The following is a 72,089-nucleotide window of genomic DNA, read 5'->3' as shown; positions in this document are numbered from 1 at the left end:
GGCAACTGGATAACACGCTCTGTCATGATACATAACAGTCCTGGTTTGCTCAACCATGTGGCTAGGATATATGTGGCAGATATAAGGTAGCAATTTTGGATGACATGTCTGAGTCAGTGTGACTTCTGGGGCAAGAACCTACAATCAGGAAATGATAAGAAAGGCAGGCATCATGGAAACATGGGATTCTTACAAGCATACTGTACATGACTATATTACCATACTTAGTTTAGAATTACTATGATGGAATATAATATTCCATAGCAAGAAAGATTTTTTCAATCGCTCGATATATGACCACTCCATACAAACCCCTTTATGTTCTATTTCTGATTGACAGAGAGATTGTGAGAAAAAAGAAAGGGAGTAAAATCACTGAGAAAAACAGCTGAAGAAAATTATGGTTAAGCATCATAAAAATCAAGATTAGTAATTACCAAATTAGATCCTTTAGTCTTAAATGGTGTGACATTCCCTCGCCTTCCCCTTTACCAGACTTTAAAGAAGAATTCATTACTGTCGGTTGCTAAATGCCAGCCTTAGCCAGCCACAGGTCTGAACCACTGACGCTCTGGAGTTTTGGTGGCATGTAAATTGAACCCCTTCATTATGGCTGATCAAATTCATCACAGATGTAATAGGCTATAGCTTCTGGCATGTGATCTTTCGTGTGACCAATGATGGCAACATAGGCTGTTTAAACACTAACAGCATTGAGTAAATATTAGAGACATAAGTTAGGCATTTTTTTCGCCAATCTGCAAAAATATTTCTAGCTTTTTTACTATGTGTTCCTGTGTTCGTGTGTTCCACGGCCAAATCCTCAGGGAAACGCCTGGAGAGCCAATCTGGGGTGCCAAGAGGGTCTGGGCGAAAATAATGAAAACAGGGGTACAAAGTCCATCACTAGATGTCCTTGAGTGTGGACAGAAACAAGGAGAACATGGTTATGCACCAGTCCCTACACCAGATCCCATTGCACCGGACTACCTTGAAGTTTGTCAGCTGTAACTGTGCAGGGGACTGTGACACTCTCAGGTGCTGCTGTAAAAACTCTTGCCAGTTAACATCAACCAGCCAGATGACAACAGGAGTGAGGGAGTGCAGGGGAGTTGGATGAGGTTTGTTAAATGTTAAACCGTTTAAGGAAGTATTGTTTTGTAATTGTTCAATAAAACCACTTGTTATGGATTTTTTTATGGACTTGGAGTCATTTTTATTCAAAACCAATGGCTGGGATAGATTCAGCACCCCTGAAAACCCCTAGTTATACATCTCAAAAGCTAATATTGGTAAAAAAAAAAATTTCATTATTTTCGCCCAGACCCTCTCAGCACCCCAAACTTGATGGGCTCTCCAGGTGTTTCCCCAAAGATTTGGCCGTGGATAAATTGGGAGGTGTTACTAGACACCTATAGGAACACGTATAGTAAAAAAAGCTATTAGTAAGACATTTTTTGCAGATTGGTGAAAAAAAGCAACTTTCCCTAACTACATGTCCATATTCAGAAACGTATAGGAGTATGTTAACTCTCTGTTTTCTATACACCAGTAACCTTATATCAAGATCAACTTGTTACTTATCAAGGATTTACCAAGAATAAGTTACCTATTGATTAAGAATAAGAAATTGTTCAATAAAGATCTAATACATGTGCAATGGTGCTTAATACAGACTTTGTTGAACACTAATACATATTAGACTAATATTTTTAGCTAACAGTTTGCTAAAATGCAATTGTAAATTGTACATTTCCATAAACTAAAAGTATTTCTTAGTGATTGTATGGACACAATGTCAATGATAAGACAAATTACCCCCAAAGATACAATATTTAGATATGACATTTATCTGTACACAAAACATGTTCAATTAGCTGGAGTCATAGATTCTAAAAAATATATTATTGTAATAGCACTGTCATAATCATGTTGTTATTATTTGGAATCCTTGGATGATGGGGCAGCCATGGCCCACTGGTTAGCACTCTGGACTTGTAACCGGAGGGTTGCCGGTTCGAACCCTGACCAGTAGGCACAGCTGAAGTGCCCTTGAGCAAGGCACCTAACCCCTCACTGCTCCCCGAGCGCCGCTGTTGTTGCAGGCAGCTCACTGTGCCAGGATTAGTGTGTGCTTCACCTCACTGTGTGTTCACTGTGTGCTGTATGTGTTTCACTAATTCACAGATTGGGTTAAATGCAGAGACCAAATTTCCCTCACGGGATCAGCAGAGACCAAATTTCCCTCACGGGATCAAAAGAGTATATATACTTATATATTATACATGTTTTGAGTAACTATGGATTTTTTTACCTGGCTGTCTATACACAACAATGCAGTGTGTTTTGTACTTAATGTTTGCCTCATCTGGGGCCTGAATCTATTGTTTGGATTTCAGTATGATAAGATCTTTCCATTTCCTCTGCTGTGGATGGCATTGAAAATACAAAACTCCTTCATTTCCAGCACAACCCAGGTCTTTGTTTGTTTGCCTAGCAGTTTGTCTCATTCAGAAACCTACTTCTTTTAACATCTTCCTTTGTCCTCTTTGTGTCTTTGTAATCTTGGTGAATAATGCTGCCTAAAAAACAAATTATATACTGCACCACAGTTCTGTGTAAGCTCAATATAAAGTGGAAATCTACAGTCTGATTTCACCGTTTTGGTCAAATATGTCCTGTAATCATTTATCATCAAACTAAAAGTTTAGTTGATATTTTAGCACATGCAGTACAATTATGTGTAATACAATGTAATACAATAATACAATTACTGTAATGTCACAGTTTTACAAAGACATTCATTTATCGAAAGTCTCCCCCTGTGGGGAGAACATTTGCCGAGGACCCCCTCATAATCATAAAAATAAGCATTTTGTATTTTCAGAAGTTGTAGCCAGGTTCACTATCTTGTGTTTTCTGGCAGGCGTGCAAATTGATATTTTGTCAACTTTGGATTATGAGTCACTTCACAACATTGACTGGCTCAGACATCTCTCCACATTCATAGCTAGCCGGCAAATAAGCCAAGCTAAGCAGCAGTAGGAATAGATGTTTGTGAACTGATTCAAGTTAAATGTTAATGTGGATGGGAGCTAATAAGCACAGTTTGCTTGTTTTACTGGTGAAAAGGGTCGTCATCTGTAGATATGATTTTTAAAATGATGAACCACAACTTTATCATTTAAGGCAAATTATTTTGCAGACCCCTGGTCCGTGGGTCACTTACCCCTAGGTCACTGACCCCACTTTAAGAGCATATAAAGGGTGCGATGTTAAGATTCCTTCCTGCTAGTGCATGGTTAAGGGGCATCACACTATTGCTAGCAGGGTCAACTACAGTACATAACCCTGCCTGAACATGAACAACTTGCTACCCTCTACACATAAGGAATGCTATCTGTTTCCCAGGGTGAGGGGTATGCCCATCAACACCATAGATAAACAAAGCTTCTCAAAACCATGGGCCCAAGGGCACTATGGTGTGGAAGGTGCAGGAGAATGACAAAACAAGTCGAACATTTCTATCAGTGTCAGTCAATGTTAATGACAGTCTCTCTAGGTGTGGTGTTAGTGGCCTCCCTTGTGGTGCTTTATTGCATATTGTATATTGCTTTCGAGGGGGGTGGGGGGGAGGGTCAATTAATTTCTCATACTCTCCATGATTTTGACATTTCACGATGACATGCTGACACATCGTGATATTGCTCATCTACTTTGCTGTTGATTTGGTTCAGTCTGAACTGAGATTTCTCTTGTGTGTTTGCCTGAGGCACCACAACACTAACAACTAGAACTGCCTGTGTGTCACATATGCTTCACTTTACATTTACATAGGCAGACTCTACGATGTAAGAAAGGGACAGCCAGGGCCAGCCTAGTTTGGTATGAAACACAACCTTCAAATAATCAATCTAGTTGAGCATTCCATTTATGTGATGTATTGAATAACATAAGGTAAGAGTATACACTGTGAAAAAGGAAAAGAGGGGTTCTCACTAGTTACTAAACCACAAAACATGGAATGGGAAACAGTATTACCAATACTGTATCACTGGTGAAAAAAGCCCAGCAGCGCCTCTACTTCCTCTGCAAACTCAAGAGAGCGAGAGTGCCCCCCACCCCCAACCCACACCCATCATGTGCACATTCTACCGAGGAACCATTGAGAGCATCCTGACCAGCTGCATCACTGTGTGGAGATGTACTGACTACAACAGGAAAGCCCTGCAGCGCATAGTGAACACAGCTGGAAGGATCATTGGCGCCTCATTCCCCTCCCTGCAGGACATATATAACACCTGTCTCACCCACAAACAACCAGGATTGTGGGCGACTCCAGCCACCCCTCATACAGTCTCTTCAGCCTCCTGCCCTCTGGGCGGACAGAGTACACAGCTTCATTACTTGAGTAAAAGTACAGATACCCTTTGCTAAATTTTACTCAAGTACAAGTAAAAGTACAAGACAAATGTTTCATTAATTTTAGACATATATTTGCAGCCGATATCCAAATTAGAATTAAGTAAATCCAATGTTTGTTTGCTTTTTCATTCTGTGCCCAAATAACTACATAAACAAATGACAAATACTTCTGAAAGTTTCATAGCTCCATAAATTGTAGTAAATGTAAATGAAATAAATATATAGCACCAACCATAATCAAGAGGGGAATTCAGGGGGGATAGCATTCCCACAACCATAATCAAGAGGGGAATTCAGGGGGGATAGCATTCCCACAAAAATAAAAACAGAGAATTATGCCAAAAAGCAAACCAGCCGATGCTCTGAACAAGCATTGTTTCATCCTCTGATTGCAGCCTCAAGAGTGCCCTATACAATAATATCCATAATTCGTGGGAGTGGGACCACCTTGTGTATTCTGTCCTCAATGTATTTCTCATTCATAGTCATCATGAATCATGAGTGTTTAATTTGGTTTTACCATCCACTTCACAGATTTCCCCACTTACTATAGACAGAAGCAGTTATGTAGTGATTGGATAAAACGTTTCCTGTGCATCTTTGGAATCGAAGACACTCCACTCACTGATCTTAAGAAAGGAGGTGAACCAATAATGCATCCTCCACTTCACTCACCTATCTGAGTACCTACTCCACCTCCTCACTCAGTCCATTCCTCATTCACTCTAAGGACAGACCATTCCTCATTCACTCTAAGGACAGTCACTCCTGTCTTGTCAAGGTCACTTTTCGCACCACTATGAATGATAATAAGGCCTTTACATTCTTTTAAAATGGCTGGTGTTCCACATGACGGTATATGATCAAATCATTAAAATTAGTTGTGTCAGACCTCTGGGATATGGAAGAGGTTAAGTCACAGAGGCGGGGTGGTGTAGTAAACACGGTGCTTTCATGGTCCCATGAATCCACCTCTCCACTGACCCAGAATCTATTTTCCAACTATCGAATCCCACAATAATAATAATAATAATAAGTTTATTTTATATAGCGCCTTTCTCAAACCCAAGGTCGCTTTACATAGTAGGAAGGCAGGGAAACACAATAACAAACAAACAAACAATACAACAGAGACAAAGGCAGGGAAATACAATAACAAACAAACAAAACAATACAACAAAGACAAGTTATCTGTAGGAACTATGTGTTGGGTGTGGAGGAGAAGTGATCATTAAACAGAAAGGTCTTGAGATATGCTTTGAAGAAAGGAAGAGAAGGACAGGCACGAAGGGGTTGGGGGAGGGAGTTCCAGAGTTTGGGGGCCAAGGCACTGAAGGACCTGCCACCCAGGGTGGACAGTCTGGAGCGGGGGATAGCCAAGAGGTTTTGGTCAGAGGATCTGAGTGAGCGGGAAGGAGTGTAAGGGGTCAGGAGGTCGCAGATGTAGGGGGGAGCAAGGTTGTGGAGGTAGAGTAGTAGTACTTTGTATTTGATCCGGGACGGAACTGGTAGCCAATGGAGTTGATGGAGAATGGGGGTGATGTGTGCTGATCGTCTGGTATGGGTGAGGAGCCTAGCTGCAGAGTTTTGAATATATTGTAGTCTTTGAAGGGTTTTAGTGGGGAGACCAAGGAAAAGTGAGTTGCAGTAATCTAAACGGGACATAATGAAAGAGTGAACCAAAGTCTGTGCATCACTAGCAGAGAGGAAGGGTTGGAGGCGTGCAATGTTACGGAGGTGAAAAAAAGCAATCTTCGTGAGTGATTTGATATGAGGATCAAAGCTAAGGGTGGAGTCAAGCTGAATGCCAAGGTTTTTAACAACAGGGGTGGAGTGGACAGATGAGCCATCAATGTTGAGAGTGAGATGGGGAGATTTGGTGAGGATGCTTTTAGGGCCAATCAGCAGAATTTCGGTTTTGTCTGTGTTGAGCTTGAGAAAATTGTTTTGCATCCATAATTTTAAGTCAGAGAGGCATTCAGTGAGGGAGCGTGGAGGGGGGTCAGAGGGAGAGGGAGTGGGAGTGGTAAGATAGAGTTGGATGTCATCTGCATAGCAGTGGAAGTTGAGACCGTGGCTGCGAATAATCTGGCCAAGAGGGAGGATGTATATGAGAAAGAGGAGGGGCCCAAGTACAGAACCCTGGGGGACACCACGAGTGACAGGGGACTTGGGGGACTGATGTGGACCAAGTGCAAATCTTGTAGTAAATTATACCTTATTGCTGGTCACAGATAGGCATGCTAGATGGAATCTTTCTACAACTTACATGCTTAAGGCAATGTGTGTGTGTGTGTGTGTGTGTGTGTGTGTGTGTGTGTGTGTGTGTGTGTGTGTGTGTGTGTGTGTGTGTGTGTGTGTATATATATATATATATACTTTACATTTGATGTTTGTTAACAATGTTAAATTATGGTGATTCACTAGTCCCATACAGTATTTTGAAGGAAGGAACCAGTTCTGCATGTATTATTGTAACAGATGGGCTAGGTTATTGGTAAAGTGGTTGAATAGCACACTACACATACACACACACATACATGCACACACAACACGCACAAACACGCACACATACACATGAACACATAAACACACATACACACCCACCCTCACACACATGCACCCACACATACAAACACACCTACATACAATACACAAACATACACACACACACACACACACACACACACACACACACACACACACACACACACAAAAACTGACATGCAGGCACACACACTCAATAAACACACACACACACACACACACACACAAACTGACATGCAGGCACACACACTCAATAAACACACACAGAAGCACACATATACACAAAAATAACCACACACTCAGCACACACTCAATTACAAACACACAAAAAAGAAACTAAGTAGGAAATGAACACAATTTGACAAACGTGACTTATTTTTGTGGAAAAAATGTGCTGGACTCGGCGGCGGTCATATTTTGTACCGCTCTGCGGTACATCTAGTTTTAAGACTACGTTTTAATTCATAAATCCTATATGGAACTACAATAAGGACCCTACTGTGGTAGGATTCACAGCTTGTAGGTGCAGTGGAGATGTGCTGAATCACCAGTTGTGTACATAATCAATATCTGACTTTGTGAAGGCTTGATTTCCCAACAGCTTAGACCAAGTCTTCCGCTACTCCATCATCATTTCCCAGAATGTCCACCACAAAACAAAAAGAGAAAACACTAGAAGAGGAGGAAGTTGCACTGAAAAAATAACACATTGGATTCACATTTGATTGCATTCATTAATTGGGATGAAAACATTGATTGTACATAAAACATATGTCTATGCATATGTCTATTTATTTCAGTTTACAAAATTAGTACATGCCAGGATGACTGAATTTGAGCAACTTATTCCAGTGAAATTGCTAAAATTAAGTTTACATGAAACATGCTACAGTACACTTCAGTCACTTTGCCATTGCAGTATATGGGGGGCCAAAAGACCATCAAATGATTATCTCAGAATTCTTGGAAAGGCTTACTGGAACATAATGAAGTGGTGGCACCACCAAGGGATTCCATGTAATCATCTGCTTCCTGATTACTTAGAAGCTTAGAAGGATATGTTTTTAAATGAGACTTAAAACTGTCAATGGACGAGCAGGATTTGAATATGTGATGGAAGGTTATTCCAAAGTCAGGGGGCATCAACAGAAAAGGCTACAGGGCCCCTTTAGTTTTGAAGCGTGAGAGGGGGACAGAGTGTAGTTTTTGGTGACAATGACCTATGTGACCTGGGCAGAGTATGGACATAACAGATCCATAATATACAGAATGTGATTCAGCCATACAGAAGAAAGCAGTTCACATACTGTAATTAAAAACCTGTACTTAAGTGGCATTACAAACATGCCCCCAGCCTATAAGACTATGCTGGCTTGCTGTCACACAGTTTCAGAGAAGTCTATGTGGGTGAGAGAGATATATTTAGAATTGGAGCTTTGTTTCTACATGCTTGGTAGTCACTAAACTTCTTGTTGGAAAGATGTAGACTCAGAGTGCAGAGATATCTTGTGTCAGTGCAAAGGATTCTTTACAGTTCCTAACAGTAGAAAAGCATAGACTTCTTTTCTGCCCTCTGCTCATTCGGTGCAGTCTATCAGCTTTAGTCTCTCTTCCTGGTCCCTCCTGAGAGGTTTTCATGCTGCCCTTGATGTAGATGACTTGATGCAAAGGGCCACATGAAACAAAGCACAAGAGGGATTTGCAGTCTTTCAGTTTGTAAATGTAGTCCATAAATGTAGTCCTTATCTGAAAACATTATAAGTTGTCTGTAGTTTTATGGAGATGTCACTTCACTCAGGGAGGGCTGATTCTCAGTACATTTGAGTGAACAAGGTTTAGTGGAAATGGTAAAGGTATGCTAAGCCTTCTGGCTGACGTTGCATAACTAGATGAAAGCCAGTATTTTAATGGACTGAAATTAATGGCAACAGTAAAAACAAAGCAATTATGGAGCTTTTGAACCTCAAGTGAGAAAATCAGAGGAAGAAAGTTCAAACATTATGGAATAATATTTTGATCTTTTGTTCCAGTCTGTTGGTGGTTTTTATAGTTGTATTATTAATCTGCAAAATGTATGTTAAAAAAACAGCGCCTCAAAGAAACAACTAATAAAAGAAACAGAAAAAAATATTCAGCACCAGTATGCGTCATGGCAACAACACTGAGGTAATAACGAATCTTCCCCTCCAAATGACAGCTCTATAAATCAATGAATCAGGAAGTAAACATAATCTCTCTCTATCTCTCTCTCTCTCTCTACCAGCAGGTCTTAGATCAGATCAGATCAAAGGAAGAGACAGGCAACTCTTTGAATTACCACACAGGTCCCTGCAGCCCTTGTGCAGAGGGAACGGAAAAGGCAAGAGAAGCTGCACATTCCAACAATGTGAAGGCCTTCACAAATATTAACCTGGGCTTGTTGCATCACTCTGTCATTTTGAGCAACAGCAGCTGGTTCCCTGTATCCAATCAAGGTGTCTTTTTCTGTTTACAGTTTCACACCTTGCTATTTGCCCCCAAGGATGTTATTTTTTTCCCTTTTGTGTTTATTTTTTTAAGGTAGAAAACACCAGGCTGGTGTAAGCCCAAGCAATCAAGATTTATCATGGCCTTCTTATATCAATAAGATCAACTCACTAGCACCTATTCTATTCTTATTCTCTAAAGACGGATTTGGAATAACACTTTTGGCTAGTAGAAAATGTCAGTTTTCTCTCCAAACATTGTTAACAATACAAATCAGTGGGTCAAAAACATATTCATCTCATACTTCTGATGATATCTAATACACAAATCCTATATCCTGAAACTGCATAGGCAACATGTAAGAGAAATGATCTTGTTTATGGTTGATATTAACTCACAAAGTATGCTTTCAATGTACCCTGAAGAAATTTTGTTGAACCTCAAAATCACTAAATCACCCTGTCACCTTTTTCTCAGAGCATCAAACCTAATTCATGGACCTGCCGGCTATAGTCTGCTGTAAAGGTCTTTAGACAGCGTTCATGTAACCAGACAGAAACATTGATTTAGTGTCACCTCTGGGAAAAAGACTTTTAGTACATATCTTGTTTGTTTTTGTCAGTGACTCTAGCCTGGAGATGCCTTGTGTACCAATGCTAATTATAGACTGATGGTGGATGAAAAGATTAATCTCTGATTTCAGTTCTCATCTGCTGTCTGTTTTGGGACTTAGGGAGTTTTCAAGTATGATACTTCACTGCTTTCACTGCTTCTCAATAAATCCTTTGTTTACATGACACAGTTTGATCGTAATTATCTTTTTTTTTTAGAGTTCAAAACAACCTTGAGTTGCAAAGTTTCTCACTTTCTTCTGGCATTTTAATTCTGATCCTCACACAGCAAGGTTAAATCTTTCAGAACCACAGTCAATAGCCACAGCAAGATTTTATGTTTTGTAATATCTTATTTCCCATTGTATCCCAAATTAAATATAAATTCAGTTTAGGCCTTATTTTGTCTTTATGGATATCTATTTCCATTCCATCACACAGGAGTACAGCTATTAAAATGATTCATGCATTCAAATACATGCAATGTCTACAGCAAAGCACCTCCATCTCCTTATGTCTGTCTGTGAATACCATAGCTGTAAGTTACTGTGTTCACAAAAGGGACATCAGTTTACTTCAAAGCATGCTTATGACACAAGAGACATACTCCACAAATTAGACAGTCTGGCTGTTAGTTCTATTTCTAACCACACATACTCTGTTGTTATCCCCTCTGACTTTGCTAGACCACTGTTAGACTGTTAGACAAATAATGCCACAGAAGCCAGGATGCAGTGCCAAAACAGTCCAGAAGAAATTAGAGACATTAACACATTAAATTAAGCAATAAGCCCCAATTCTGCAACAGCTAAGGGGCGTTGTTAGGCACGACGCGCTAGCGGAGTGTAATCAGTGAATCAGTGTAACCTACGGACTCGAGTGGCTTATTGCTTTTCTAACACTGTTACTATAAATACCTGACAAAGTTTCATAAAGTAGACACAGCAACTAGAAATGGAACCGATTTATTAATAGATAATCACTCTTTCGCCAAGAAATACATTTTCTCTATCTGAATGGTTGCCAAGCAACATTGAGACGCAGCTACTTAACTTTTGTATCAAGTTATGGTAGCACAGTAATATAGAACGAAATGCAGTCAAGGTGTATGTTTATGCTGCATTTTACAACGGCTTCGAACGTGATTCAGCCAATCACAATCAAGGACCGGAACTATGAGTTTTAGAATTGCTAATTAACCAAGTTAGGTAGGTAACATAGGTAGGCCTACTGTAAAAGCCAACACAGGGATCAAGTTTGTAACCTGAATGAATTTCGTTCCGCCTAGCTCCACTCACATCCATCTGGGATCGCTTCCGTTGAGAGTAATTTCGGCACCAGATTTTATGGTAGAGCCAATCAGGACGCAGGGCAGGAGTTTCATAGATGTGACGTAGCGTAGAAGCGACTGTGACCTAGTGTTCATGGCAGTAGGAGTTAAGTCTTATAGAGACGAATGACCCATTAGACCAGCCTCAGACGAGTCCAGGAAGTGACGTCAATTCCAGAAATAAGTACATCATTTACTTTACTCTTTTCTTTTACAGTTCATGGAAAAAATAGTCACATTAGGTAGAATCTTTTTATTATTATTCGCAATTCACATGCATTTATTAAATAATCGATCGCGACTGACTGTCCACGTGATCTGCCAGTCGGCTGGGAGGAGCTCGTGACTCACGCATAGGGACTCACGGCAGATATTGCGCGAAATGTTGGTTTATTTAAATGTTGGTATCGTTTAGATGTCCTTCCTATTCATTAACATGAAGACTGACTAAATAAATGACTACGATGTTTAATAAACCATTGTAGGCATACAAGTTATCATTATATCAAATCAATTAGTTTTCTGTAGGCTAGTCTAGTGTGACATGCTTTACACTAGGCTACAGCATAAAAATAGGCTCAACAATAGGCTATCAACACGTTTGCAGTATCACTGTTGCAGAAATCACATACAAGAAAGCATCCTCTTGATTGTTTGTACATTTTTGCATATTCCAACATAAGGAAGCAGCATGAGGAAACTTGTCGTTTTTCTGCCTTATTTTCTAACTACTTTTACGAGTCTGCAGTCATTCGTCGGAAAATGACTTAACTCCCTCTCGTTCATGGGCTTCGTAAAAACCTTTCTCCGAGTGAAAACATCATCATTCCGCGTCATTCACGTCACGTAATGTGTGAGTCAGAGGTCGGAAACTGGGGCTAGATTTTGCTAACAGAGTTGCCCAGTTAGGGGCTCGTCATCACTTTTGTCGTCACGTTGTAGTTCGTTTGTAGTCCATGTGGCCTTTCATGTCCAACAGTTTTAATGTGAACTTGGGAATTTGCCCTTTTTATCACTTGAAAAGCTGCATATCTTTCTTTCACGAGCATCTTACACTATATTTTAAGCAAATACAGTTGTTTGTTTAGGATTAGTGAGTGTATGTTTTACCCTTTGTTGTGGCATCCGTGTTTGTCACACATTCGATGGCAAAGCACTTGAACACTTGCTGTCGGAAAAACAAAGTAGCCATGGGGGCGGTCCTTGTCATTCCGAGGTGCTCTGAATGCACCATGAGACTGTTCTCAGTGTCACGGGTTGGCTTCGATGTGAGCGGTTGAAGTAGCACATCAATAGATGATGGACAAGTGGCTTATCCAATCATATGCAAGGATTTTTGATAGATAGATAGATAGATACTTTATTGATCCCCGAGGGGAAATTCAAGGGTCTCAGTAGCATACAGACATCAGACACAACATGCACTTACAGCAGAAATGGTAAACATAAGTATAAGTATAAACATATAACTAAACTCCACTGTACAATAAAGACAGTAGAAGATAAGAAAGATAAGAAAACTAACAAAACTAAATACTAAATACACTATATAAATTAAATTAAGAAAGTCCAATGTGCTTGAGGGTGATCAAGCATAAGATGCTTGTAGTGACAGGGCCGGGACTGGTAAGATGCTAAAGGGAGTGAGTGTCATGGTGAAGGTGCAAACAGTAGTCCAACCATAGTCCTTAGTTATGTGTGCCTGGCAAGGTGCTCAAGAGAGTGAGTGTCATGGTGAAGGTGCAAAAAGTAGTCCAACATTAGTCCAACAGTGCAACAGTGCAAGAGTAAGGTCTAGAGACCAGCATAAATAATATGGACAAATAGGAGAGTAAAGTATAATGTAGACAAGGTAAAATAAAAAACTATTTCAGTGCAAGAACAGGTTGACGTAATAGAGTTATAGCCATTCATTCAGTATTGTAGCAGAAGCCTGACCGCAGCCATATATCATGTGTGCTAATATAGCATGAAAAACAGTGTAGCAGTAAAACAGTAGTGAAAACACTGTGTACATTAGTAAAACAGTAGCAAAACAGTAGTAAGCAGTAATGGGCAGTCAGTACTCAAACATGGACAAGAGGGTGGAGAGGCAGACAGACTAAGCAGAGAAGTCTATCTCTCCTCTTCCCTTTAGTGAGGCATTGAACAGTTCAATGGCCCTAGGAACAAATGACTTCCTCAGTCTTTCAGTTGTGCATGGCAGTGAACGAAGTCTCCAGCTGATCAAGCTCTTTTGGTTTTTGATAGTGCTGTAGAGCGGATGACATTCATTGTCCAAGATGTGGATCAGTTTGTTTAGGGTCCTTTTGTTAGATATTGAAGTGATGCACTCCAGTTCAGCTCCCACTACAGATCCAGCCTTCCTTACCAGCCTGTCATGTCGCCCAGCATCCTTCTTCTTTGTGCTTCCTCCCCAGCATACCACTGCAGAGAAGAGGGCGCTGGCCACAACAGACTGATAGAACATCCTGAGGAGCTTGCTGCACACATTGAACACATAAGGCCCAGCCTTCTGAAACACCTCTCCAATGGAGCGATCCCAGATGGATGAGTGGAGCTAGGCAGAACGAAAATCATCTGGCGAGAGTCAGGTTATCAAGTTTGGGCTTTGTCTTTTTCTTTAAGAGGAACATAATATGATATTTCAAGTTTCACGCTCCTTGAGGGTTTGCTTTTGTTTGAAATGAAGGCCTACTGAAAGTGAACGGTCATGGCTATCTTAACACCAGAGGCCTAGGAAGACTGCACCAGTAAATGGGGTTGAGACTTCTACTTATAAAAAAAATAATATGAAGTTCTGGAAAGTCTGTGGCAAACAGTATTTGCCGCTGACATTTCCCACCCATTGATTCCCATCAATTTTGCAACCTTTCCAAGTGCAGTGCTCTGACCTACATGGGGTCCATGGGGAGGCCCAATACCACACAGGGAGCAAGACAGAGGCTTCGCATTGATCAAATCTGGCCCTGAAAATAAAGAGGGCAGCTTGAAGATGACAGAGCTTGCAGAAAAAAGTCACTGCCGCTAATCAATTTTGACCCACAATTCCCTGCTCTGGTCAATATACCACACTTTTTCTCTTTCATGATCTAATGATGTTTGTGATGAGTCAATTTTTCTAACACTCTCAACGGGATAGGGATTCTTTCAAAAACTCTGACTGTCTGAGATTACTAGCCTACAGTTACTGAAGTTATTCTCAATTCATTTGGAACTAGTTTTAATTCCAAATGTTAGTTTTTGTTGGATTTGGATTTGAATGGTTTAACCCATTCGTGCTGGATGCTGCACGACGCAACATTCTATCTCCCGCCTGTTGCTGCATAGCGCAACATTGACTCTCCCGCTGGTTGCTGCGTAGTGCAGCATGCTTTTTATTTCATGTTTCTAGGTGTGCAGAGGCTTAGATAGTAAGGTTTTGGTAGACGTTGACAATTCTTAGTATTTTTTCAGAAAACCCTCAGGAAATAAGGTTATTTAGTCTAGAATGCAATAGGATTCTATAGGCGTTTTTAGCAGGCATTTCATGATCAGCAGATAAAATGTTCGATTGATGTATTCCATTTACCAAGATCAATGATGACTGGTGACTGCTGACAACTAATTTTTATAATAATGTCCTACCTCAAATATTGGGTATTGTGATGAAACATACATTAGCATAATCAAATCCAGCAACTCCAACAAAACTTCAGCAGAATGTCAACTCCCAGAAACCACAAGTAGCTCTAAAATGCATTGCCCTAAATGAGCATACAGCAGTCTGTCAATCAAACCCAAATCTTAAAAGCACTTTGCAGCATTCATATGCTCTGCACCTGTGGGTTATGAAGTAAGCTGACAGCTTAAGCATATTCCACAACGATGATGATGAATGAAGTCAGAATGCATCAGTCTGTGGTTCAGAATAGCTCTACCAAATGTCCTATGCAATTACAACGACCATTATTCCAACCATTTGCATTATGCCACGGTTACCAAAAATACTAATTTCTGATAGGCTGGTCGGTGTCTTTGCACAACATACTCTTCATATTTGTTAGTACCACCAGCTTCATGGTGGAGCAACATGAAAGGGAGACGACACCAGAATACATGTAGAAGACATTTATTAAATGTTCTTAAATAAAGAAATAAATTCATGATAGCTCACCGAGCTCCAGTTTTTCCAGAGAAACTCCACCCCGTGTTTTGTTTTTGTTTTGGGGGCAGGCTGTATCTTGGTTAAAACCAAACTTATTGACTTTGTGAATAGAGTCTGGGCACTCACAATTGGGAAACCTTTCCAACACTAGCATGGTGATGGGCATAGACATAGCGTTAACTTTGAAATTATTGGTCCAGCCTAACCAATCTTATTCCAAACATACTTCCTTGCACCCCCAACCACACCCACAAACACAAACAGAGTCAAAGGCCTTTTCTTTACACTTTTTCCTCTATCAATTCATCTGAAACAGACAAAAAGAGTCATGCTCCAATCCGTGAAAATAACATTACATAATGCAATAGAAGGCATTCTGGGCGTGCATTGGCAATGTCAGACATGTTATTCTCCGTACGAGTCATTGTATCATCAAAATGAGCTTGACCCCTTTATTTTAAGATAAAAAAAAATTACATTGTGTTGCTTTAAAGTTAAAAGGAATATGTATTTTATATTTAATGTATTTAAAGCTGCAGTTGGCAAGTCTGACAGATTGAGGGGACTTAGCCAAAATGTTGAATGTTTACAACTCATACCCCTCCCCCACTACCACCGAGCACCCTCTCATTGAATTTGTGCTCGTCAGTCGCACCAGACTGCACCAGACTGTGATTGACAGTCAGATCTCACACAGCCCTGCCCTGATTGGACCAGAAGAACTGGGAGCTGTGGATTTTTGCAAAACAAATGACAGGCTCTAGTCTAGGTGGAGGTAGAAGTGTGTTTTTTTCCCCTAAAATTTGTTTTTTTTATGATTTATGTTGTTCTGTCGGAGCATAGTGTCGGTTTCAGTGAATATGATCAAAAAAATCTTGCCAACTGCAGCTTTAATTTTTAAGTACTTTATTTTGAAATAATCCAAAAGTATTTAGATTACATTACATTATCTTTGTAATCCAGTGTATTATGTACGACTGGACAGGTAAAGATCGGCCGAGAAAACCTGCGAATATACCGCAGACCCAGACGACGTACTGGAGGGAAATTAAAATTGAGCGGAGCCAGGCTAGGCAGCTAGTGGATCATGAGACGTTCTCTGAATGTGACAAATGTTTTTGTGAAATTGCATACCATCGCTGACTGCACCTTTAATATGCAATTATAATGAGACTAGAGGGAAAAATAAGAGAATGCACACATAGGCCAAGCAAGCAAAGCCAAGGGAACAGGACAGGGTAAGCAGCACCAACAGGGTCATCATATCCAACACACAAGGGTGACATCGGGAGTGGCTCACTATGTTCACGACAAATGAGCAGTCTAGGGGAGGTGAGCGCACAGAGATCTGATCAATTCAGAGTACAAAATAGTCAACTGGGTCTACCTTATCCACAATAACAGGGCTAACACCTTTGCTCTTTATAAGTTTAAGTCCAATTGACCTGTCGCTAAGCGCCACCCTTAGAACGCAGATGAGCCAATGACAGTCCAGCCTCAACAGACTCGGACATCAGCTCGAACTCCATAGGAAACAACAGATTTCTGAGAATGTTACAAGGTAAGAAACACGATTTAAAACGAGTTTCTTGTTTCTCACTTCTCTTTCCGGGATGGTAGTCTCAATGTTGCAAGGTTGGTTTTCCGCCTGGGGACGCTAGGGGCAGCGGGGAAAGTCACCATTTTCACCGGAACAGGTCATTTAACCATCCAAATGATTTCTAAACGGGTTTATTACGTTGAAATAGATTACGTTGAAATAGTTGCCAAGTTCCCCTTTAAGTGTCTATTCCAGTGGATAGCAACTAGTTGCCAAGCCGTGCCTTTGTCACAACACTGAAGAATTGGGATCCACATAAATTTGGGATCCAATATTCCCAACCTTAGCAAATCTGCTATCCAAACCGGTTTACTGAGAAACCTCCAATAACCAAATCTCCCCTTACAACTTGCCTTCTATAACAGCTAGATATAATCATATTCTGTAAAAGAAATATCAGTCTAAAAATCAGCAGGGTTTTATGTAAAATAAATATTGTGTCTTAATTCAGCAGATTAGTTGTGAGCTATGCAATTGTGCTGTATGATTGCTTTTTTATCCCTCCTGAAATCCATGGATTTTTAATCAACACTATCAAGCAGGATGAATGAGGACTTTGATCTCTGTTCATTTCTATAGGCAAATACATTTCCATTTAATGTGAACTGTTGCACTTGTTTGTGTCTTGCTGTGGTTATATCATCGTCTGGCTAAATCATATGTACATGGTGCAATTTACAGATGGATTGCTTAGCATGTCTCCTTCACTCTTCACACTGCTTTCAGTTTTTCTTCCATTGATGTGGACTAAAATTACCTGTGCACATTGGGACACACTGAACACTCTGTGTAATAAATGACTTATAGGGCCTGATGTGTTGGAGCGCAGGCAAAGTCGGCCTTTCTTAAAAACAAGGAAGTGAATAGGAAAGCCATATACTGATGAAGGCCTAATGGCTGAAACCCCTGCTGCTACAGTAGTACATATCTTGAAATCTGACCATCTTTATTATTTTGGAGTATTGCCATTTTTGGAAAATGCACCCCCATTAAACAAAAAGAGAGAGAATGTGGTGTTTTCGCGTATAACCATTTTTTAAAAATGGCTCCTGTATTGATTTTGAACAATGGCACAACTTCTGTGAAGGATCTTACCCACATAACACACTGAATTGATTTGTAGTCCATTAGAAAGGCTATTACATTGTTTGGCATGCTTCTATGCTTCCAAGAAATGGAAAAAAATGGAAAACTACTTGATAGCCCTACCCCACCTAAATTTCAGCAACTCTGCGAAATATGCATGCACCACTCTCACACACACACTCACACACACACACACACACACACACACACACACACACACAAATATCACAGCATGTCTCACAGCAGGACCACTGCCACCCTTCACTTGGTTCTCACACTAGCTCTACTGCACCTTTCATTCTGCTGAATTCTTTATCTTGCGTCTCACACGTCACTTTCATGTGGCAAAACTGTCTGTGTCCTGCGGCTGTCTTGTACATCTCTGTCTCTACTTGGACAGCTCTTGCTCCTGCATCCCTTGAAACCTGTTTTTGATCAGAACATGCAAATGATCTCATGAATTTTTATGGCCCAGGCCTCATTATTTGGGAGCCGTGCCAGATGGCACTTGTCTTTGGGGTCCCATGGTAGTGAACCCCTTTGAATAGGGTTGATATGTGATGCAATCAAGTCACCAAAATCATAACCTCTTCCTTGTTGTTTGCCAGTACAGCGACCAACCTGCATCTGGAGCTGTGTTGGATTAGAATAAGGAGCCCCATTTCTCTTTCTGAAGATTTACTATGAACGTAGAGTTACCGGTCAGGCTATTGTAAGACATGCATTCCTGGTACTTGAGACTGATGTAAAATCAGCACTTGGCCCAAACACTCACACCTGCTTGCATTCAAACAATTTATGCATTAAATTCTTCCCCCTTTGGTGTGTGCATCAACCATGAATCACCCCATGTATTTATCAGGTTATGTTGAAATCAATATGTGCATTTATTCACTGTTGTATTATGCACAGAAAACGGGCCAAACCAATAATGGGAATTTCTTTCACAGAAGCCAATATTATTCAGTCCTCCGCTGTCTCAGCAGTTGTATACTCATGTATGTCTGCATTGAAGCTCCACAGCCCTCATGAGACTCTATATTTGCCACACACTACTGATCTCTGTGATGAAACACGATGATTGCTATTCACTGTCAGACAATGAACTGTAGCATAAATTAAATGCCTGTGTCATTTTAACAGCAGTATATGCAATATGATTATATGAGTTAATTGCAGCCTATAGAATGCTAAGCTATTTCTCAACCCACACATAGACACCCACGCACCATTTTGTATCACATATGCTACACCAGCAGTGTGCATGCTGACACAGCCAGTGTCATTTAACTGTCCAAACACAGTGCTTGTGTTTCCTGCCCAGTATTCCCATGGCAGCGGCCCTGGTAGTTGACCGGAGCTGACGGGTCCACCTGGGATGCAGTTTCAAGGGTGGTGACAGCTCCCATTCCCACATCTGTGTGTGGGGCGACAGCCACCAGACAACCACAACACAAGATGGAGTGCTGGGGGTCTTGGGCATAGTCTATAATTGGGAGTGGACACTGAAGCCAATCACAGAAGAGATGTCATCCCTTGAGGGACTGAGGCACCCAGTGGTGGGGGAGGGGTGAGCAAAGCCAGTAGACATTATTGTGCCCTCTTGTGCCTGTGAATATACTGGAGAGAGATTTGGTCTGGCTTTTATATTTGTTAACAGGCACAAGCATAACTAACCAACCATGATGTAACACACGACCAGTCTACCTAATGATGATGCTCATCTAAAGCAACTATATTCTCTTGGGTCTCCTTAAATATAGACGGTGGACTCATTGATTCTCCAATATTCACAGCCATCATGCACAAATTAATCCACAGTGCTGCCTATTAGGAAATGGCTGTAAGCCTCCAACAAGCACCATGCTCAAACAGCTGCAAACAGCTCTGGGCACTAATAGGGCCAAACAGACTTTGGTGTATGTGCATCTCCATGTGTTTCATTCTGTCATATTCTGTGAGCTGCAGCACAGGGGTATAGTTTCATTTTAATCATTTTTTGATAAGCACTTCTGAAAGTAGGAGGTGGCTCAGGGGAGATAAGGTTGTCTCAGCACATTGTGCTCCTGGCGTATGAAAACCTGCCTATTACTCTCTCTGTGTGTGTGTGTGTGTGTGTGGATGTGTACAGTATGTGTGTGTGGATCGGTGGGAGTGGATCGGCGTGTGTGTGTGTGACATACCTTATTAGTCTTGATGAACAGGCAGATAAATAAACTAAAACAGAAAGACAAAGAGAGTTAAATGATTGCTCAAGGTGATGCTCAGTGGATGTGTCACTGAGTATAAACAGGAAAATGAGATTTGAGATTTGCTTGTGTCCTTTGGTACATCTGTGACCAAAAATAGGGCATTAGGCATGGTTTTCAATCTCTGTGTGTGTTTTCAATGTAATAGGGCATTAGACAGGATTTTCAGTGTCATTAGACAGGGTTTTCAATATCTGTACAGTTTGCAGTGGTGACTTTGTTTTGTTGCATTTTGTTCAAATATCCACACCAAATTGATCTCTGGTAAAAAAAAATGGTCAAAAATAGATTTAAACAAACATTCTGTACTCATGATGGAAGTTGAATCAGTAAAAAGTAGATTTACAAAGGTTGCCAGAAAAAGCCTAGACATCTGAAAAAGACACCATTAGGGCCCACAGATGGAGTAGAAAGGCATTTTGCAGTCTTGTATTTCCACTGGTAATTTAGTCCCAGTGCAGTCACTGCCAACTTTGGTATAACCGGTAACTTTGTAGCTCTTACCACTCTGGATGACAGGGATGATACACGAAAGGGAAAGCTGCCTTTCGTCTGGGAAAGGAATTATGTTTCACATTGGCGTACTGCGCTTTGGCTGCCGCTAATGAGCTGAAACACAACCCTTGTTCCTCTGCTGCATGACTCAGTGTCTCTGAGTTTGTTTCAGCTCTCAAATGTTCAAGTAGCATACAATGTTCTAGCAAGGACACACATTGTTTCGGCGTGGAAGAATCATTAGTTATGCTAATGTTGAATTAATGGATGGATCCAATTCATCCTAAGCTTTTTCCCTCTACTGGAAGGTTGATTTAGCAATGTAGGCCTGTGAGTAATGAGTTAGAGCACATTGCATTTGGAAAGTCAAGACAGCGCCAATACTGTCTATCTGTGTGTGTGTGTGTGTGTGAGTGTGTGTGTGTGTGTGTGATGGGGAGTCAGGAAGAGCTCAATAATAGCTGCTCTAATTGCACAAAGAAAGACAAATGGCTTGAGCTTAGAGAAAAGGCTGCATGCTTGTTGGGGTGGAGAGAGTAAATCAGGGGCCGATTGGGCAGTTATTCATGTCTTCCCATCCATTTGCAGCTACAAAATGGATTGACAATACAAGAGTGCCCTTACAAGTCCTGCCCTTATACTTCGGAAAAAAATATGAACAGTTGTCAGTTGACAAAGATAAATTATTTTTTGGTCCTGTTTGAATTGTGCCATGAATTTCACATAAGTCTGTCAAATTAAAAGACAATTTTGCAACTCAAGAAAGTACTGTTTAGGACAAACTTAACATGTCTGTTGTCAAGAGAGCAATATACTGTATGGCAAGCTGTAATGTTAGCTAATGGTTACAAAATATCAGCTTAGATTGCAGCAGTTTACGCACAAATATAACTTACCTTTTATCAGCTGGGAAAGCAAAGAAGACCTTGTGCATAAGGCCTGATTGCAAGCTATGCAAACTCGGTTGACAACGCAAGGCTTATGCACATTTTGAAATGCCTTCTTATGGTCTACACAAGCTGGATTTACATTACACATTTAGCTACACAAGTATGCACCAAACCCTAATTTGCTATCAGTGCTGTACTGCTCATTTCTTTGGAAGGGGTAGTAGTGTTATAACTACATCTATGGGCACTAGACAGGCGCTGCATTTTTTTTCCAGTTCATAATTAGGATTTTCTCACAAATGAAGACTAATCACTGTACTTCACTGTACTGCATTATTTTTACCATGCAGAATTTTGCCAAGAGCCACGTTCCCTCTGGTATGGATTGCAGGGTTTATTATTAGTGTGTCTTGTATCAGTATTGGCGTGAAGTGCAATGGGAGCCCTGGGAGGCCAAACCACAGTTTCTTTTTCCAGCACTCACATCCATGATACAATAGCATCTCTCTCCTCCACCTCACACCCTCCAGCTCCTAGCTCATAATCAATACTTTCACCGCGGCCTCACTGGGAAATAATGAGAAATAATGCGTTTCCTTTTCCTGTGATTTGCTCAACCAACAAGGAAACTTGGGTTAGCTACCCCAAGCCCTAGACGCCACACACACACACCCACACACACACACACACACACAGACCAGCCCAACCACCAGCTGCTATCTCTCCTCCACGCTCCACTACTGCATTCTCACGATACCTCATCCACTCCTTCCCTTTCTCTTAATCCCTCCGTGCTCTACCAGATAGGAGGACGAGTCTTGGTTTCTCCCCTCTCGTCACTCCTCATCTGACTGATAGAAATATTGCCGAGGCTGATGTGTGCAGGGGACTGTGCACTCCACCTGTTCCCCCTCCTCTCAGTCGCCACTGATAAATGTAACTTCTAAGCGTCTGTGACAGCCTCTGATCCTGTAGGACCCTTCGTGTCAGATATGGAAGCTGGATTCCAAGATTAACTCCAGGTGTGCTGTATGTTCCGTCCTCGACCTAGAATCCCTTGTGACTGAATGGGCAGAACGGTGTTGATTGTGTGCCTGTGTGAGTGTGTGCACTCATGCGCCTATGTGTGTGTGAGTGTGAATGTGCGTGTGTGTGTGTGTGTGTGTGTGAGGGGAGTGAGAAAGAGATGCATGTATGTGCTCACGCACGCACGCACGCACGCACACACACATGCACGCACACACACACACGCACACACAAACCTATACACACACACACACACACACACACACACACACACACACACACACACACACACACACACAAAGTGAAACATTGTACACCCACAGTAAAACATCAACACAGTGATGGAGAGGGGACAGAATGGGTGTGGGAGGTTTTGGTTTTACTTTGCCCTCCGTCAAAACAGGAGCCAACCACACAGGAAGAACTGACTCCATTTGTTGCCTGGAGCCCAGCTGTGAGATGCCACCCATGATGAGGGGGGAAGGGTGTGATGGAATGAGATTCCCTCTTCTTTTGCCCTTGAAACATCTCCCAAAAAGCTGTCCCCTTAACCCCCTGGGTGGTCCATGTAGACCAGAGTTGGGCTTGTTCCTATTCTGGTACTTTAGGAAATCCTGTGAGCTCAACCGCTTCCATTTACGCCCTCAAACTGTTCATCTCCAAACATACTTGTAATGACTCAGAATACATTTCACAGCTCTGATAGTCTGACATATTAAGCACTGCTTTTTTATTTGGTTGGATAACTGGATTTATTGGAGGGTAAAGGTTTAATTATGGTAGTTTTCACAAATTCACTAAAGAAAATAATGTTGACAGTCAGCTATGTAAGAAGCTCAAGAAAATCCTGCTAAACAACTCAAAAGCACTGAAAACCACTAATTGGGCCCAAGGTTTCAAGGGCTCCTAAAGTTTTATGTGGGTTATTCTGGGTTAAAATTCTCTGAGTAGTCTAACAACATTGACTTTTCCCATGCAGCCTACTGGCCACACTGTCTGTCCACTGTTGGGAAATAATCTCCATTCATTCACAACCCCAGGGGCACACTTTAGAACCATAGCTGTTACAATACATATATTTTGCCTTCTGATTTGGTTGGGTTTCTCAAGGACTGATGCTTAGAAAACAAAATGTGAAAGCTAATAACTCTGGGCTGTTTCCAGGAAGCAAAGGTTAACAATTATGTTTGTGCAATTATAATTAGGGGTGCCATGCTAAAAGGCAAATGTTGAAATATTAAGGCTGTTAAAGGCGAGAGGTGGTAAGGTCATTGAAAGCAATTAAATACACAAAATTAGTAAGTGAGAGCATGTCCAACATCAGTCCAAGTTTTCTGGACTGAGTGAAGAAGTGTTTTAACAACACCTCCTGTTCTGTTAGCTTTGCCTGACATCACCACCAACATTGTTACATGTATATCTCAAGCTATTTTTTGTGAGGATTGTTCATATGAATGTATTTGTTGGTGTATGATGTGTGTGCATTCACCTCCTTTCTGATTGCAAAATGTTAGCATATCGTTTGGTATAAATTATGCCAATGTTGTGCTGACAATGCCATTGTAAGTAGATGGATGTTGGATGTTTTTTACTATGTGATGTTTTTTTCTCTCTCATCTTTCTAATCAGCCATCCTATTTCCAATCTGCCTGTGGTCCATAAGCCCTCGATCTTCACTCCCAGTTATCGTTGCATGCAGAGACGTCTTTGGATGACCCCTTTCACTTTTTATCACTGCAGGACAGACGGTGGTAATCCTTGGTAGTATATATATGTGTGTGTGTGTGTGTGTGTGTGTGTGTGTGTGTGTGTGTGTGTGTGTGTGTGTGTGTGTGTGAGAGAAAGAGAGATAGAGAGAGAGAAGGAGAACCTTACAGATATGAAAGCTCTACATTCATTTTTAAGAGTTACTGTATAATGCAGAGGATGCATTGTATAGTCTCTAGGCCTATATGAAACCATTCATCTAACTTGCTATGCTCCGAAATATTCAGTGTTCATCTGTTTTTTTGAGACCCTCTGCCAACAAACCCCATCTTTACCATAGAGAGCGAACGCTAAAGGTGTTCATCCCCAGCACTCAGACCGAACGAGTGTTTGTGCTGATCAGAGCTGAACTCCCACTGGCATTCCCTGCGGGATAGGAATTAAACCCTGTGCACTGCAGTCACAGAACATCTGTGTAAGTGGGGCTAAGAGGAACTATGATTAAAACACAGGAGCCAGAAACACACTCATACTCATATACACTCAGTAGTGAACACAGTCCCCTGCCTTGAGCTGTGAAAGCTGATTTTTTTTAAATTCTTTTTATATATATATATATATATATATATATATATATATATATGTATATATTAAAATAATCAGTCTGAGGGCCAAAAATAGTCATAACTGCTGACGGTTATGGTTGCCACTGTGCTCCTGTCACTTTCCATTCTCAAGAGACCAAGAACACCAGGTTGCTGGAAGTCCTGAGAAAGCAAGCCCTGTGGGCAGACAGACATCTAATTATGAGCCAATGGTAAATGCCCACCATCAGGCCCACATTTTTAGCAGCACCCGTGCACACCATACCAAGCTAGCACAGGATGAGTCACATAATTGTTAATATATCAGAGGGCAATCCAAATTGTATCACATACAACCTACACTATGGTAACAGTCAAAGTATTAGCTGAGAAAGTGTTGTAAGGATGTAGAGAGGCCTTGTTGCTTTCCCAAAATCCTAGGTGAACCCAAAGGAATCTGTGAGCACATTTGAATTTGCTCTGCAGATCTGTCTGGCCACCCTTCCTTTCAAGGTGATTTCCAAATCACCAAAACCCAAGAACCAATCACAACCCCTTGTCCAGCATAGAGTAGGCTTTATACAATGACAAAGCTAGCAGGACACCTAACACTACAACTGATGGCTGTGCTCACCGCTTTGGTAGCAAACATGTTTTTCTTTGAAATTGAGTAAACTGCATTTGAACTCTTCAGTTACCTGAAAGATGTGTTTGCTGTACTTCCAAAAGGGTTTGGTAAGAGCTGTATGGAGATCTTTAGTTTAATTTCATTGTTGGTTATGCCTCTTGGAAATTGAAAATGAACTGAGAATGTTCATACCAATTCTCAATGAAAGATAGGTCTGGTGCCAGCTGGGTTAAGGCTTTATAGTATTACTAAAAATCTAAAATAGACCATGGATCATACTAATTTCACTGGAGTTGTCATAAATTGTTCATGACAAGACACTTGTTTAAATTTGTTTTTAAACATGCCACACAATCATTCTCAAATCTCAAACTAACCACCATTTCCATTAAAATCTCAACACACTAAAGGCCAATCTCCATCTTCAAATGCATAGTTTTTCCATCGCTTTAGTAAACGTACAGCAGCCCTGCACAGCAAAGCAACTCAGCAGAAACTCTTCTTGTTAAAAACTGTTACCAGGAAATGTATTATTGACTGATTTTGAGGATGCTAATCACAACCTGAAAAAGTAACGTTAGGAAAAAACGAAAACTTCAAAAACATTAAGTATTTTTCCTACTCTTCAGTTTATGTTTATGATACCTATTATTACCACCTGGCTGCATCTATTAGACACAGCACATGCATCTCTGATGGACGTGCAGGAGCTATGAGAAGAAAATAATCCCTCTGTACATTTCCCTGACAGAGACCATGAATTCTGAGGTGCCAGGGAGAGAGAAAAAAAAGAGGGGGGGGGGGGGCATTTCAGCTGACAAGTAGTTAATGAGCGCTGCTAAACTTTAGAGTCCTTGACAAGCAGACATGGAGGAACCACAGAGTATGGGAGGGGAAAGTCAATAATGCCTGATCTCACAGAATGTTCATGTGCCTTACAAGAGAAAAAAAACTGCAACCCAACATGTAGGCCTATGCACAGTATACACACAAGTCCAGCTGTGGTGTTACTTGTAATTACAGAAACAACAAAGATAAATATAGTGTGAAAGTCAAACAGTTGACATATGGACATCCCATAGCTTATGTCATGGTCTCCCAAAACAGCCTGCAAGTCATGGGGTTAGGCTCGTACCCTAAGTGGCAGGGTGGGGATATGGTTTTCATGGCCATTGTGAGCCAGCTACTCTTCTCATTTTCTCCAACTCTGAATGCCATGGGTGGGTCATCTAGGACACATTACCAGAAATGAAATGCTGCCCAGAATATAGAACACAAACCTCTCTGTCTATAGACCTTATGTCTTGGAGGAAGTAGCTGACATCTGATGTCTTTTGCACTGTGGCCCCTGGTAAAACTTCAAGGCAGCAGTTGAAAATGTTTCACTAAAACAAAGATTTAAACAGAGTGATGTTATAGAACACTTATAATGACATAGTCCATTATTTGTGAATGCTTTACTACAATCCTAACAATCCTATCATTATACTTGGACACATAGTAGCCTACTGAAAGAATGGCTACACTCAATGGTACCCTTTAATCAAGTATGTATGGATATGATCAATGCAACACCAGTGACACTGATATACAATGAAGCTAATTATTATGTCCCCCTGTAATACTACTGATTATCTCCTACAGGTTAAAGGCAAACGGCTCCTACATGGACTTTTTAAGTTGCCTGTGGCGTCTGGCACCATGACATCAGATCATTTAAGTTCTGTAAGCTATAAAGTGGAGTAGGCTACCCATGTAATAGATGGTTACACTTTATCTCAGTCACTTTTTTAGATTGAAATTTAATCAGACACACCAACCAATTACTGTACTGATGGCAACAGGGTGAAACAGATATGGACGTCTATTTTCTTGGAATTGAGTACAGTCATTTTCTGTGTATTAGCCGCATTGCATAAGCCACAAGACAATGATGCAAGTTAAAAGAAACAAAACCATATTAATACGATATTAACTGCCCTATCCCCATAGCTGAAGAAATTTTGCAAAATCAATGTATAATCTGCGGCTAATAGCTGGGAAATTACGGCAAACAACTAAATCCTTCATTTACAAGAAAGATTTGATTTGCTGCACTTCTGAACAATTTGGTAAGAGTTTTAGCACCAAAGTTTAATTTCAATTGAGGTTTGAGAAGTGGTCTGGTGTTAACCAGGCTACGTACCAACAACCCATTTTTTTTTTTTAGAAACAAACCTGACAGGAACTCAGACTTGCAGTTTTGGACATGTGCTAACCCAGATATTATGCCATGTTGATTTGGCCCTTGTTAATCTTTCAGGTGTTTCAACTCATTTCGGCAATACTTTACTGGAGCCCTGTGTGATATGATTGTCATAACCAGGTCTCCAAATTGTATATGCTTTAGCAGCTGCCAGCTTATAACATTCTGCTTTATCTGTTCACTGTTGTACAATTAAGTATTTAAAAGAGTGAAAGATCGGAGCTGGAGATTTGATGATAAATACTGTACTACACTTATATCAGGTGGTAAGTGCAGTGAGTAGCAGTTCATTCAGATTATAAAGTGAGTGATTGTGACTTGGTAATACACTCAATTTTCTTTTTCTGTGCTATGACGCCACATGTAATACAGTTATGTAAATGTAAAAATGAACAAATGAACATTTTAAGGCCAAGTGAAAAATCTCATGTGTCAATATGAAAAATGTGGAAAAACATAAGTGAATCAGAACAAATTGCTCATTAATCCATACACACATTTCCCCCCAGACTTACTGACTAGGGTTGTCTTGTATTAGACGGTGTAGCATCTCTTTCAGAATCCCTTTTTCATAATTATTCCCTCTGGAAAATAAATAAACAAGGATCACATTCTGGTAATGTAATCAACTTCTCTTCAACCTGATCTGTGAGCGTTGATTATATCAGCAATAATAGAGTCTGTATATCTCTTCCTAACCTTGGGACTGGGGCAGAGGAAATTCAGAGGAAAGGGAAGCCAGTATCGAGGGAGAGAGAAATAGATGTATTACTAATGAAGGAGGGTTTTAAAAAGACAGCTGGCACAAAAAATGGCAAACATCAATCAGTCACAAGGAAAAAAAGAGGACAATCTTTATTTTTTGAAATCTGTAATAAAGAGTGACAATCTCAAATGAAAACCATGATATTTGGCAGAAATTCTTATGGTAGGCAACTTCAATGAGCGGAAGGCAAAGACAGGGCCAGGTTTGCACTGTGGTTTCCTAGCACACGCAGGTTGTAATCTGTCTGAAAGCTAAGGCTACCACATCATGTCATCCTTTACATGAGTGATATCCTTTACAATAGCTTCAACATAAAGATGGAACAGCATCTTCAAAAGCCATGCTTAGAACTTTCAGAGGTTCCATAGCTAAATGTGGTCAAAATGTGTGTATGGGTTTTGACCTTCATAAGGAATCAAATATACACATTTATACATTACTGTAGATCCTCTGACCGCATTATTCATAGCTTATAAACAAAATGGCAGTAGTATCTTTATGAGGGGCACAACAGAGGATTAGCTGTACATTTCAGAAGTGTGCTTAGGTTCAGGTGTCTAATAGCAAACTAGAAATGCCTGAAGTTTTGCTATGGGAGCCCATTTCCTTGTAGACTAATTGAGTTGACTACATGAAGAATCAAAGTGCACCTGTTATGGCATCTAACTCCGGAACATATTATCACTCAGTACACTTAATTAGGGGGTTTGTCTCCTTGCAAAAGGAATGTTCACATTAGATATTGTACAATACAAAAAGCCCCTATGTTAATCCTTTACACAGACTAAACTACCACTGCTGCCTGGCTGAGTTTTATGAGCATTCTGACCTAATTTGCCTTCACATTATATCCATGATTTTCAGTGCATTGAGTAAACATAGCCGAGAAAGTCCATTCCCCTCCTCTGCACCTCAGTGCATTGCAGCTCTACACCGTTAAGACAAAGGGGATGGGAGCCCTAGTGGTAGGAGACAGAAGCACCTGGGGCTCCCTTGGAGATGAATTTTCGCAGTGGGGTTTAAGGTATAAATCTCAAATCACCGACTGAGAATATCATCTCTGTGCCCTTGAGCTACAGTTCCCAGAACTACTCCCACAACCTCCAGTTATTGACAATGGAATATTTCTTAATTAATAAGTAAGAATTGATATCTCCCAAGCCTTTTGCCTTCTATTATGGGGGATTACGGTATGGCTCACTTAGAACATGGATGACTCGGCACTTTTTAATATTTTTGTAAATAGGCAAAAAGGAGAAGGGGAGTATGACTAAATTACACGTATGACAAAAAAGGTGACAAAAAGTGGCACCTCATTGTTCATCCCCCCCAGATGTATTACTGAACAACTACAGGACCTTATTTTCAAGCGAGATGAGGAGAAGACCAAAGAGGACACACAGTAGACTTCTCTGACCTGTTAAGACCCTTGAGGGTCAAATGGTGTTTTATACAATCCAACCTACATGTAGATATATGAATGAATAATTCAGTTGGGCTAAGTGATGTCTTTAAATAAAACATGGTTTGGCATGGCTTTTCAACAACAACCATTAGTCATCGTTTGATTCATCTCAATTATGCTTAATTTTCAAATGCCTTCTCCTCCATTTTAGTAACATTTTTTGTTCCACTGAAGATGCTGGGGAGCATCAATAAGACCACTTAGAATTACGGTAACATCTTCAACTTCATAAATAATAAAAGGGGAAAAAAATGATCAGGGAGGACTGGGAAGCTGGGACCGTCTCACTGCAGAGATATCAGATCAAAATGGGAAAAAAAAATAGATATGTCTGTGGAGACTTTCACATCACCATTTCTCAGCCTCCACTTCTTTGCCCTCTCCTAAAATCTCCTCCTCCTCCTCCTCCTCCGTTGTGGCTGGATCTTCCTCCCCCTCCTGCTCCACCTGCTCCACCCATCCTGAGTTAATCAGCCTTTTTCTCCTCTGGGCTCTTCTCCTCCTTCTGCTGCAGCTCTCCTCCATCCTCGCCCACCCCCTCCTCGTCCTCGTACTCCTCCAGCTTGGCTGCCTGCCGGCGCTTCTCCTCTTCTTCCTCATCCTCCTCCTCCTCCTCTTCGTCGGTGAAGCCCTCCCTCTTCATGAGCTCCATGTCATCGGCGCCGTCGTCCGCCTCGGCTGTGCACATGCCGTAGCACATGAGGCTGATGACGCCCAACGGCAGGCCAAACAGGAAGCAGCCAAGTAGGGGGGAGCTGCGGAACACAGACTGGAGGGGGGGGGGGGGTGACAGAGATCAACAGGGGGAGGCAGGAAGAATGAAAGAAATGGACAGAAAGACAGAGAGGGAAGGAAAGAAAAATGGGTGGGATGTCAGGATCACCAAAACTTGTTTTGATAGCAGTGACAACAATATCATGTTCAACCTGGAAATAAAAGCTGTAACGAGTGCACGGGGAAACTGCTTTTACTCCTTGTTGCTTGTCTTAATTCAGACACAAAGCAATCTGAGACACTCCAGGACACAGATGTACTTTAAAGTATTGGCAAACTAAAACATACCCGGTATGCGCTTTAAATTAAAACACTAACTCATCATTACGAGAGATCAAACCTTGATTGTGTAATTATAAAAGAAACAAGAACATATGTTAACAAGCTACAGTACAATGAGCTGGGGTTCTAGTGTTGGGAGGCATAATAAACTGGAAAAAGTAAATAAATAATGAAAAAAAGTACAGCTGCTCAAAGCTAAGCACTTATATAAAAGTAAGCGGTGGGGGATAACAGAGAGAAATGCTCTATAGTGCTGATAAAGAGAAACAATAAAGGACAGGAGGACAAAGTATAGAGACTGTACTTCAGATGAATGGGCCTAGGGGACAGCATAAAAACACAGTCCCCTACAATAGATTAAAAACCTTCAGCCTGACATGGCAAAGCCATTCCAACAAGGTCCTAAACTAAACGCTGGGTGTAAGTCCTCTGCTCCTCTCAATTTCTCTAACTCTTTCCCCCACTTGTAAATCACTTTTTTCTGTTCAGACAGAGGTCCATTTGTGTGAGTCATTTGAGGCATCGCTCTGAAATATGTGGCTTCGTGTTCCAGAAATGGTGAAACAAACGCCTGGACTTAATGTAGCGGCGCTGCGTGGAGTTCAGCGAAATCCATCACTGAACACAGCCGCCTGCCTTCTGCAACGGTTAGCGGGGGGGCGGGGCGGGGGTGGAGGGGTTGGAGGGAATGAGAATCGTGAGATTTACTTTCGCGCAGTGGAGGGGGGTGAAGGATGATGATTGCTCTGCCACCAAGCTCAGGTTGAGATGGCGACGCACGTTATGCAAACACAGCGATGTGACTCATTGGAGCCCATGCAAGTGTGGCGAGCTACCTCGGTAATGGCCACTGCACCGACGCAGCACCAGCAGCTGCAACAGTCCTGCACTCTTATAAGGACCCCAACCCCGTCAGCAAATGTACCTGGAGCCATCGGTCACCATGCTTAAGTGATAGAGACAGGCATTCTGGACAAAATGGCTATTGAGAAAACAATATAAAACGGAGGGACACTAGTGAGGGAGACAAATGTATCCTCTCTCCTTGAGGTGTCACAACAAGGTCAACATCTTTGTGTGTGTGTGCTGTGCAGCATCAGCATATTTTCCTCTTAGAGAGTAATCTATCACATTCAGTCTCTCCTGGCACCCTACGGCCTTGGAGCCAAGGGACTCTATGCTCAGGAACACTTGTTCATGCACACCACCTACAGCCAAAATCAGCAAAGGATGCACAAGCAAAGACCACTCAGATGCAACAGATTTTCACTTAAAACAACTCTTATAATTGGCCTCTCTCCTGACTTTCCAGACAATAACTGAAAATATACTCGGGTGCTACACTCCCGCCTCCACAATGCTTTGTGACATGTTTTCCCCATTCCTACTGTCATTCAGCTTCTTTTCTAATCAAAGCTAATCCTCTTTATTCTTCTGCCTCTATCTCCTTTTTGGTGACACAGCCGCTATTAGCTGGAGACGTGTAAGGGAAAATAAGGTGGGAACAATAGAGGGGGGCGGGTGGCCTTGTGTGCCTGCTCTCGCATATCCAGGTAAATTAGCATTGGTCAGCACCGTGTCTGGTCTCAACAAAAGACAAGACAACAAAAGAAAAGACAAAAGTCTCACACACCCCCCCCCCCCCCATCAGCACAGGTGCTCACACAAAGGAAATGAGGTCACCAAGAGCTCATGATCCAGAACCTCTGAAGAAGTGGTTCTCTGCGAGAACACAAAACACCATGGGTGACATGGCACTAAAGGATCAAAAAAACAGAAGCTGAAATCAAAAATAAAAACAATACAACACAACATTTTTTTTTGCTCTGTCTGAGATGGTGAGGGGGTGGCACCAACTCTCGTCAACTTGTCAAAGCAAACAAACATACATAAATACTGTACATACAAACACAAAAGTTGTTTGCCAATATTTCAATTATGAGGGTGAAACAGATAAATTGCAACATATTTTCAGCTTTTTGTCATGAAGTAATACTGCTAAAAGACAGACAGGGAGTTATGAAGCATTAGTGAAGGCCGACTCAAGTCATCTCATGTGAATTCAGAGGCGTTTACATAAAGCTTTTATGTAGATGAGTCTTCAAATACAGCTCCCCTGGAAAAGGCTGAACTCTGATCTACATAAATACTTCTGAGCACCCATAAAAGCACAGCTCCCAGTGATTCCATCTGGCTCTGTAAGCTTATCATGAGGACCGCTGGCCTTCAATGCCAAAGTTGTCTTGCTATGTACTGTACAGTCCCACTAACCATCACTGTAGACTTGGCGTCGAAAGCCACTCTCTTGACCCTCTGGAATATTCCATCTCCGCCATAAGCCTGCGTAAGAGAGACAGACAGACAGACAGACAGACAGACAGACAGACAGACAAAGACAGGTACAGACAGAGAGAATGAGAAACCACAAGTGTGAGAGACAGAGAGAGAGAGAGAGAGAGAGAGAGAGAGAGAGAGAGAGAGAGAGGAAGGGTAAGACAACAAGAGAAGAGAGAGAGAGAGTGGTTATGTTGTTTTTTTAATGAGACCAAAGACTTTGCCCAGGGCAGTGCTGCGGACACAGCCAAACCAGACATGGCAGCGAGGTGAGCTGCCTGGCATCGCCGTAGGAACATGGTCAGCGGTCAACTCAGCTGGCAGGCCAGCTTTGTTTGGCCAAGTAAAAATAACCTTGGGAAAGATCCGGAACAGATGAACCTTTTTTTGTAGAAAATGTGGTTTTGTACACGAAACTAAACTTTCCAGTAAGTTTTGAGGGGGTGGTAAAGAAAATAAAACAGTAGGTGAAAGCTACAGTTCTGTTACCATTGTTATAACCAGTAATGACAGCATGTGCATGCTTTTCATCAGTTCAAATGTGCCACGTTTACATGGAAGGTGTGTGCGTGTGCGTGTGCGTGTGCGTGTGCGTGTGCGTGTGTGTGTGTGTGTGTCTCTTCTGTATATCTTACCGGTGCTGTGCCGTCCAGCACACTGTTAATGAAGTTCACCAGCTTCTCTATGGTGTCCATAGATTCAGTAGGCAGGAAGTACTGCTCATTAGAGGTGTTGAGGATGATGACGCTGGGGACTGTCACTTCACTGAGGAGACAAAAAAAAAAGGATGGCTATCACATCATCTCATTTCGGAGTTGCTAACGAGTAGCTTATTTCTGACAAGCCAGTAAAAGAATGTAAAGCTAGAACAATGCAACGCTTCAAACTTTCTGATATTCAAATACAATAGCATGTGCTCCCTGTAATCTAAGCGTACATTATATTTATTTTTTCTACAGTCTGACCACAGCCAGCAAAGTGGCTATTACGTTACCAAAATGACATACATCTGCAGGAACAGTCAATATGTTTCACACTGTACTTTCCAGGTGTCTATGAAGTCTAGATATATACACAAATCCTTTTTGTCCATTACATCTACATTAAACTGCTAGACAAAAGAGCCTTTAAGCTTTCTTCTTTGCTTTCTCAGGCACTGCCCAGAGATTTCTCAGAGATGACCGCTCTAAATCAAATAGCAAGATCAATCCACATACTGCATTGGTGACTTATGTGTTTTACCCAAATGCTTTGTATAAACAGCATGCATAGTTCATTGCCTATAACAGATGCTTTTGGACAGAACTTATTATAATTAATTAAATAAATAAAAGCATAATTATTTTCAGGTGCAATACATACATAACCAACTGGATATAAGTGAACAAGTAATTGGCATTCTATATCAATATTGATATAGTCATTAATAGATTATGCATTCTCTCTGAGGATTGTCAACTGAAAAAAGAAACACAGTACTGTTGTGTTTCGTCTCTATACTATACAAGAATTGAACACATCACCAAAACAATACACTGCACTGGAAATGATACACAAATATACACTTGGCAGTTGGCACTGAAAATGAATAACACAACGCGTATACACATGAATACATTCTATGACTGATAATCCAGTCAGATGTACATACACAGAGCTTTCCCACTGTTTTCTCTCTTGCATAGATCCACATCTTCAAAAAGTCAACCAAGGCTACACACAGAATGAGAATTTGCATGATTTTGGTCATTCTAACAGCAATTGAAGACACTTTGTATACCCCTGAGGACCTATTAGAGCCAAAAAACTCTAGGCGTGTTGGGTGAGTGTTGGGTCATCTATTTCTCTGTGACAGGAAACGGGAACATCAAAAACTCAGCTTTTCCAACTGCATGTTCCACCGAGGATTGCATGCGGCCGGGCATTCTGTGCCAAGTCCACTTGACAACAAGTGACTAAAGAAGCTTCAACACGCTAAAAGCACCGCTTCTGGCCAAAGAGATGGAAAAAAAGAGCAACTTTTTTTCATACTCGGTGGGCATTTGCCTCTCCAGTGAAAAAGTCGTGTCTGACTGTGAGCATGTGCATGCAACTCAGCAGGCACTCTGAATAATTCACAGGGGTGGTAATAGTTCAGCACAAACATAGCGTGTCCCCATGAATAGACAAGAGATGGGGGGTTTTATGGAGATCTTGGTTCTCTGCACGCAGCAATGTCTTCCTATCACAGATCAGATAGCAAGCACCGCAACCCTGTTTCCAGAGTGACTGCAGCGCTCCCTCGTGCGTTTCCGTGGGAACCTCAATGGCGTGCCATATGTGCTGTGCGAGAACCCTGCGAAGCCTTGATGATAATCTCATGTTCAAACAGACTCTGAGCGAGATGGAAAGCGCATATGATTTGGTTGGATTGAGCAGCTCGGCCGCAGGCTGCCGCATACAGTCCATGCCAGTGCAGTGTAATCTGTCTCTGTGTCTGTATGTGTGTGTGTGCATGTCTGACTGTCTAAATGTGTCATCCTGTTTGTGTGTGTGTGTGTGTGTGTGTGTGTTCATGCTTATAAATGGTGTGTGTGTATGTGTGTGTGTGTGTGTGTGTGTGTGTGTGTGTGCGTGTGTTTGCGTGTGTGTGCGTGTGTGTGCGTGTGTTGAGACAGAGTGTGGGTATGCGCGTGTCCAAGCTGGCAGAGGGGTGGCAGGCAGTGAATATAAAAGGCATCAGATTTGACTCAGACCAAGATCCCAGAGGAGCGGATTAGTGGCCATTGACAGGCCGAGGGATTTCATTCCTCAAAGGAGGGCAATTAATCCTGGAGCTGCGGAGCCTTTCACTCAAGAGTGAGAGAGCACAGCTGCCATGATAAACGTGGTGTGGTCCTCCATCGCCTCCGTAGGACTATTGAGAAGGCGTTGCTCTGCCGGGCACATGAAGAACCATGCCAGTAGCATTGCCGGCACTCGGTCACGTGATCTTTCTTGAATTTCCCCTTGGGGATCAATAAAGTATCTATCTATCTATCTATCTATCTATCTATCATACAAGCACACTGTAAAGTGGTCAAAAAGTCATATACTTCATACCCAAGGTGGTGCACATCGGCAAATGAGCAAATAATTGGCCAATGAACGAGAGACAAAAAACATTAATTGTTTCTGAAAATCTAAAACAATATGAAATTTTTTCAATTGTTTGCCTTTTTCAAAATATACTCAAACCACAAACCGCCACAAACTACACAAACCCTTGCTATGAAGATACAGTGTGCTATATCACACGTTTGGTACGCCCCATGTTTCAATTCACTGTGAATTATCCTTATTTGCTTCAGTGATTCATATAAAAAAGCTTTAACTGGCTACACTGTCCTTTACTTCCACTCTGACACCCAACAGACCAACACACAGTGCAGCTATAGGACTCTGCTGCAGGGCCAGGAGCTTGATTGTTTTGTGTTCCATTTCAAAGTTCAAAGGAGTGCATGTTCGCATATTCAGCAGTCATTTCAGATTTTAATGCATTTATTTGCCTCAGTGGTTCAAATAAAGAGCTTTCATAATTTTCACCCACACTCACACGCTCACACACAAACATGAGATACATATATAAGCTCTTTTAAATGGTATCCCCTAAAGGAGCCCAATAGTATCAGGCTCAGAGTCTGGCTCCTCTCTGTGGTCGGAGGCTAATTAAAAGTGGGGGAGTCAGAAATAAGAGTCTTCGAGCTCCACGCCCTGCCAACGCCAGGCTGTTCCACACAGCGAGAGCGCCGACACTACCCGCCCCCGTGCCACCCGACCCGTAGTACCATCCACACCACCATCTAACCTCCGGTCCCATGGAGACCACTTCAAAGAGTGGGGCCTCTCATCACCACGGCGATTTGAGACATTCATTACTCTGCCACCTACGAACACGCTCCACAACCACTGATCCAGTGGCCTAGCATGGTTCCACTTTACGGAGCAAGACTTCCATCATTACCAGAGTCTCTTTCCCTCTTTCCTGCATTCATTATACAGTACACCTCCTCCCAAAACAGCAGACGAAGCCCTGACCTTACGCACTTCACCTCACACAAAGCAGCCAGCTGCAGACCACACCGTGTGCCAACACACTCCTCCGCTACCTCCTAACTATGACAATAAATATAACCTTAACGGGAAGTGGAGAAAAGCCATGTCTCTAGCTCATCCTGTAGACTACATAATTACCTGCTTACAGCCACAACAAACTTCATTCCAAGTTGTACTTTGAATCTATGGGTCATTACTCTCATCTCAGACGGGTGCAGCCACAGTGAAGCCTCCCCCGGTTAGAGCCTGTTTTTGATACGAGAGTTGGAGGGCGGAGGCGGCAGCCGCACGCAGAGGACAGAGATGGTACTCACCCCATGATGAGTCCATTGATGTAGTCGTTTCCTTCCATGTGGCCAAATTGGAAATCCCTGCAAAGAGAGAGAGACGACTGGTGTCAATCACATGCCTGCAATCTAAAACCAAATTTAACACTAATGCTGAAATTCATCGCACACAACCCTGAGCTTTTGTATTATAAACACAACAAGCCTGAGGGGCAGTCGTGGCCTACTGGTTAGGGCTTCGGGCTTGGAACTGGAGGGTTGCTGGTTCGATCCCTGACCAGTAGGAACGGCTGAAGTGCCCTTGAGCAAGGCACCTAACCCCTCACTGCTCCCTGAGCGCCACTGTAGCAGGCAGCTGTAGCAGGCAGCTCACTGCTTCGGGACTAGTGTGTGCTTCACCTCACTGTGTGTTCACTGTGTGCTGAGTGTGTTTCACTAATTCACGGATTGGGATAAATGCAGAGACAAAATTTCCCTCACGGGATCAAAAGAGTATACATACTTATACCATGTTTAGTATACTGACAGAAACCCTGGCCACACATTGCTCATGAGGATAAAATAATTGAATACCACTGAACATCATTGTTCAATATCCAAGCACCATCTAAGTGGGCAGCGGAGCTCTCTGAGCTTTGCCATGTCTATTGTGTGACACCTACATTCAGAACTATTGTCACATCTCTATCGGCCTTCATCTCTCTCTGGGGTCATTTATCCATACTATACAGTTGGGCAGAATTCAATCTGTGTCTCACTGTCTAGGAGAATGGTCCGTCGTGGAAGTGTTTCTCTCTTTCTCGTCTTTTTCTCTTCTTTTCTTTTTTATACTATGCAGCCCGCAAGGCTGATTACCGAAGCTTGGGTATATCAACTGCCCTCATATTTGATCTTATCTAAAGACATCATGCTGACTCCCCTGAGTTTGCAACAGTATATTCGTGCATTCTCAATTGGAGAAAGGAAAGAGAGATACATAAAGACATTTGAAAATCACTGTTATCAAGGGAGAGTGCTCATGTTCAGAAAGCCTCTGTCTCCAGAGATAATACCAAGAGAATATGACACACAATTTCCATACACTTTACGCATTGGTGTGCTACTTTATGGGTCTGTGTTTACCTCAGTATATTCCACATTGTGGTTACATTACATCTTTTTCAAATACCTTAGATAGCTGCAGACATTTGTACTTGGAAGTTCATCATATTTGATTAGCATATAAATAAATGTACTTCAGCATTAAGTTTGTGGCCCGGGGATGATGAGAAAGCCTTTCCCAAGCTTGGAATGTCTGAAGTTACATTCTGTTGAGTTGCACTGAGTTGCACTACACAGCCTAGAGTCCCAATATTAGCGGCAGTATTTGGAGTATGAGTGTGCATATATGCATTATGTATTTATTAACCCTCCATATCTATCCACCATATTCATTTTCCTCCTACTCCCGCCTTCCCTGCTAGGCATCGAAGGGCCATATTCACACACACACACACACACACACACACTAACAAACATCACAAACATCTTTAAAAGACTCTGCATTCTGCATTCAGTAATAGCCTGGGCTATGTTGGGATAAAATGCACACTGCCCACCCCCCCACCCCCCCCCCCACCCACACACACACACACACACACACACACACAGCCCCCCACACAGCCCCCATTACCCAGTCACACCCACTGCCTAATTCACTTGAAATCTAATGGTTGGTTGGCAGGCTCAGTTCCCTGCACACACACACACACACATGCACACACAAACACACTTTGAAGGGATTTTGTGTGACTGCTTGATGCAATTAAGTACAGCCTACGATGCTCAGTTGCATTAAAAATCAAGAAGCAGACATCTTACATACAGAAAAGGGAGAAAGAAAAAGAGGGGACTAGAGAGAATGAGAGATACAATCAAATGATGGGTGGCAAAACAGAGGCAGCATAATGGCTGAACTACAGTCTGGTCTATTGCAATGGCTTGTGATGGAACCAACTGGAAAAAGAGACACATCACTATGATTGGAGAGAATAAACATTCACTGCTGCATCTTGTAACCATCAGAGGCCAGTAACAAACAGTTACAGATTCCAGGAAAAAATCTCCACAAGGTATCTGGCCAAGTATATAACAGTGGAGACAAAAGCTCCGCCTCCTTTGATGAATCACCAAAACTGAAGAAGCTACTGCTGAGATGTGTCCCTTCATTCTCTCTTACTTTTCAGACAGAGAGGAGAGACTTCTAAAGTGTGGACATGTTTTCTGACTTTCGTGAGAAGTGGCTAGTGGCCAGCAGGTCTTACAGAATGAACAACAAACAGGCTGTTGGCTTTGGAGGAGAGCAGAGGGTGGTTGTGGACCTACTGCATTGAAAGGGATTGGAAACGAGGACTATGAAATATTCTTGTCAAATATCCGCTCAAACCTATGCATACCAACAATTATGGCACTTGACATTTCAAAGGGACCATTTGATCAGCTTGACGACACAAGCCATCAGGCCAACAACAGTATGTGGCCATTATATTTTTAGAACACAATGGGTTCTAGCGAGTGAGGCTTAAGACAACCCAGAGAACTGTTTCGAAAAGGCAAATATTATGTGACTCCTACGCTCCATGCTAACATAGACATTTCAGTGCTCTCACAAAGCAACCTTTTGATGACGGCAGATGCAAATGAAGTTGAGGCCAGGTGAGTTTCTTCCTCTCCATGACTCACTACATGGTGGCTTACCTGTTGAAGTGATCTCTGTACTCTGTGGACACCCTCTGAATAAGATTCTTCAGCCTGACAGAGACAGTGGTAGGATGGTGGAGAGAGAGAGAGGGGGAGAGAGAGAAAAGAGAATGAAAGAGATGTCACAATCCAAACCCATGCCTTTGAAAGAGCAATATGCTTCAATTTGGCCCATATCCATTCCGAAAAGAGCCTTAGAGGACATGCTTGCATCGGAGAGCCAACTCCTGGTTTCCATGACAGCGAAGGTGTTTGTCATTTGTCACAGGGTGAGCAAGCACTTAAAGCTGCCTCTCACCTGGTGCTGTCCTCTGCATGCTCCTTCTCATCAATGATGGCAATCGCCACCAATTTACCTGAAACAAAATAAGTAGACCATAAGTCAGAAAAGTGGAAAAAACAGTTCACCTTATACTTGATACAAAGGCTCAACATATATATATATATATATATATATATAAATCAGCTTGCTAGGGAGAGCACATTCTGCATTACCACAGTATTAATCTTAACACCTATTTTCATCAGACCTTGTAAAATAAAACATGAATTTTGAGTCTGTTGCCATAGCCTGAAGCAGGCGAGTCTGGTTCCCATGGAACCAATGAAATGTGCAAGTAGGTCTTTATCGTAATCCCCAAGTGGAGGCAGAACTGTTGGCCAACTCAAGGGCACTGTTATATAGACTGAAAGATGGACGATTACGCTTGCATAAAAAATATTTGGAATTATTACAGTATACGGCTCTTCACAATGCAGGTAGAACGCTCCATTGACTTGAATGGGATTTCCCAAAGTTCTACCGGTCATTATTTTTGCCTGAAGACCTCTAAATAATGACCGCTGTCAATGGCAACGGATCTCATTCAAATGTGAAGGCAGACGGTTGATCAGCTCTGTTCTAAAGAACGTTTGATTCAAGTTCAGCGTGTGTTGCGAACTATTTGTTTCTCAGGAAAAGCCACAACGAAACGGTAACAAATAAATGTAAAGAGACATATCGTGGAGTTTATTTTTTCGTTTTGGCAAGTAGCCATATAATAAGCGGGATAATGTATAGAACGCCAGTCATTATTGGGAAAATAAGTCCCTTCAGGGTGAAGCAAGACCCCTCCGCTGGCACGTCGGGGTCCGGTTCGCCCTGTCGGGACTTATAATGACCGGCGTTCTATACATTGTTAAGTATTCCTTGAAGGATCAATGCTGCCATGACAATACCACACCTGTCTCTCCCAGTTCATAGAGTGTGAAGCCATCAATCGGGAGGTAACCCTGGAAACGCTCCCTGTTCACCCACGAAGACAGGCTGCCATCTTCATATTCTGAGACAAGAGGCAGGCAAGGAGAAACAAAAAAGGAAAATCTTTATTATTCCTGTGATGCATACACATAGTGAAACATACAAAAATAACATGCATTTCCAACAAATGACAAAAAGCAAACTGAAAATTCTGACAAATTCAATAACTAACAACTGCATGTCTGAAATATTAAAAGAACACTGCCAACAATGTCTCACAGACATACAATAAATACTAACCAAGAAAACCCAGAATCAAATTTATATTCAAAATCAATAACAAACATTCTTTGTTGCACAGTGGAGGCTTACGCTGGTCTGAATTTTTACTAAGGGGAAGAAGAATGTGTAGCCATACTCAACATTTGGACCACCTACTGGGGATGCAGAGCAACTCATCTATGGGCCAACTTTCACCAAGTGTGCCAACAAATGTTTGCCTTTGGGTAAGACGGTTGGAAAAGACATGAGGCTAATGAATGAGTGTCTGTGTGAAGGGCACCCAATACCAAAGATAGATTAGTCAAACAGAAACCTTTGCTCATGGGTGATTGTTAAAGGCAAGATTCAATATCTGTAGACCATTTAATGGGACTGCAAGACACTCAGCCACACAACATGGTTGTTTAGGCACTGAACTACTGCATTCTAAAAAGTTCCATTTATTTTTTGGACTACCAATAACAACTTATTTTTTCAACAGGAAATAATAAGGGCCAACTTTATATACAATGTTAACAATGGCTATTTTTGCATGTCAGAAAAATGATAATTCTAGAGTGAAGTCAAAATTATTTCCCAGCAGATGTTGCAGTCAAAACACATCAACTTAATGTAATCAGTTTTCAGACCACAGAGTAAAATAAAAAAAGTCAATGTAATAAATGCTAACTGGACGCTGAAGAGTAAACAGACATGCTGTTGTGGCAGGCAATCAGATGCAGCAGATGCCAAACTCAGTGAGTCAGGTTCATTTGACATGCACCCATTGCAGAGAGTGAAGTATGGCTCTAGAGTATCATCTTAAGGATGAATAGAAGATAGCTATATTAAGATATAAAAGATATATTGCATAGGTGAAAGTGCAGAGTTTCTGAAAACCTATGTGACACTCTGTCAAACATCGTCAAATATTCATACCTGGCTCTGTGAGAAAGTCTAATCCCAGAACAATGACACATGTGGGACAATTGAGATAATCTATTTAGACAAGATCAGACCTTATTAAGACGATGCTTCCTTGCAGCCGACAGTGGCCCAAACATAAACAATGAGCACATCTGACAGGCAAGTATGTCTCAAAAGAGAAACTGTCGTGACTCTCCCCACTGAAGCTTGTTTTTGGAGAGATAAAACTGAAAATCAAATGACAAAGAGGTGAAACGACCATTCTTAGGTTGGATATGAAATAAGATATGACAAGGAATTCACTACAGTGTCATCTCCCCATAGAGAATCACACAAGATGTGAAGTGTCCATATTTTTTAGGCTTGAAAATGAATCTCAGAAGACTTAACCATCCAGTGCCATCCCCATCTGCAACATCCTGCCAAGGGTAGTAGATCAACCAAGTACCTTATGATATTAGAGAAGCTGCTCATTCATAGTGAGACAGATACTGCAAATGCCATTATAAACTTTGTTGAAATGGCATCAGTGGAATAACAAAAAATGGTAAATATCCTGTTGAGTAGATGAACTTTAAGTTTTCCTTTATCTCTCTCTGTCTACTGATTTTTAATGTGTTTGCCCAACGCTCCACCCCTTCATTACGCAGTCATAGATGTCAGAGGACAGGATAGTCAGGGAGGGACACAAACGCTGGCACACGCACACACGCCCACACCCAGACTGAATCACTTTCACCTTGGAACAAATTAGTTCTACTGCTGCCTCTAGCCTCGACACACATCTACACCATCACAAGGGCACACTACACAAACACACATTACACACACACACACACATACAGACACACACACACACAAACAGTGAGACAGGCAGAGCTAACTATTAGGCTGTCAGAGGCTGGGAGGCCATGGCTCTTCTGATGGACAAAGCACAACGATGACAATGGAGTCTTCAGTCTCTCAGTGTAGGCAGTAACCCATAGTTGGGGAGTTTGGGGGGGGTCTGGCCCCCCTGATTAGGACCTGGACACCCCCAGACTGGGGGTCTTGGGGATTGCATTATTCAATTATTCTTATGTAATGTAAATTGCATTTCTGTCCCTCCCAAACTGCGTTAAAATGGTGTTTAGCAGCCATAATTTCAAAAACGCTACTAATATGCTATGCACATGTAATGTGTGAATTTTGTCAGTGAAAATGCCAATGCTTCACATGTAAAGCACTGAGCTGCATTCTGTGTATGAAAGGTGCTATACAAATAAAGTTTATTATTATTATTATTATTATTATTATTATTATTATTATAACTGTAGGCTACTCATTCTCTATTAACATTCATGCTTACCTGACTGTGTGTAGATGTAGCATGTCTTAGTTACTCGACTCGTGGTGTTCACTACATTTAATACACACAAGTGTATTACACTACTGACATTTGAGTTGAAAAGAACAAACTGCCTTTTAATATGCACAGTCGACCCCCCCAGCATTAGTACCGAAACCAGCCATCCACTGATAGGGATATTCTACCAAGATCTGGGGGGTTGGTTGTCTTGACACCAGGGTGACATAGATGCCCTGATACTTATTATTGTATTAGCAAATACCAAGGGGAAGTGTTGCACTAAAGGCATATTTGAAAAGAACTGTGTCATTCCCCTCTTACAAGAATCCATGTAACGAAGGCCTTACATATATTGTATCCTTGCCATTGCTGTGAACGTATGAAAACTCTGTTTCCCTTTCCTCCTCAGTGAGATAGAGTGTTTAAGCGACTTACATAATGCAATAAAAAAATATATATTTCAGAATTTCCCTAAAAGCTCCTGCATTAGTCAGTATGTAATAATATCTAATTCCAGCATAACATCATAGTGCTTCAGATTCACCCATTCCAAGTGGTAAAAAATGTATGGGCTCCCATGCTTGCAGCTTATTCTGCTCTACGCTGCTGCAGGACTTTAAGTTTGCTACGTACAGAGAAACAGTCAAAGCTTGGTTGGGTTTATGTCAAACAGGATTAACAAAAACCTGGCCCTGCTGCATCTGAACAGCAAACGGGAGGCTTTTCTTTTAATATGATACAATACTGCCATGTGATAAAAAATTACTCTTTCAAGGGTTCATGCTAACCCCACTCTTTTCTGCATGTTGTAGATACACATAGTCCTAGGACACAGCAAAGGACACAGCAGTAAAACAAGACCCTGTGAACTTCTAGGCACTTCTTTTGATACCTCAAATAAGGGAAACACATGCCTAAGTGCCATCTCATTTCAGGAGTTAATTTTATTGCCAACAGATCATGCTACCTAGGTCATTCTATATGGCTATCTGCAAATGCAGTAAAAGTGATATAAAAACAACACAGAAAGCAATTATGTTCTATGCAAACTTTTATCATACTTGAGGTCCTGTGCAAATCATCCTGTTCTCCTCTGACAGGAAGCTAACCTAGTCCACTAGTGGCCATTGCATCAACCGTGGGAAAAGAAAGACAAACCACCTCAAGCTGTCAGCTACCTCATCCAGGTAAAAATAATTCTATACAAAACAGAGGCATATGTTGTATTAACTTAGTATTGTCTAATAAAAGGTCTAGAACTAGACTACTGGTCTTGTGGATATTAATTTGTTTACTGCACTGATAGGTCATTTTGCGTACGATTTGCCTGGTCACAAAACTGGGCAAACAATGTTAAGCCTATGATATTGGCATGGAATGTTACATATTAATATAAATGAACGTAATTGTTCTGTGTATAACAGTTTTTACTGTATTTTGTTCACACTGCATATGAATACTAATATGTATATGTCAGATCTCCCAAGGGTTTGGTGGTGTGCTTTCCTGTCTGCTCTCTTTTCGCCATGGCAACAATAGACGGACAAGAGGCTCTGCATATCTCAGTGGTGGAGAACAGAGTTCGAGGCGGGATGTGGGTGGTGAGGGTTCAATGCGATGACCCTTTCCTGTTAGGTTTCCTGTGGCGAAAGGAACCTTTCTGGAACCAAGAGGTGAAGCAGACGGACATAATAGTAGGGGCCTGGCCATCCAAAGTGCTCGAGTTTGTGCTCCGAGCCCAGCACAGAGCTTGGGGGCTGGACAACTCACACTACTGGGGGCCCTTTGTGACGGGACTGTGTCTGGACGCTGTATTCTTCCGATTCTCCCTACCACCTGAGGTACTGGAGAAAGGCTTGCTGAAGGCGATGCAGGAGAGTGGAGGAGAACTGGTGCTCTACCGCTAACATGAGATATCTTCCACACTGGCCATAATATTCATGGACTGGCCCTGTGCATGGGCTATGTATGCAGGTCATTAACCAAATTTAAATGGAGGCTATGACTGACTTAGTGCCAAAAAAAGACTAATTATGCTAGAAACTGGCACAACACATGTTAAAGGTAAAACAAGGATTTACTGATAATACGCATCTGTTCTGCAATCTTGTCTCACAGCTTTGAAATGATTGATTGAGTCTAGTTATTCATGATTACTGTGTTGAATTTCTTATAAGATATTTCGGTCAGTGGAGGAACTCTCAGTGGTGTATGTTTATTGTTTTTATAGCTTCTACGGTTATCCATTTTCTTTATCTAATTAATCTAACATTATTTTACCTTAATACACAACCTGCAGTCCTAAATAAAATAAAAAGGTCTCTGGACCAGTATGTCATGGAACAGAGGTTTGAGGTAAGTGTGTGGAAACCATGTGAGGAGAGAATGACTAAGGCAGAAAGAATAATTCCACCACTGCTGAAGTGCTTTGGATAGAGCCACACTATCATTTCACCTTGGGCTGTGCCGTTTCCCTAAGACACAGAAGGTTCCCCGCTGAAAAGAGAAGGTTACACACCAGATAAATCACAGCCTGTACTGGGAAAGTTCAGCACAGAGTGGCAGCATTCTATTTAGGGTTTCTATGCATCAATGCAATGCCTCGCTCTCCCTGACTCACACATCAGCATGTTTGTGAATGCGTGGGCGTACTGTATGCACAGGGGCATATCAAAATTTGTGTGTATGCCATAAACTATTTTTATACTTGGTCAAAATCCTGTAAGCTTCAGCTTTGGCACACTGGCACCTTTGCATTTCAAGAGGTTCAAACATTGTCGACACAAACTAATTTCAGCAGATCATTCCCAGTGGCCAAATATGCAATTCATCCTTGCTCTTGTTCATCTCTATGAATTCTGAGTGGATTTCTCTACTACAGTAACAGACTAACCACAGGTCCAACAAAAATCTGAACCGTGTGGCTCCATGACAGAGTCTCGGATCATACCAATGAGCAAACAGACAAAACACACACAAACACCAGTGTGAACATGGGTCAAAGAGGACAAAGGGTTAGCACTAGCCTGTAATTTAGCTAAAGCCAGCTGACAGGGAGGCCTACCATGGTGGAAAACACACATATAGCACTTAAAATCGGACCGCATTCACATAGGCTTTCTAGGCTGTTTCAGGTCAGATATTCAATTATTGCAGCATCACTAGAGTCCATGCATTTATGCTTTCATGTGTGTAGTGAAAAGAGGTTGATTTCAGAGAAAATGTGAATGCTTATGAGTCACATGAGGATGCTATCTCAAGAAACGTTTTTGTGAGAAGAAAATTACTCACGATCATATGTGAAGTAGCTGCCATCTTTGAAGACCACCACAGAGGGCAACTCAGGCAAAGTAACAGTCTGATGACAAAAAGAGAGTGAAAGAACTTTAGCAGTAAATGAGCACCGGTATGTTTGGCTGGAAGGATGTCAAGAGCCCAAAACATTTCATTTCAGTGAAATAGGACAAATTCAAAAGAGGATTGTGAATGATGACACTTAAGTGCACCTCATGGTAACTCACCTCAGGTAAAACGTCCTCTAAGGCAGAGAAGAAGTAAGTGTAGACGATCAGCTCAGATGCCACCTCAATGTACTTCTCCTGGAATCAGGAAATAGAGGTGAGACCAGGGTCATGTATCCGTTTTCTGACGCAGTCCTCACTACCTCTTAGTCAAGGCATAGGCCCAAGTAAATCACAAAATAATGAGGCATCGAAGAGCTACGGCTGATTTTCTGAAATGTTGCTTTGGCCATGACTGAGTTATAGGCACTGTCTCTCACATCAGCATCATTTTATGGCCAATCTGTCACAGTTGTTGGGAAGCTCTGGTGACAGTGCTTTGCAAACCGCGACGTGCTCGCCTTTATCCCAAGCTGCCACAGCACCCTACTGCAGGGCCACTTTATGGCCCAATCAATAAATGCAATTTTCACTGCGGGGCACATACAGAAACACAATGCCTAGGGTACACAGACGTTACAAATATCAGCCAACATCTCCTATTCATTTTCAAACTGGTTTCTCTCTTTCATTGTCAGAGAAGAGCTAAACATGTCTGACTTGAAATAATCTGCGTGCAATGCAATCTTCCTCCTGAATTCTATATTAGATTTCAGAAGTCCATGATGGGGGACTTGTTTGCCTTGATAAGGAGGACACACACACACACACACACACACACACACACACACACACACACACACACACACACACACACACACACACACACACACACACACACACACACACACACACACACACACACACACACACACACACACACACACACACACACACACACACACACACCAAGTGCCAGAGCTGCCATTAGCTGCAAGGATCAGTCAGCTACTGACATCGCCATCATGCATGATTCATGACCACAGTGGGGGAGGGAACAGACAAGTGTGTCCACTCTGTGACATGAGAGCATGGGCATAGCATTAGAAAAATCTATAGACGGAGCCCTGGTACAAAGCCATTGATCATTCTGAGGGGGGTATGGAATACGCAAAAAGGAATAGGTTTTATATATGTGTCTGATAATGACCAGGGATGTATAATAAACTGACCCAACGGGCTCTGGACAAAAGCAGTAAGCCCCGCACTCTGTCACTACGTTTAAGAAAACACTGTCTACAGTGTACCCAACAGTCAGTCCCTTCAACACAATTTTAACAAAAGGTCATTTAAGCAGAGTTTCTTCAAATACTTCATAGATTTATTGCTAACATTTGTTTCCTAAATATAGCAACCACAACAAAATGTTGGAGCGTGTCATAATGGGCTATTTTTCTAATGACCTGCCAGCTGTTGCTTCCAACTATTACAGGCTTACTTTCAGCGGTGACTCCCCACCGATGTAAACGAACAGCACATCGTGCCTCTTCATGACGTGCTCAAACATCTGCTTGCTTGGCAGGGGGCGCACAGCTGGCCTAAAATAGAGAGGGAATAAGATAAAATCAGAAAGCAGAACAAAGAGACACTGGTTGCACCTACAATATCCAAGCTGTACAAAACGATGGGGGGGAAATGATGAACACTTGACTGGTGTAACCAGTACCATGTGACACTGGCTGGAACACAATAGTCAATACTGTTACTCTTGATACTCTAGCTCCATCTGGTGGACAGCTGTGGCAAAAATACATGTATAAGCATACAATGTGACAATATGGGTAATTCTGTATTTTAGTGTTACATTGTTTTCTTCCACATGTAGACAGTCATATTTAACATCATCACATATTAGGATTGTGCACAACAATAAATAAAAGTGAAACACCCATGACATTTACAGTATCTGATATCTGACACACTTCTAATTCCACTCAATTTGAACCAATTTGATCATATTTGTTTAACTTACCCCCTTAAAACAGTGACAGTTTATCTCCAGGGGCTTATAGTACTAATAAATGACAAATTAATTCATTTTATATCACATATGTGCATCTGGATGACACATTTAGGCATTCTTCAGCACCAAGTTAAATGATAAACTAGTGTCCAGAATGATGAAAAGCCTGCTAGCCTTACCCAGCGACCCTGTTAGCGAATTCTATGATGTCATCTTTGGTCCTTGGCCCTTTGTAATTATAGGCCATATCTCCTTTAAGCCTGCGATGCAGATTGAGATGGACACAGACAGGGAGCAGAGGGGAATGGGAGGCAGAGGAGGAGGGGGGAGGAGAATGAGACATAATGAGAAGGTCTATTCAATTCTCTATTGAGCTTGACAAGAACAACCTTATATAACCTTGCGTGAGTAGATTAAAACTAAATTCACCCCTTTAGGATACTTCTGGACACCAGAAAAAGAGAATAGACAATTGAACAGTGAGAGAGCAGTAAAGAGAGTAGACAATTGAACAGTGAAAAGCCAGGAACAAAACGCCTTTCCTGTCATTTAGTTGCAAATGTAAGTGGCTGAACTTCACTAAAGGCTACCGAGACTTTGCATGGAATTGTGTTCCATGGTCAAATAAAATGACAATTGAGCTTTTTGGCAACAAAGACTCTTTATTTTATTTAAATTATGGGCAAAGGGCAGTCACTCAAAGAGCAAAGTGTCTGATACATAAATACTAAAGCTATGGAATGGCATGTGGGACCATTGAGCTGACACACCAAGGTTTTTTCTTTGTTTCTTGCCCATGACATTACATTAGCCAGCAGATTTTGACTCATTAAATCGGCTTTAGTTAGACTTTGCTTTTTTCCCACTATTTAAATTAGGGCCCAAGGAGTGTTTAGTGTACTGTACATAGAAGGACGACTATAATGAAAGAGCCCCATGCCTACTGTTATGGTGGAGGGTTTGTGATGTTGTAGGGATGCTTTCCCTCAAAAGGCCCTGGGAACCTTATTATGGTGCATGGTACCATAAACTCAATGAAATACCTAGACATTTAAAATTGAAATCAGTCTTCCTCTGTCAAGACACTAAACGTGGGTCAGTACTGGATCATCTAGCAGGTCAATAATGCAAAACATAGGTCAAGATCAGCTCTAAGCTACTGTGCATAGAAAACCATTAAAAAAATTATACAGAAAACTTGTGGGGTGATCTAGAACAGTGATTCTTAAACTAGGGGTCGCGACCCCAAATGGGGTCACCAAAAACTTCCGTGGGGTCGCGGTTTAGGTTTTAGGTTTAGTTTATTAGGTGAAACAAAGGAAAATAATATTGGCCTTTTCTGCCTTTTTCTTATTTATACGCAGTTAAGAGAAGAGAGAGAAATGTTTTCGTCTTTCAACGAGATCTGGTTCAGTCTATGGGCTACTGGTCCGCTGATAGAAACAATGTAACTATCTGCTCCCACTATGCAAACTCAACTTGTTCCCGCTATTTTATGTAAAACAAAACAAAAGACATAGGTAGCCTACTAGCCAAAATGGACAGGTGGCTGCTTAAAAAATTGAACAAAAGCTCCGAAGTGCAATCTACCTGTGCGTCTACTCCTCCGTGATCCTCAGATGGGACAAGTCTACAGGCCGGTGAGAATAAAAAAGAACAAACGGCGCGTCGGCTTTATCAGAAAGAATTTCTGAAATATGCATTCACTTGCCAAGTTAAAGATAACCTCGACCACCCACAATGTGTGATTTGCGGCGATGTTCTGGCGAATGAGAGCTTAAAACCTGTCAAAATGAAACGACATCTCAAAATACAGATGTCGGCTCAGCACCGTGGAGGAAAATCTCCTTGTCGCCGTATGCAGCATTCCTCCTAGAATTAACTTGCTATGTTCACGGAAGCATGCCCACCCTTCCCATTGAAATTGTTAAAGATAGTAAACCAGAAAAGGGAAATAAAAAAATATTGTTATTGTTATCGCCATAAATATAATTAATGTAATGTTGTAGGCCTAATGCTGCATGTGTAGGCTGATCGAATGTATAAAAGAATTTTGTATCTGCTGGATCTGGGGGATGTAGAGATCTGAGGAGATTCCATGAATAGTGTCAAATTCCCTGCTTTGTATTCTCCAACATTATGTGAAGTTATTGGAGAGCTGTTTTTATTGGCAAAGGGAGGTTTTACATAAGTATTAAGTATTAAATACAAGGGTGCCAATAATTGTGGAACATCTGTTTTTGTTAAAAATAATAATAATAATTTCTTGATCCGTTTTTTTTCTTAGAATACTTTTGCTCCCACATTGTTTTCAATGCGAGCTAGATCACCAAAATATGTTTTTTATACCTCTTTTACATATCTTTACCACGATCAAACTGAAAGAAAATCTCCACTTCCAGAGAAAAAAAGTCAACAGCACACACGTATGAGAACCAAAAACAGGCCCATTATTTTTTCACTGTACAATAGATACATATAACAGCCAGAGCCTTTGAACAAAACAACTCCACCAAATTGTTTTCATTGTTTCCAGGGTAATGCCACTCCGCTTAAACTAGATGTGATGGATGCCAGGACTCTGCTGATACCCTTAAGGAGTATTTGCTAGGGTAACATGCATAAACAAAGATTATTCTTGCCCTGTCTGCCAGCCTAATGAGGGAGAAAAGAAGTGATCCCCCTTGTCCTCCCAACCAGCAGCCCTAAAGCCATTTTCCCTGAAGGCCTGGCATTAAATAGTCCCCTGAGTATATTTTATTCTGATCTCACTTTGAAGGGAACTCGGCTAAAAACATATTAAAGCCCCTGCTGAAGTAGACATCTGCGGGTCTGATACAGCTATGTGAGGTGGATGGCCTAATTACTTTATTTCAGAAGGAACAGGGAGAAAACAGGCTCCAAACCATTTTTTGCACAAAAAGGCCTTCATAATTATAACGCACATTAACCCTTTCATCTCAAAGCTAAATGGGGTATGGACTACAAACCTGTAATATATAGGAGGAAATTAAAGAGTTAACTGGATCGGGTTGGGTGGTCAGGCATGAATAACTGCTGCGCTAGAGGGTACCAATTTACTCCAGACTGAATGTCTTATATTTTAGTCATAATAAGGGTGTGTTTGCCTCTCTAGCCTTTCATTTTTATGTTATGCACTATCTGTACTCAGATATTGTTGTAAGTCTCACATTATGTCAATTCTATCATTATGTGAGACAATAAAGCTTTTATAATCCACCTATATTATATACCGTTCACTTGTCAACAGTGTATTCATTGAGATCAGATACAAATGTTTATATTCAATTATGTCCATTATGCTTGTATTACAATGTGAAATAAAGAAGAAAAAAAAAGATACAAAGTCTAAATCAATTTCTATAATTGTTTTTCAGTGTGTTCTGTGTCATGTTCTGAAAACCTTCAAAAACTAATGAAACTACTCCAAACTTATGGTAATCAATAAAAAATGATCAGACTTTTAAGATAAGAGGAGCATACTTGTCTGTCTGCAATCTAAATACACGAGGACACAAATTGGGTTTCTCTTCCTTCCTTAGGCTCCAACTTGCAAACAAAATTAGTTTCCCCATCAGGCCCAATGGGGTCCGCTGGGTAAGTAGCAATAACACCTCATTCCCGAAGCAAGAGAACCGAGGATTGCGTAAGCAGAGCCCTCAAGGGCCATTCTCATTACAGCATCTGCAACACCCCAGAGTCACCAGCCCCAGTAGTAGCTCCTGAAATGTGTCACTGTGAGTTGAAGCCAGTTTCTAAAGTCAAGCAAAAACTCCCGTGGGCACAGGCATGTGTAGATTCTTTAAATTTGCATTTAAAATGGCAAAGGTCGCCCAGAATTCACATGGATTGGTTGAATTTGCGTTAATTGTTGTGATCGCAACATCACAAATTCCTGGAGGGACTGATAATATACACAAAAGCAAACACACACATGCACACACTCATTTACATATACAAAAGTTGCAAGAGTAGGGGATGGAGTAGGAGATGGAGACAAATTGACAAGCGTGATTTATTTTTGCGCAGAGAATGTTCAGGACTGAGCCGTGGTCATATATTGTACCGCTATGTGGTGCATCTAGTTTTTCAATGTTTTACCAGTGTTATATTATCTACAAATGATTTATGTGAAAATGCACTCCTACCCCACCCCTCACAATTATTGGCAATATAGTACTCACAGTTTGATTGTTGGATATCCTCGCACACCAAATTCTGAAGCCATACCTAGTAACAGAAAACATGTGCATGAATTATCTATATTGGAGGACACCTTTCCACAAACATGCCAAGAGGTACAACAATAATTGAATGATTAAAGTCAGAAGTGTAAGACAGTAGTTCAAAAACCACTGATTTCTTCATTTAATGCAACAGCATAGTGAAATATTTTCTTACATTTTTGACGCAATGTGATCCAACCCAAACCACAGAACACGACAGTTTGTGTAGTAATGTGTTCAGTAATGTGCAGTAATGTGTTCTACAAATTAGCTATACATCACAATTTGGAAGGGATAAAACATGTGTTACCTGTAAAAACACCTCAAAAAGTTGCAGATCACCGTTTACTGTTGCTTTAAAAGGCCTATATGTATGATTTAAAATAGGGATGCATGATATTATTGGTAGGCAGACGGCAGACGACCACATAGGAATTGTATTATCGGCATGGGCAGATATGAAACTTGAGATGTAAATGTTTAATCATATCTCACATCATATCATTTTTATCATTTATTACATCTTACATTTACATCTACAACATTAAATTAAAAACAGGTTTCTCGGCCAAGTATACTTGCGTATACAAGGAATTTGGTCTCTGCATTTATCCCATCTGTGAATTAGTGAACACACAGAGCACACAGTGAACACACAGTGAGGTGAAGCACACACTAACCCGGAGCAGTGAGCTGCCTTGCTACAGCGGTGCTCAGGGGTTGAGGGGTTAGGTGCCTTGCACAAGGGCACTTCAGCCGTTCATAGTCGGGGATTGAACCGGCAACCCTCCGGTTACAAGCCCGAAGCCCCAACCAGTAGGCCACGACTGCCCTGTGTTGCGATGATTTCCTTATTTTTCACTTTCAATGAAAGTTTTGTATATCTGTCTGCAACTACTAGACATTCACAATAAGAGTAATAGGTTAATTCTAGTACAGGAGAGACCCCTAGAGCAGTGTTTCTTAACTGGTGGGTCGCAGAATCGTTCTGGGTAGGTCGTGGAGGTTGTTGTTAAAAAATAAATGAATGAAATGTAAAAAAAAAAGCCATTTCAAATGCCACCCTATCAGATCTAATGTCGGACCTTTAGTCTATAAAAAATATTTTGTATGCCAGTCGTTGCCATGGCCATAGACAATGTTTATGTGACAGGTCATGTTAGACATCATTTTAACAAGTAGCCTATGACCCTGAATATTTGAAGTATGGATTCAGATGTTGAGGACAAAAAGGGACAGAAACCTCAGTGTATGATGACACATGAGAGCATGAAACCATCACAACTAAAACACCACATGAAAACAAAGCACCCTACTGTCAAAGACAAACCTGTTGAGTAGCCTACTTCGAAAGGTGACGTCAGGAGTTCAGGACTTTGCAAATGTGCCTATGATCAGCATGTTCCAAACAAGTAACCTAGCCTATAGGCACTTTGCACATATTAACACATACCTCAGCGCATCAGTTTGGCTTGAATGCTAAAAAATATGGGTCGTGACTTAATGACCAGGAAATTTAGGGTTCCAAGGCTAGACCAGTTAAGAACTACTGCTTTGGAGGAAATAAAAAAAATGTGTGTATATCTGTATCAACATTGGAAATTGGCCAAAAAATGAGTTTGAATATCGTCAGAAATACGATATTGTGCATCCCTAATTTTAAATATTACAAAATTCCCTAGAGAGAGCAACAGTGTGCTCTGTGAAGTAATGTGAAGAAATTACCCTTTTGACGTAATGTCAAAAGAACTATGCTTTGTGTTACCCAGATATCTACTATAGTTTGCATTGACCTAGGGTTATAGAACTGCGTCCTTCAGGAGGCATTGTATGACCCTGTGTAGAGGCATTTTGATGTTTTGGAACTTTAAAACAGAAAGGTTTGGGACAGGTTTTGCACCTGCCTGCTGTTTAGAGTGGCAAGCCCCATAATCCTCTATTTGCAACACATAAAGCTCTCCCATCTCTGTTCTCTAGATGGAGAGGCCTGTAATCCTGGAGTCAGCACACTTTCCTCACCTGCTTTATAAGTATTAAGTAGCTTCTTTTAACAAAGCTGTGGCCAAACCTTAATGTCATGTAATCTCACTCTGGAACTCAAAGCAGATTATCGTAATTAACTTGCTTGAGAGGATTGGCCCAAAGTGTAATCTGTGTTTTCTGTATCACCCAGGATGCCTTAGTAGTCAGGTGGAAATACCACTGAGGCCATAATACAACAGAGATTTCCCATGTGCAATTGTTTAAGGAGCACCAACCACCCAAGTGCATAGCAACCTCAAATAGAGCTGTCTATCTAAGAACTAGTTTTTAATTTAATTTTTTATAAATCTTGTATTAGTCACATTTATGGGCCTAGTCTATAGCAAATTAAACAAAACACCATCTTGTCTTATGTATATTAAGGACAGTACGGAAAAGATAAGCAAGAAAAGATAACCATGTTAAATTGCTATTTTGCAATTGCTAATTGTTATCTGTATATTGTAATAAAATATGCAATCTCACCAGAGTAAGCAGTTGCATCCATTTTGCCCACTCTGACAGGAGACCCTGAGCTCTTCAACTCAGCACCGACATCATGCCACACTGGCTCCAACTTTTTACAGTAGCCACACCAAGGGGCATAAAACTACAGTAGAAAGCACATGACAACACATTAAACATGTAAAATATTAAAAGTCAAAAAAAGAATATGATGTCAGGCTATTTCAGAAAGCAAAGATGAGTTACAGTATTTTGTGAAGCTAATACCATTCCCACAAGATGCTCACATTCAAGTAGGCTTTAAACACCACACTTTAATTGTTAATCCCATTTTTTTGCAGTGAAAGATGTATTGTTTATTCACATTGAACTATTTAAAGTGTACCTGAGGGTATTTTCATGTAAAACTGAACTGAACGTAATCAAAACATCAAAACAAATTGCATCCATTCCTCATTAGTACAAAGAATATTTAATAACTTAAGCAGCATATAGTCTAGTAGAGGCAAGCTAGTAAATTCTTTGATTATGTCCAGTTTGACTGGATACAACTTCCTGCATTTTCACAAAGGCCTTTCTCTTTGTACTGTCCCAGCCATCTGCCCAGGCTCCAGACATGAACCCTGTGTTGAACCAACTCTGATACCACATCATCCGCACACAGACTAAACCCACCCAGTACCCCCGCCATTTGCGCCCACCTCATCTAGCATGCATGACTTCTCTTTCACTAAAAAACACAGCACAGCGCATCGTCTCCTATTCCACCAGCCTAGCAGCTTCCGTAAGGGATGAAAATCACAGAGCTGTCGAGGGTGCCCATTGGCAGTGGCTCTAAAGGGGTGCATACAGCTTGAATGTTGTCTCTATGTGTGTCTGTGTATGAAACAGATATACTCACATCTACTATCCACACATCATCCATGCGTTTGTCTTTAAACCTACAGAAGAACAGCACGTTTAAAGATTAAAAAAGCTCACAATATGACATATGATAAAGGATGGTAAATGTCTACACAGGATATTAATGCTGTGTTAAGTCAACTACTGTACCAATGCAAAAAAGTTAGCCTATGCTACAGAATGGAATAACAGACTGTTGTTTCCTGTTAGGAAGTGAGCAGGGGGTGTGAATTTGCAACTGACAGTTATGACTCACTGAATTTTAAAACACTGTTAATATTGTTACAAAGGGTATGACTGCGTAAATCAACAAAGCGTATCAACAAAGTGTAGGTCACAATTGTCTACATCAGAATAACTAGAGGATGCTATGCTACTTTCATTCAATGCACATTATATGCACAGGCCATTTCACTGCAGTCACAGAAACACAACGTAGGCCTACTCCTAGCTGTTGTCTTCAAAATATCCTTGTTACTTTTAAGTGAATGTCCTGTAGGCTGTAAGATGTAGGTAAAATGTAGGTCTGGTAAAACTGGTGCAATGTCTGCATTTGCTAAACCATTTAAATAAGCATGGGCTGATTGGGCTCATTCTTTTAAAAATGAAATCACTTACGAGTCATCGAGGTCCTCGACTAATGCTACTACCACCGAACTTAGAAAAAGCACTGTGAAAACAAACGACAACATAATTCACAATGATGAATGTCATTTAACGAAAGGAACAGTGTATCTTCATCTGAGATTTCTGCTGTTACCCAAATAGCTTTCGATGATCCATAAGCTTGCTTAGCAAACCAGGGTCGAACTTGTATGCATAGTTCTATCACATCGCGCTTGGGAATACTCTCATTCCAAACGGTGCTGACTAAAGTAGACATCCTAACGCCACAAATATTGTAGGTAGCCTACGAGTAACTTACCTGCACAAACCAAACTGACTCTCACTTCAGCCATCTTTCCGAATGAGAACCATCAAACAGGAAATACACCAAGAAAATCCAAGACATCTGCGCGTGCGCAGTCACCCCGCTGCATTCTATCGGAAGTGTTGCCGACAGCAGAGCGATGAGACAGGGTAGGCCTACTTTACATATGGTACTTTAGACATTCTCTGGTAGGAGGAACCTTTCAGATTTTGTTAGACAATAAAATGTATTAAAATTGAAATATTTTTTATGAAGTGGTGTTTTTCAAACTTGCCACCTTAGCGTGGGCCTATTATTAGCCTACAATCAGACCTATAATTATTCCGCAAATAAAATTTATTATTAGGGTACTTTTGAAAATTTGTAAGCTTCTCCAACAACATTTTTCATTGTTGTAGGCTATTGTCCTGAAACTTTCCATATCATTATTTGTATTAGGCTATTATCACTCGATACTAGGCTAAGCCTAGGGATATAGAACCCATTTCTTATATGTGGTCCTCAGATTAACAATTAAACAACAGCCTACATGTGGCTGCAATTACTTGTTATTGTTTTTTTTATCATGAACTTGGTCTTCTGGGCTATTGTGCCTGGAGACTAGCATTGTCGATGTTATGCCAGCAGATGGTAATGTAGCTCTTTCACATCTTGAGTTTGAAAAGCCAAATGAACTGGTGAGGCATGCATGAGTGCTTGAGAGGAAGATAATATGTACAACATAAACAGTGCAGCACCAAAAACATTGTTTATTACAAATAAAGCTTTAACATTACATGCAAATGATTTCAGGCACAAGCACTGAACTTTTAAACTGATAAACTAATAGCTTAAATGAAAGGCAATCTGACAAGGTTTTTTTTTTATTTTGCCCTCCAGTCGGATGTTATTGCTGCACCCACTGAAAATCTTTACATCATTCTAATATATCAAAATTAGTAGGCACTCCAAGATCAGCAAAGTGAGAATGTCTCTCGGGTCAACTGTACACCTGACAATTTTTGTGATTACAAAAATAAATATTTCCTTTCATATTATATTAAATAAAACAATTGCAATAAAAAAAAAAAAAACTCAATAACTTCCCTTCCCTAGAAATTATTCCCATGACTTGTTAGCCTGGGTGTCTAATGACTTGTTACATTGAACATGGGCTGCAATGCTCAGACAAGCCTGATTACCCAAATAGAGGCAAGTGACTTGATCAACAAGTACTCTGGCATCAATGATCCTATGGTGCTAATGAATACTTAATACCTACATGCCCACCATTCCAGTTTTTTTACTGTCCTCTACTGCTATAGATCCTAGAAATTGTGCACAAATATCTTTATTCATCAGCTCAATTCAGAAGAGTCTTGCTTATGTTCAGCTGCACAATGCAGATCATTGTTCTGCTGTTTTATCTCCCCTTCAACACTTTCAACCACAGTCAAAGCAAACAGAGCAAAGGAAGAGAAAACTAAAAAGAAAAAGAAAGTTACACATTCAAGCATGCACGCAAGTACGCGCGCACACACAACATACACAACACACACAAACACATATACACACATACACACACACACACACACACACACACATTGCAAGAAATCCATTGAAGAAAGAGCAATGCTTTCCCACAGTCCAGAGAGGGGCATGACTGTGTTACTAAACAGACTCATGAGCAGAGGAAATGGAAGGTAAGAAGAAGCAGAAGTAGCCTACTTAGCCTGCATGCAGACTGTCTGGTGCCCTCTCAACAACAACGTTAAAAACACATATCTCTACAACTGCACATGACTCTGGCAAATTTTACAGCATACTTGTACTGTGTCACAACCGGCGCTGAGAGAATATATGTGACGGAGTAATAACATGCAACAAAATATGACTGCAGCAGAATGCTTTCATGTTTTTATGTAAACGTGAATAGTCCCACTTGAACTGTTCAACACTGTGCTTGTATCAATGAGTTGATGATGTAGTCTAACTTGTTTTCAAAATGAACTATGCCAGATGAAATAACTGGGAAGCTTTGATTTGTCATGTGGCCACACTGATTGCATGCACAGGCTTAATGGTTATTGTGGTGCTGGTGCAATAAACAGCACTCCAAAGGCCGCAGTAGAGAATCTGAAATGTTCCAACCAAAGCATATTTTCATACTGCATGGTTCATGCCAAAAGACACCCCTCTGGCACAGGGCATTCACAAATATGCTCTTTAAAGTTATAACAGTTAAATAAGCTGACAGTGCAGTCTAATGCGAGCATAATTCATCACAGATAACTGCAGTGCAACTAGATATCTGTGTGATTTTTAATCTTTATAGTTCCCAAGACAGAGCAAATTCAACAACCCTTGGATGCGAGAGAATGACAGGTATTTAAAAATAAATTTACCGTCATAACACTGAAAGATGTGACCACAATAATTTCTCAACTCAGTGAGATTTCCTATCAAGATTAGCACTGATCCTCCACCCTTTCCCCTTCCTCCATATCCAGAAATGACCTGATAACCACTCCTCTCCCATTTAGTTCTTTACCAATCAGTTGCATTGAAGATGACTCGATTGAGGCACGTCTGTGAATGTTCCTTGGCTTTGGAAGACCTCTGCGATAATGATGCCATGTATACAAGGAGGTGTGACTCAGTGGAGAGTCTAAGCTTCTTCATCACAAAACTCCTGCAATGTCCTCCAAGAGAACTGAATGGAAATCAGCAAAGAGAACACCACTAATGGCTGCTTTCCTGACATCTGTGCAGTAGATGATGTCTAGAGTATCTCATTCCAGAATGTCTGTCTCAAAAGGCACCAGGTGGTAGTAGGACAGGTTGGTGACATATGCCTCAGGCTCTTCATCACTGAGGTCAGGCTCCACAGGAAGACTCTCCGTGTCATCATACCTAAGCATAGAATAGAGGGGGAAACTGCATTAGTATTAAGTTTCACATAAAGTGATAAAAATATGACCCAAACATATAACCTCATGCATGGTCTACCAAATACAAGAGCTGTCAGTAAGCACTTTGATATTTGTTTGTGTTTGAGGTTGAGGGCCAGGGAAAAAAAGTTCTTGAAAGGTTAAAGGGAGTCTGAGTTATGAAGGCCATGGTTCAAATTCTTGATGAATGCTCCAACTCTAGGCTGACTTCCTTTACTTCCTACTCACACCCAAGGAAATGCCTCTGTGCTACTTCCTGGCCAGAAAGAGGCTCATTCACATTCGGGGACTAGACACATACATCCACATGCAAACCTAGAGGTATGCTAATGCCATGTCATGTCTCACATAACATTACCACTTTTCATGTCTATGATTTAACAGGAATCATTCAAAATATACATGAGAATGAAAACACTCACGAATGCTCAGCTGAGTCAGTCGATGAGGGTCTCTCCTTCTCCTGGGGGATGTTTTCATCAAACACAATGGTCTCCGTATTGGCTAGACAGAAGCCATTGGATCTCATGATCTCTGTAACAAGCCAGGAGCAATCCAAATCAACGAATGTATAGCATTAGCACAACTGATTCTAGTTTAACACAATATTATTATACATACAAACTGAGCACCTTCAGAAAAACAATCATACACACACACACACACACACATGTGTGACTAACCAGAGATTTTGACTGGACTTTGGAAGCAAGGCTGGATCTTGTGAACATTATCATTCCTTAGGATTTGATCAAGTGGTGAACGTTCAAAGAAAGTAAGCACAACCTCTGACCTGGAATACTAAAGAGAAAAAACAATGGTTGAGTTCCTGTTCAAAACGCATCTATTACATAACATTGAACATGGTAGGCCTAGTAAGATGCTTAAGTCTATAGGTAACCCCAAACCTCCTATCATGAATGAAATAATAATACAGCTTTATTAAGAAATCCACTCTCTTTTCTCATTCAGTATAAACTATACAAATCGACTAGCCTTTTACTCCTTAATTCATCCTTCAAATGTACCAAATTAAAGAAACAGTCCAAGACCAGTGTATTGCATACCTTCCAGGGCAAGTTGATAGCATTTTTCAATAACTTTTCCACTTCATTCAGTTTCACTTCAATGTCACTTGCTTCCTTAATCTTCACAAGCCCTGGATAACAAGAAATACCAAGGAATATAAACACACAGGTACATACTTCAATAATGAACAATAAAGGACAGTCTTGATGACCTTTCCACATAGTGCCTTATCAGATGCCACAAAGGCTCAGTGCTTTAGCAACCAGACATCCAACTGAACCAGCACCAGGAAAAACAGATGACTGACAGTTCAATAGCGCTAACCTTTTGCTTCACAATATCCATTTGAAAACAGAAAAGTCCAGATTCTCTTCAGGTGACACAATAGTGAACAATCGGCAGTACCAGCTGATACAGATTTTGGATATGGGATTGTTTTCTGACACAGTTGCATATTGTAAGCAGCAAACTTAAGTACACCAACTATGCATATCTCTATGGGGTCTCGCAAAATGTTCCTTGGGACTAGGTTTTTGACACTAGGATGCCAATCAGTTTGTCGTCTGAAATGTTTGACTGCTGATCTATACATAATAATAATAATAATAATAATAATAATAATAATAATAATAATAATAACAATAATACATTTTGAGGCTAACGCAGCAAGTTGCAGTATAGGCTTTGCTAAAAAATGCTTAGGCCCTGTTGATGTGGACTCCAAGCGGTTAGCCTTAGTATGTTCTTAGTATCTATTGTAATTATGTACAGTTGTTTAAGGAACACAACGACCGGAAAACTGGCAGCCTTAACCTTTAACTCCCTCCAAGCACGTCATATGGTAACAGTGGCAAGGAAAAACTCCCATATTCCTGGAAGAAACCTTGATGGCTTCTGCAATGACACTGACATGATTCAGACTAACACACAGAGAGCTGAGTGTTCAGACGAAAGCTATGACCTCACAGATCCCTATGGTCATGCTGAAGATGAGTGATGACGATAACAATGACGTTAATACAGGGGGAGCAGAACTCATTCTGAATCAGCCCTCTAAGCCACACAAACAAAAAAACCTCAGTAGGACCTCGGCAGAGAATGGATTTTGGAGGGATAGAAGCATCCTACACCTTTCATGATGACATTACCCCTATGGCTGGTGAAAAGATAAAAGATACTCTCCACCAAAAGGGAGAAATTCAACATCAGTTCAACATGATTTTCTCTGAAAATATGCATTTTTTTCTATAATTATGAATGATGCTTTCCTGGTGCATTTCAATAAAAATAGTTTGCCAAGGTAACCAGGCAAAGTGTTGACCAATGTGAGTATGTTGTATTCATTAAACATAGGAGGGGTAAATGGTGCTGGTGATACAAAACAAAAACACAGGTGTTTGGCAGAGACGTTAATCCTCTCTCCAAAATACAAGTTTGTTTATTCACGCTAGTGGATACAGCTTATTAAAGTCTGGACACAGGTGTCTCCTCTGGTGGTAGTCAGACATTATCAACAGGAGCCAAGACAAAAACAATTATTGCTGTTTGGACAACAGTGAAACAGATAACTGGGACCTCTATATATTGGTTGGTTTACATTTATAGCAAAACATGCTCTTTCTTAAAAACAACAACAACCAACAAATCAGAAACAGCTGCATCCCCAGTTAAAACTTCCTGAGGAACAAGCATTTTCCTGTACATCCTTCAATCTACTGCCCTAATGTGGAAGGAAAACGTTTAGAATGTCCTACCTTTTTCTATGTGTGTGTCTGAACTTGAATTTGAACTTGGGTTTGGTGTGTGAGTGTAGACTGTATGAATTATATTCTATCCACTTTAATCATTTAACAACTCTAGTCTGTCTACATTTCAGCGTCTCTCTACATTCTACTCTGACCTAAGCTACCCTGATCGACCAAAATTAGAGGTGGACAAGTGTTGGTAAAGTGAATGAAAAACTATCGGTCTTAGCTTATCTTTAAACCACCTGGAATAGGTTTATCAAAGTAACAACTGTCATTCAAAACTGTCTTCCTTATTTGCACATTCATATGGCTTGCTTTGTATACATATATATTACCAATTACATGCAGACTTTGTACATTACATAACTTCCATCTCACAACCTGTAAGTTATGCTCCATAAAGGCCAACCTTTCCAAAACAGAACACAATGAATAATTAGGTGAGCTTTACGCTGATTGGGGGGAGGGGATTGGTTTGTGTGTCTGTTCACGTCACACTCTTTGTTCAGGTTTGCCCGTTTTTCATGGTAATTTCAAAGTCCAAGATTTGCATAGGAGGAAACAACCGTGTTTCCGGTTCACAGTAGGTTTGAGGCCATGCACCGGACTCTCACCGAACATCTTCAACAAATCCAGCGGTGTTTTCATTCTATGTCTGCTTTAAACATGTATTCCTTTCAATTTTCTTATGTAGTTGTTGCACCATGCTGTCACCTTCTTTGCAGCTACAGTATATTTGGTAACACTTTACTTGACAGTATTGACAAAAGGTGACATGACACTGTCATGAACACATGACACATGAAACCTAACCCTAATCCTAATCCTAACCTCTAATCCTAAACCATACCCTATCCCTAACCCTTACCCTAATCCTAACCCTAACCCTAAACCTAACCCTAATCCTAACCTTATCTTGTTATGACAAAAACTGAATGTCACTTAATAACAGAAGCGTTATGTCATAAACGTTTATGACTTGTTTATGACACGTTCATGACAGTGTCATGTCACTCTTATGTCGATACTGTCAAGTAAAGTGTAACCGTATTTTTCTCATATCATCAGATCAAGTGTGCTGGAGACATGCATGAAAAGCATGAAAAACCTGCGGTTCCTCTCGTGAGCAGGATTACCATTGCAACAACACATCATCAGTAGGGTCAAACTAAGCTGTCTCACGACGGGTGCTCATGCTAACTCTGGTAAACAGTAGCACTGTTTCTAAACCTTCTAAAACTGTATAAAATGGTTACTTTCATATCATAATGTTGAAAAGTACAATAACTACAACAAATGACAGTTTTCTTAATTCTGTGTGCAGATACTTTTATTTAAAATGTTTTTTGCATTATGCATGCATTCAAAGACATAATTGAGAACCACAGAAAATGCAGATCATGAAGGCTGACGAAGAAGGAACTATATCTGTTTGGTCATATCCTTCTTTCTGTTAGTTTCGGTGTGTTTAACTGTCTGACTATCTGTCATTTCTTTTTGGTGTGTAGATTCATACAAGTTGACTTAAGAAATCATAGCTTCATTGACACTAGACCACATATCTCAATTGAGATTAAGAGTGGGTCTGGAAAGGCTTCATTGACTTACAACTTCCAGGGGCATAACTAGCAGTGAATTTAAACTTAAATTGGTGCATTAAACTCTTACCAAATCGTTTCAGAAGTGCTGCAATCAAATCTTGTAAACAAAAGTTTTAAATGCAGTTGTTTACTCAAATCCAAAGAAAGTCCACATCTGTTTAACCCTGTTGCCATCAGCATAGCCATTGGTTGTTTTGAATGCATTGCTCTATCTGTCATCACACAAAGCCCATTATCAATGGTGTATGTGATTGGTGCCTGGGTTTTTGTAATATTGGAAGTGGGTGTCAATTGCTGCCTTGCCAGACTAACCTGCAGAGCGAATTCAAATTCACAATATGAGTGTAGAATGAACACTGCTAAATAGCTTTCTCCATTGCTCAGCTGACATCATTACAGTAATAATAAACTTGATTCTGACGATATCACCATCTAGAAATTCATCCAAACCCATAGCACTCAACAACTTAAATGTCCTCGGAATATGATTGTGCCGATAAATTTCATATCCGTGACATGGTACAACCATCCACTTCCTCTCTTACATCACTGTCAATTACACAAGCCATGTCCATTCTCCACACACACCCTCAGAATGTCACATCTGCTTGGTGCGCAGGTCTGCTGAGAAACTCTGTGAGATGGATAAAAATAGGATCCTACTCCCTCTCTCCTGCTAGGCCTACTCATCCCAGCACTGTGTGCCACTCTCTGCTGATGACATCAGCCTAAAAAGTGTTGTGTCTGGCCCAGTTGCCTAGCAAGGCCCCAGTAGCAGAAAAACAAGAGCCATGCTGTAAGAATAGTGTAGGAGATGAGCTATCCCTGCTTGGAAATGTTAACATTGATTAAACATTGATTTAAACACACTCACTCACTCATTCAGTCACACATGCACACAGAGAATGTGGTTTTAAAAAATGAAGAAGCCTTTGAAAACATGCGACAGTGAGTCATTGTCATTATTTCACTACAATAGTTGGCCTATGAATATCCTATGGAGTGGACATGATGGTACACTGCTGTGGCCATAAAAGGCTGTTTGGTGTTATTTCAAAAACTACACCTTGGCTGGCTGGGCACAGACAAAAGCAGAGGTGCAGAAGTTGAGACTGATTGGTGCAGTGGCATACGCTTTACATTCTGCCAGCCGCAGATAAGCCCACTGGAAGGCGTCCAGAGCATGCACCACATTGATAACCAACTGAAAACAATACTACAATCAGGTGCAAGTCAAGAAATATTTGCTATCAGCCTGTTAAATCAAATCATTTGTAAATGTAATGGCAGAGGTATAAATTAAGAGTGTGATTACATTTTGAAAGATGTCTTTATTGCATATTAAGAGAAATTACTATCAAAACAGCTTATTCTACACTTTGATAGGCTATTATCCTAGATAATTATTTATTCCCATGCCATTTCTTTATTTATAACATTCATGCCAGTTGTAGAATGATCACTTTTAACTTAAAAATATATGTAGATAGTAGTAAATAAAGACAGGTATAAATGCCGAATAAGATTTGAATGGGTAGATCGGTATTAGGTAAGGTCTGCATTGTCGCCTTGGATAAAAGTGTCTGCCAAATCCCATAACCATAACCATAAGAAATTGTATGAAATTCCTTGTAGACTCTACAAGTATAGAGACCTTGTGAATTGAGTCATTGCTATACTCCTTGATATTAAAATAGTTAATCATGAATGCCTGTTTGCTGTCAAGTCTTACTCGCCTTAATCACCCAAATGATTACGAGAGATACTGTAATTTTCCATAGTGCTTGTTGAGACGCAGTGCAGGCATTGACTCAACCTGTGACTAATAATCATGTCTTTATGAAATATTGGTGCTGTGATTGATCAGAGAGTGGTCAGGGTCTACAGTGAAGCACACGTCAGCAGGAAATTGAAAGACTGGACTGGCATCCCTATAATTGAATAATGAAGACTTACCATGATCATGCTCGGTGTGTAGCCTTACAACAAAATGCTACACAGTCCAAGGAGGGGAGCATCTGTACTGATTGTCACACTATAGATAATCATCATAGTCAGGCAAAATGGCTGAAATGTCCACCTTCACTGAACAGTATCTTAATATTGCAAACTGCATTGCACATAACATACAGTGAAAAAATGTACTGGTTCAAAGAAAGAAAGGAAAGGTGTGTAACAGCGTGAAACCACCAGCCGTGTAATGCTGCATTACCTACTGTATACCTGTTTGTTCTCTTCTGTTAAAGTGTGTGTGTCTGTGCCTATATACATTTAACATGAGTATTTTATTTCTAGCAAGACAGAATGTGTCAAATTGAGATCAAATTACTTTTGTAAGACCTACTACATGACTCAAGGGCCTCTGTGGCTCATAGACAAGACATGGTTCAAAGCCATGTTTAAACTCCCAAGTGAAGGTCTGAAATATATGGCTTATATTTACCCCTGTGAAAACTGTTTCTGAAACAGTATAACAGTAACTCACCTGCTGGTGCCAAGTAGGCAGATGAGTTCATGTTACTAATGAACTCATCTGCCTACTTGGCACCAGCAGGTGAGTAATTTTTTTGGGGTGTAGACCAATAAGGCAGAACACAGAACGCATTTCGCACTGGTAGCCTATACCCAGGGCATCAAAATCCACAGAATTATCTGGGGATAGGTTGACTTGAACATATAGGACAACTAATTTATCTACATACCGGTAATCAAGGCGGACAGCTTACCTTCTATTAGTGGTGACTTCGACAGGGTTCGTCTGTCCTCAGGGAAGCATTCCAAAAGCCTTTTCAATAATCTTCCAAAATCGGAGTAACTTCTATGCAAGTATAAAACATTTCTATCTGACCACTCAGTCCTAATTTCAAAGAATTCCTCTTCCTCGCCCCGCTGATTTATAATAAGTCTCCGGATTCCGTTAACCCAACAATCTTTCACAAACATGTTTGCCAAAGACGTGCCCTCGAATATCGCCGATGCCATTCCTCAGCCGTCAATCCCACATTGTGAGTGTAGTTGGCAGTCTCTTGTCAAACTAAATAATCAAAACAGTCATGCCCACTCGGCAAGGCGCGGTCGGGGCTTCGTTGCAATTTAACTAACCAGTTGAATGCGAGACATAAAAGTGAAGTTCCACCTATGACTAAGCTAATTATATCGACGTTTTATGCTTTGGAGACGCAATGGTCAGTGCAGTTAGGCCTATTATAAACGTGGCACTATCCGTGACAGCCTTTGACCAAGTAAAAAAAATCGATATTTTAAAACAAATCGGAAATTACACATTACAAGGTTTGCTTGAGACTATTAGGCTATTCCAGCATATCCTTTGATCTCTGCTCCTTGATGTCGGATTGAAATGTATAGGCTAAAAAGCGCGACCACTGTTCGTCAGGATTTCTCAGCATATCTCACTTTCAAATATATTCCACAGTTCTACCAGCAGTCGAAGCTTCATGAGCGTTGTGTTGCTGCTGGTCACAGAGACAACTTTATGGCTTCCTTTGCAGGAGTCAACATTCCCCCTCCCCTGCTTCCTTCTCTCTCCCAGTTGACTCTCCCCAACGCAACGCTATGTAAGGAATGCAACTCCCTGCATTAGCCTACTGCATTGTCCAGTGTGAAAAGTTTACTTGGAGTGTAAAAGGGAAAACGCAAATGAGTAGGGGGGGGGGGGGCTATCAGGACGATATGGCTACAGTTTGTAGTAATCCAGTATAATAAAATGTGTTGCCTTCTAAAAATCGTAGGTGCTGCTCCTCAGTGATGTAGTGATTGCTCTCAAGTAATTCCCTCCACACCAAACTAAACCATAAGTAAACCGTTACCGGTACCGTTGCACAATTTCCATTGGCTACTCACTGATAAAAATCAAGCAACCAGGGGCCTCATGTACAAAGACTTGCGTGGTGGATTTCATACTAAAACATTGCGTACGTGCAAACCTGAAAAGTAGCGTATAGCCTACGCACAAAAAATCCTGAAACTGTGCGTAGGCAGCACTCCATACAGATTTTTCACGCACAAGCATTACACTCCACCCTCTCTCCTCCCTCAATCACACTCATTTTAATATGCTAACTAGAAGGCCACTCGAGAGCGCAGACCTCCGCGCAGACAAAATAGCCTATCCCGCAATATTTATAACAAGGAAAACTCATTTGTGGATCCTTTCATACTCGAACCTGCTCCAAAGTTTAATAATTGAAATCATCAAATTAATAAAAAAAGGGGTTCTCTCCAGCGAATGCGAGGTAAAAGTGTTTATCCGACGAAATGTCAAGAATCTAACGTCTTTATCATCTGTAATTAATAATAATTTAAAAAGTAGTGGCAGAGCGTAGCAGTGGTTAGCTAGGGTCAGAGACCGTGGCAGAATTATTGGTCAGTCTAGGTGACAGTCGCATAACTGGGTTTGATGCATTTGAACCATTACAACACAACTGCATTAATTAAAAAAAAAACATTAAATCAATCGTGTCCAAGTAGGCTACCACTCGAGGTGGAATAAACGAAGTTGATCCAGGCCACATCGCCACAACATTACGATTTCTGGATCATATCCCTATATTTGCACACAAGTGTGACAACAATAATGCGAATGCTTCGAGGAAAGTCAAAGTATCCTTTGCAGTCAATCACACTAAGGGAAATAGCTTATATCCGCGCTTATTAGTCAGCCTATCTATTCTATCTATATATATGTGTAGGCTATAGGTTTCACATTCCCTTTTAATTCGTATCCTCTAATAAGTCTACAGTTGTCATTATAGATAGGTTGTTGCATATCTTAGTAGAATTTGAGCATGTTGCATGTCCAAATATAGAAACATAGGCCTACTTTCGAAGTGTTATAATTTTTAATAACCCACGTTTCACAATATACTGTGCAAATAAAGGCCTAGACTTGCGATCAACTAATTTTGTTGCGCTGCATTGCCTCTAAGTGTCGCCAACTGACGATACACATTGGAAATGTGCGTACGCCAGACATGAAGTTTGCGTGGAGGACCGCACATTCTCACGTTCAAGTCACTCTTCACATCCGGACGTGAGCGTGAGAAGTGGCGTACGCAGCATTTTTGTGCGTACACAAAACGCTCATCACATCTTGCAGGCTGCCTTGCAATGTTTCGTTGTTGAAATGTTTGTAAATTATTAACAGTGGAAATCACAAAATCTTCATGGAAATATATTAAAATGTAGCATATTGATGTTTCCTTCACGTCATAAATCATGACACACTGCTCTCCCTTACATAAAAGTATCTAAGCTGCTTTTAGTAACAAATATTGGTATTGATATTGGTATTGCAATGCTGGCCCTATTACCTGGTATCGGCCCTATTTACTTGGTATCGGATCGAAACCAAAAAAAGTATCGCACACCACTAGCCTATGGGGTTAAGCCTGATGAGCCAGACAGGTGCGTCTAGATTTCTAGGCTAGGGCTAAGGCCCACCACAGGTCAAACCAAAATGCCCAGAGGCACCCTGACCTATGGTTATTGTGAAATAGGCTACATACATTATAGGCTATAACAGGGGTGTTATACCACATTTTTTCTATTGAATTCAATAACATTCCTGAACATCTCAGGTTGACAGACGGGGTTTTCTGTGGTTACCTATGTTTTAAATTACTTTTGGGCTTTTCATGTTTGTGGATGGTACAACAGGCCATAGGCCTACATGACGTTTTGGTCATATCATTTTGGTCATGTTAAATTATTGGGTTACTTTTTGACAGCTCATAATCACGTTTCTGAGAGAAAGAGAGAGAGAGAGAGAGAGAGAGAGAGAGAGAGAAAGAGAGAGATGTAGTTTTCAATGGTTTGTGTTTGTATAGGTAGGTTAGATTCATTTTGATTGCGTGAAGTGAAAGGGAGGTAAGGTACACCTTTCATGTCAGTTTTTAAGGACATTCATTAGGTAATCGTGTGGGGCGGAACACCTGAAATAATGTGTGCATGCTATTACAACACAGCTTCTCTAACTGTATCACCCAAAACACATCGGTTTGGAACCAACTTTATTAGTGGCAGATTTGCTGCAGTTGGCCTTTAGACAAAAACTCTTAACGTTGCACAATTACAGTACATTTCCACACCACTGTTTCTATTTAGAGCTACATTTGTGCCAGTTCTAACAGTGCAGCTGTAACTCATCACTGTCCTCTCTCCTGTCTCCTTCCCTCCAATAATGAGCTGTCAGTGGAATCTGAAAAGTGATGTCATCCATATATAGATTTGCCATATAATTGTGGAGGGAACTGAGTGGTTTTGAATCTCGTATTTCCATCATGAAAATAAACTAATT

At 41.0% G+C, this 72,089-nt stretch overlaps 2 protein-coding genes and 1 long non-coding RNA gene across 3 annotated transcripts; 1 reads left to right on the top strand and 2 right to left on the bottom strand.

Moving 5' to 3' along the window:
- Positions 1-28,865: 28,865 nt before the first annotated feature.
- On the bottom strand, positions 28,866-58,542 carry LOC143131040 (protein disulfide-isomerase TMX3-like). Its single transcript, XM_076290408.1, has 16 exons — positions 58,460-58,542; positions 58,153-58,204; positions 57,533-57,572; positions 56,653-56,776; positions 54,103-54,148; positions 50,077-50,157; positions 49,373-49,472; positions 48,055-48,132; positions 47,825-47,891; positions 41,981-42,079; positions 41,056-41,113; positions 40,755-40,808; positions 38,046-38,102; positions 34,293-34,422; positions 33,595-33,663; positions 28,866-31,036 (listed from the first exon to the last, which is right to left on the bottom strand). The coding sequence occupies exons 1-16, from the start codon at positions 58,491-58,493 to the stop codon at positions 30,734-30,736; spliced, it is 1,392 nt and encodes a 463-aa protein (XP_076146523.1). The 5' UTR covers positions 58,494-58,542; the 3' UTR covers positions 28,866-30,733.
- Positions 45,552-46,876, top strand: LOC143131041 (uncharacterized). Its single transcript, XR_012988029.1, has 2 exons — positions 45,552-45,720; positions 46,011-46,876. It is a non-coding gene; the product is annotated as an uncharacterized LOC143131041 (long non-coding RNA).
- A 655-nt stretch (positions 58,543-59,197) lies between the features above and the next one.
- On the bottom strand, positions 59,198-69,398 carry pxdc1b (PX domain containing 1b). The gene is made up of 5 exons (XM_076290407.1): positions 68,500-69,398; positions 62,463-62,554; positions 62,079-62,196; positions 61,818-61,929; positions 59,198-61,357 (listed from the first exon to the last, which is right to left on the bottom strand). Exons 1-5 carry the CDS (start codon positions 68,753-68,755, stop codon positions 61,237-61,239), a joined length of 699 nt encoding a protein of 232 aa, XP_076146522.1. The 5' UTR covers positions 68,756-69,398; the 3' UTR covers positions 59,198-61,236.
- Between the last annotated feature and the right edge of the window lie 2,691 nt (positions 69,399-72,089).

This window comes from Alosa pseudoharengus, unplaced genomic scaffold (genome assembly GCF_046254945.1).
Source record: "Alosa pseudoharengus isolate Yale_2024_CS ecotype anadromous, Long Island Sound unplaced genomic scaffold, YU_APseudo_1.1 YU_APseudo_1.1_scf_18, whole genome shotgun sequence".
Classification (NCBI taxonomy): Eukaryota; Metazoa; Chordata; class Actinopteri; order Clupeiformes; family Clupeidae; genus Alosa; species Alosa pseudoharengus.
The sequence above is the reverse complement of the archived record's forward strand: the minus strand, read 5'-3'. Positions and strand labels throughout refer to the sequence as shown.

Bases quoted from the DNA above. Each gene is read 5' to 3' on its own strand.
- LOC143131040 (XM_076290408.1), bottom strand. From the start codon at position 58,493: ATGGCTGAAGTGAGAGTCAGTTTGGTTTGTGCAG. The intron at 48,133-49,372 runs GTAAGCCTGTAA...TCCTGATTCCAG, and splicing joins GTGGGGAGTCACCGCTGAAA to GAGAAGTACATTGAGGTGGC. The intron at 47,892-48,054 runs GTGAGTTACCAT...TTTTGTCATCAG, and splicing joins TAGAGGACGTTTTACCTGAG to ACTGTTACTTTGCCTGAGTT.
- pxdc1b (XM_076290407.1), bottom strand. From the start codon at position 68,755: ATGGCATCGGCGATATTCGAGGGCACGTCTTTGGCAAACATGTTTGTG. The intron at 62,555-68,499 runs GTAAGCTGTCCG...CTTGTTATCCAG, and splicing joins GAAGTCACCACTAATAGAAG to GGCTTGTGAAGATTAAGGAA. The intron at 62,197-62,462 runs GTATGCAATACA...TTTTCTCTTTAG, and splicing joins CTATCAACTTGCCCTGGAAG to TATTCCAGGTCAGAGGTTGT.